This window comes from Rana temporaria, chromosome 2 (genome assembly GCF_905171775.1).
Source record: "Rana temporaria chromosome 2, aRanTem1.1, whole genome shotgun sequence".
Lineage (NCBI taxonomy): Eukaryota > Metazoa > Chordata > Amphibia > Anura > Ranidae > Rana > Rana temporaria.
Genome location: NC_053490.1, coordinates 392,746,565 through 392,807,512, shown reverse-complemented (window position 1 = coordinate 392,807,512; position 60,948 = coordinate 392,746,565). Strand labels below are relative to the sequence as shown.

The window sequence follows — 60,948 nt, the reverse complement described above, 5'->3', positions numbered from 1 at the left end:
CTTTCTCTCCTCCCCTGACAGAACCGGGATTTGTATGTTTACACACATAAATGCCCATTCTGTCTCTCATGCCCGGCGGCCATCACAACCACCAGCCACGCGCATTGGCTATAGCTGTTTAACCACTTAAGCCTGTGACCATTTTGCTGGTCAAAGACCAGGCCACTTTTTGCGATTCGGCACTGTGTCGCTTTAACTGACAATTGCTCGTGATGCAACTGATCGTGCATCGTGGCTCCCAAACAAAGTTGATGTCTTGTTGGTTCCCACAAATAGAGCTTTCTTTTGATGATATTTGATCACCTCTGCGGTTTTTATTTTTTGAGCTATAAACACAAATAGAGCGACAATTTTGAAAAAAAAAATCTATATTTTTTAATTTTTGCTATTATAAATATCCCCCAAAAATATATAAAAAAAATATTTTTTTTTCCTCAGTTTAGGCCGATACGATACAGAACACAAATGAAAATTCTGTACTGTACAATACAATGATGTACAGCGCAACGTTCGGGTGGGGAGAGCTGGTTGTAAGTCTGAGCGATCGTTAAACAGGTAAGTCGTTAAACGAGGAGTATCTATACTGCACCTTTCTATCTGTCCGTGGTCATTACCAGGGCCGCTGATAAGCCAGTACAACTGGCCCTGTTGTAGGGGGCCCCGGGCCAGCAGGGGCCCGGATGGCAACCCCCTTTAAAAAAAAACTCCCCTTTTTTTTATTTTTTTTTTATAAAAAATATATATATTTTTTTTAATATATTTTTATTTTAATTTAATTTTTTTTAGAGGTCCGGGGATCCCCAGGGGTTCGAAGGCCCCCAGGGCCCCGGATGGCAACCCCCCTTTTTTTATTTATTTTTTATAAAAAAAAAATATTTTTTCTAATATATATATATATATTTTTTTTTTTTAAAGGGACAATTTTTTTTTCTTAGGGGTACGGGGGTCCCCAGGGGCCCGGAGATACCCAGGGCCCGGGATGAAAACACCCCTTTTTTTATAAAAAAATAAATACATTTTTATATATTTTTTTATTTCATATATATATATATATATATATATATATATATATATATATATATATATATATATATATATATATATATATATATATATATATATATTATTAAAGGTCCCCAGGGCCCCGGATGGCAATCCCCCTTTTTTTATAATTTTTTTTTCATATTCTATTTCATTTTTTTTTCTTTTTATTCCTTATATATTCCTTATATATTCAGGGCCCTGAATGGCAACCCCCCCCCCTTTTTTTTTTTATAAATGTTTATTTATTTATTTTATATATTTTTTATTTTTATTTTTTCATTTTTCATTTTTATTAATAATTTGTAAAGGCCCCCCCTCCGCTTCTCAATTCGTGGCAGCCCCCCCCCCTCCCGCTTCTCAATTTATATTTCATAAATATCCCCGGTTCTCTGCTCCAGGTGCCTACCAATGCCGCCAATCCCGTAACGTGCTGCAGAGACAGTTTCAAGGCGGGGCCAGGGGTGGAGCTAAAGGCGGGACCAGGGGTGGAGCTGAAGGGGGCCCCGTCAGGTAGGCTGTACGGGGCCCCATGATTTCTATCAGCGGCCCTGGTCATTACCATGGTATCATCTAAGATTTTTTTTTTTCTTCAAGAATCCAAAGAGTTAACCTGTCTTCAGCTAATTAAACTGTAAAACTGTTCACAGGGTAAAGTACTTTGACATTTGTGTATATAATAAACATAATCCTTAGGCTATAAATCAGGATATGATAGAGCTTCATATATAATGCTGCATACTTCTGGAAAACAGATGAGTGTGTGTCAAAGGGAGGAGACTCACAGAATATCCAGGTTGGGGCACAAACTTCTCTAACAATGAAATTTAGCATGCTCTTGCTTGTTGCAGTATGGATTGGTGTCAGCTCTGCGGAGAGAGGTAAACCCACCAATTACAAAGAATTCATGGCATGGATTCTACAGATTTCTGACTGGCTAAATTTATTTTTCCCTTTGACTTTTCTTACTAGGGTATTTTTGGCATCTTACGGACTTGCATTTGGAACCCAACTATACAGTGTCATCTGACCCTGCTAAAGTGTGTCCGTCTGCAGGTAATCAGCCTGTAAGAAATCCTGGGAAATGGGGGAATTATCTGTGTGACTCTCCTGGCGTACTTATTAACTCATCTATTCAGGCGATGAAAACAATCCTACCAAATCCAGACTTCATACTCTGGACTGGGTGAGTACAAAGTGTGCATTTAACAGTCTAGCTTAGTCAGTGTTCTTTTTGTCACCTGGCTTATGTTCTATATGCTGTATTTTTTTCTGGTCAAGATACAACCGTCACTTTAAGCCTAGGTTAACATTGCTGCGATTTGGCGAGTCAAATCGCATGCCAAATCGGCAGCTATTGCCGGAAATGGCACTGCCTGAATTGGTGTCTGACACTGCAAGGATTCCCAAAAGCAGTTTCTGTACTAGTGTTTATGTGTACACAGGTGGAGGGAACCTGCTGTGCCTGTACCGCGCTGATGGCTGATCTGAGGTACTGAAAGGGATGGGGGGAGGGGGTTCTGTTTGAGCTGAAGGGGGGGTCTGTGCTGAATGGAGGGTTCTGTGCTGAAGGGGGGGTCCATCTGTGCTGAAGGGGGGGGTCCATCTGTGCTGAAGGGGGGTCCATCTGTGCTGAATGGAGGGGGTCTGTGCAGAAAGGGGGGTCTGTGCTGAAGGGGGGGGGTCCATCTGTGCTGAAGGGGGTTATGTACATTACCTAGGCTATATTTATATGGGCATGGAGTGAAGCTGAATTATCTCAAGAGCTATTTCACATTACCAGCTGGCCGCATTATCGGTAAAGCGTTGCTAAAAAGCAGCGTTTTAGCTGTGCTTTTCGGCCGCTAGCGGGGCACTTTTAACCCCCACTAGCGTTTAAACAATGGGTTAAATGCGACTGTGTATCGCCGCTGTCGAAGCGCCACCCCCCCTGAAAAAATTTCAGCGGATGCCCATGCATGCGGGTATGAAATTCTGCGAGTTCAGCTGAACGATTGAACAATCTCGCAGGAGTGTGAACGTAGGATAAGGCTACATTTCCACTATTGCGACCCCGATTGCAGCTTTGATCCAACTTTACAGTCTCTGGATCATAGATGGGGAACGGGTGTCACTGAAATTGGAAGCGGAGCCTAAGCCCTGGTTCACATTGATGCTACTTTGAAATCGCAATATTTAACATGAAGTAGCATGATTTCAAAGTAACAAGGTCAGCACGATTTCAGGTGCTACTTGATAGACATCTGTGTGGCTGAAGTCGCACCTAAAATCAGCAGGAACTTTTGCAAAGTAGTGCAGCGCCGCAAAATCTGTGTCGCACCGATTGGAACATTGCCATTGCCTCCAATAGGCTGCGACTTGTCATGCGATTTGATCTCTCAAATCACATGACAAATCAATCCAATGTGAACCTAAGACTTACTAGTTTCATTTTCAAGGAAGAATATATATTCAGCACTGATCTTTTTTTCTCTTTTGAGACGATGTATCTTTAGAAAAGTAGTATTTGGGGAAACCGATAAAGTGCCGGTTCACACTACAGCAACTTGGGATCTGACTTGTCAGACCTCAAGTTGCCCCAAGTCGCTGAACATAAGAAATTCCATTGAAGTGAATGAGAGTGGTCTTAATGTACACTACTGACGTTGCTCCGACTTCAGAAAAGTTTCCTGTACTACTTCAAGGCAACTTCTAGGCAACTTGTACCCATAGATTTCAATGGAAGTTGCCTCCAAGTCGGATCTCCATTTTAACTCAAGCAACTTTACAGGAAAAGAAAATAGTTTTCCCAGGCAAACCCCTCCCTCCCACAGAGCTGATTATTCTGTGATTGGCCAAAGTCGCCTGTCCTGGAGGCAACTTCAAATCGCGTTGCAAGTTGCTCCAAGTCGTGCTGAAGTCACCTCCAAATCGCCTTGCAAAGTCGCCCTGTAAGTCGGATTGCCCCTGTGTGAACCGGCACTTAAATGGTGTGTTTTCATAACAACAAAAATGTGTGTGTGTGTGTATATATATTATATATATATATATATATATATATATATATATATATATATATATATATATAATCTCAAAATAGTGTAAAACAGAAAGAGAATGTCTTGGGCTCCAAAAAAGGGGATGATTTAGTAGAACAGGCATTTATGAGATTTTTGTTGTCTGCCTGTTTATGGTCAGCATACCACAATGTTTGCTAATAGGAATATGCAGTATGACACCTGAAATGTACATCCAATTAATCGTGGGGATAAACTGTAACACAACCTACGGTTGGTTTCCTATTAAATATAACAACCCAGTCCATAAACCAGTCCCCTAATTCAGCAATGTTTTACAAAGGCTGAAGAATAAATCCCAAGGATCTTATCTGTATCGTACTTATGCTGGCCATACACTATACGAAAAATCGTTAAATTCCGTCATTTAGACAGTTTGTTTTTCAGACAGTTAATGGGACCATAATCGTTGGGACATTTTTGAGCTAAAAAAACTAAGGACATGTTTGGAAATTTTCTAACGTACGATAAATTGAAAGGTTAATGTGTTTCCCGTCCGAACTGTCTGCACTAGGTATATGTAAAAAAAACAACAAAAAAATGCATTCATTTATGTCCACTGAACGATTTATCGGCCATTGCATGATGGCACTATCGTTTGTGCTCATGGTCGAATGTTTAATTTTCAAAAATGGGTTTGGCCGATTTTTCGTATAGTGTATGGCCAACATAAAGGTCCGTACACACGATCGGATTTTCCAACAACAAATGTGTGATGGAAGGGTTTTGACGGTTTGTGTGCTTCATCGGACAATTGTTTTCGTTTTGTAGCTTGAAGCCTCAAGCTACAAAACGCTGGAGGGGGAAAAAATCTATTATTCTATGGAGATGGTTCACCTCTCCACTCAAAAACGGCTGAAGCCAGAAGCTCTAAATCGCCTGAAGCTCAAACAAGTTCTGGGACTTTTTAGGCATACTTGAGCGTTTTTCTGCTTTTTACATTGGTGACCCTTTGACCTGTACAAAATCGCGGTAAAAAACGCCACAAAAATCGTGGTAAAATTGCACGACTTTCTGCCTGAAAACGCTATGCTCAGGTGTGAATGGGGCCTAAGAGATGGTCCTGGCACTTGCTGGACTTTCTTGGGCGCTGTGAAGCCTTTTTCACAAGTGCAATGGAAATGTTTTTTAGGGGATTGAATTAATTTTCATGGCAAAGAGGGACTTTGCAATTATCTGATCACTCTTCATAACATTCTGGAGTATATTCAAATTGCCATCGTAAAAACTGAGGCAGCAGACTTTGTGAAGATGAATATTTGTGTCATTTTCAAAACTTTTGGCCACGGTTGTAATATGTTTGTGTCCTTGTATAGAATTTAGGTGAGCTATAGGAACCTGTAGTGTGCATAGATAGTAAGTTGTACTCAGAAGTAATAGGATATGTTTTTTGATACCCAATGAAAAGTTGATGAAATGCACTCATCACATGCTATGTCTCAATGGAAAACAAAAAATATCATAAGAGGAAGAACATTTAGAGCCGTCATTTTGTTAATCGCCTCTGAAGTCGTCTTAAAGGACGACTTGCCGAGTCGCCCCCGAAGTCATGCCGCCCCAGTGTGAACCGGCTCTAAAAGAGAACAAAAAAAGAGTAAAAATTTATGATCCCATCTATGAAGTGCAAAATAATAAAGGGGGAGATATCTGTCTTTGTCTACAGTATCTCACAAAAGTGAGTACACCCTTCACATTTTTGTATATTTATTTATTTATTTTTTCGAGTTTTTAGATTTATTTGTCATCTTTGAGACACGGCCATCTAAGTAGCAAACAAAATAGAAAAGTAAAAAAATAAATAAACTTGCACTGCCACATTACTTGGTGTCGCAAACTACAATAAACACTAACTCTGTCCAACATTGTACAAATACATTCTGAGACTTCACAGCATTTTCAGGTTAAAAATACTAGGGCCTAGAATGGTGACAGAAAATAAAATGGCATTCTATCAGCCAAAAAAAACAAAACAAAAAAAAAATAAGAGCCGGTTCACACTGGGACGACTCGTCAGGCGGCTAAGCCGCCTGACGAGTCGCGTCCCATGCAATGGAACCGTTTTAATAGGAGCGACGCAAGTCGCTCCAACTTAGAAAAAGGTTCCTGCACGACTTCGGGGGCGGTTTGGGGCGACCTGCATTGACTTTTATACAGAATTCGTTTTGCTGGTCGCCTCTGAAGTCGTCCTCAGGACAACTTGCAGAGTCGCTCCCGAAGTCGTGCCGCGAGAGTGTGAACCAGCTCTAATTGTATGAATATGCAGACAAATACATAAGGAAGAGTTTCTTTGCAAAATAGAACGTCAAATTTTGCCAAGAGTATCGATTTTGAAAGAGGATGGCACAACAGTTTAAAAAGAATGGATCCAAGGTCTACAGATTGATCCAATTATTTAATTTTCATTAGTTGAGGTCAATGGATCAGCAGTGAAGTCTTCTTCATTTTCTGCAACACTCTCCTCGATGTTGGGTGCTTCAACTGCTGCTTCACCCTCTGCTACTGTACCAGCTGCTTTGACATCCTCCGTGACTGCTTCCTGTGCAGCTTTTTCAACATGAGTTTCAAATGGATTTTCACGCTTCAAATAGAGTTCATATCTTGCCTTTACAAGTGGGCTGTTTTAGTATGCTTGTTGCAGTCAAGAGCCAGCTTGCTCTTTGAGTGATCAGTAGATTTAAGGTGCAGCTGCACAGAGCTGTGTAAAGCAGGTACATACACGCTGCAGGCCCCGCAGTGTACAGTTTCAACTTTCATCATGTGATCATCTGGTGTAACTCCTTCCATAATATCCTCCTTTCTCTGGAGCTTCATTTTGAGCCGGAGTCTCGGTCAGAACGAGGGTCGGAGTTGGAGTCTGATTCTGGGTAGCCTGAGCTTTACGTGCAGCAGTTTTCTTATACTTGTTAACAACGCATTCATTCAAAAATTCCATGACAATTTTGTCAAATTTGGTTTGTTTCTGGATATGATCAAGCATCTCCTGATGAGCTTCACTGGCCAAGTTATCCTCAATACCCTTTTCTTCAAATGATCTGAATGAGCAGGTAAAGGCCATTCCATTACCGTATTTTTCACTGTTCTTCTCTCTTCTACGCCTGTTTCTCCCTTCTTGCCTCTGTGCGGCGCTTCTCCTCCTCTTCTGGATCAACTGGCTCTGCTGGTGCAGGAGTAGGTTTGGCAGTTTGGTTTGCACCAGCTTTTGCCAGCTTTGTTTTTTTGCCAAAACCTACAGGAGCCTTGAATGGCTGAGCCATCTTCCTCTTAACTCCTCTTGCCATTCCACCAGACAAGGGCTGGGGGGTATAGTCCATAGCAGGCCTGCGCATACCACAAGCAAGTCCTCCTCTGCCACGGCCTCTGCCTGCTGCTGGTCCTCCAAAAGCACCATCGGGGTAAGCAGGCATTCCTCTTCCCCGAGAGCCTACTGCTGCAGGCTTCATATAGGGTGAAGAAAAACTGCCGTAGGAAGAGTAATTGTGTCTTCCTCTGTCCTCCATAAACCCAATCCTCGCTTTCGCTCATGGGAAAGACGGATCCCAGTTGGACCCGCCTTGGTTTCTAGCATCAAAAGAGTCTGCACTATTCCGGTATGGGTTGTCATATTGGTCATCATAACCATCTCCGTAGCCTTGATTGGATTCATTATAACCATAGCCAGATCTGTACAGATCTCGCCCACCCACAGAAGACCTGGAGTCAAAAGACTCATAAGGTTCAAGCAAGCCTGTGACTGCCGCTGTCCGTGCCATAACTGTCCATACTTCGGCCATAGCTCCCATGCCCATATTCACAGACTGCACCTCCAGCCATGCCCCAAGCTTTTCTGCCTGGTACTCCATCCATAGTTTTGAAAAAGGTTTATTCCTGTGGATTCTTTGACTGCTGATGTCCTCAATCAATATCCGAGCAGGCTGACCTAACTCCGGGTAAGTCAAGCATTCCAAGAGACCTCCTGTACCTCTCTGGTCGCCTGCTACAAGATGGAGACTTGTTTCCTTCTCATTTTTGTAGATATTTTATTATATCTTTTCATGTGACAACACTGAAGAAATTACACTTTTCTACAATATAAAGTAGTGAATGTACAGCTTGTATAACCGTGTAAGTTTGCTGTCCCCCTCAAAATAACTCAACACAATAACTCAGCCATTAAAGCAGAGTTCCGCCCAATTATTATTATTTATTTTAAAGTCGGCAGCTACAAATACTTCAGCTGCTGATTTTTAAAATATGGACACTTACCTGTCCAGAGCGCCCGCGATGTCGGCACCCAAAGCCAATCTGTCCCTCGGCTCTTGGGTGGAGGCGCCCCCATCTTCGGTAAGGGAATCAGGAAGTAAAGCCTTGTGGCTTCACAGCCTGGTTCCCTACTGCGCATGCGTGAGTCGCTATGCGTGTCCTCACTGGTCCCTGCTGTCTTCTGGGACCTGTGTGTCTCCCAGAACACAGCGGGGGGTGACGGAGGAGGGGCCGGACATGGCGTAGATATCCGCGGCTACTGAGGCTATCTATGCCCAGAAGTGGGAGCAAATAACTGGCTTTGACAGGTATCTGCCCCTCCCCCTGAAAGGTGACAAATGTGACACCAGAGGGGGGGAGGATTCCGAAAAGTGGACGTTCAATTTTTGGGTGGAAACCCGCTTTAATATCTAAACCGCTGGCAACAAAATTCAGTACACCCCTAAGTGAACATTTCCAAATTGGGCCCAATTAGCCATTTTCCTTCCCCGATGTCATGTGTTACAAGGTCTCGGGTGTGGATGGGGAGCAGGTGTGTTAAATTTGGTGTTCTCGTTCTCACTTTCTTACTGGTTACTAGTAGTTCAACATGGCACCTAATGGCAAAGAACTCTGAGGATCTTTGTGTTGGGCTGCTTTGTTTCTCTATATGGATCCAGTAGCTTGAATATCATTGAAATTTAATGTTTATGGACTCTTTACCATAATTGTTTAGCACCGCATAATTAGATTTCTTATTGCTACTTTAAGTTCAAGATCAAATGGACTTTTTTGTTGCCGGCTGCTATTATTAATTATGTATTACACTGCATATTTGTTTTTAACCAATTTTTTTATAAGCCCAGATACGTTTTATATTGTTCTTTTTGAACTTTAGCACGCTACAGTGAGATGTAGAATACACAGGTTTAATACCTTTGGAGGAGTTCCTATTATTTTTGCCTTGTGCTTCACTTCCCACTATTTCCTATTGACCATGACTTCAGCACCTGAATGTATTTACACTGCATTTTCATTCCTGTATATTGCTCCCTGTAAACATGCTTTTGACACAGGATCCAGCAAAAAACAGCACTGTGATTGCTACAGGCACTTGTGCATACAAGGCATGCATGTTTTTACAGGTAGAAAACCCTTCTGGCATTATGGCTTTAACAATTAAGGGCCAGATCCACAAACAAATTACGCCGTTGGATCGTAGGTGCATATTTACGCTGGCCGCTAGGTGGCGTTTCCGTCGAATTCCGCGTCGAGTATGCAAATTATGTAGATACAGCGATCCTCGAACGTACGTCCGGCCGGCGCATTTTTTTACGTCGTTTCCGTAAGGTTTTTTTTAGCGTATAGTTACCCCTGCTATATGAGGTGTATCCTATATTAAGTATGGCCATCGTTCCCGCTTCGAATTTTGAAAATGTTACGTCGTTTGCGTAAGTCGTTCGCGAATAGGGCTTTGCGTAGAATGACGTTCACGTCGTAACGTCACGGCTTGTTGCGGGTTAATTTCGAGCATGCGCACTGGGATACCCCCACTGGGATGACCCGTCATTTACGTCGGGTCAAGACGTATTAACGTAAAACACGCCCCTATCACATTCATTTGAATTGCGTGCCCTTACGCCGCAAAAGTTACACTACGCCGCCGTAACTTACGGCGGAAATTCTTTCAGGATACAAAAAAAGCTGTAAGTTACGGCGGCGTAGTGTATCAGAGATACACTACACCGGACAGATAGAAGCGCCGCGCTTCGTGGATCTGGCCCTAAATGTTTTTTTTTGTTTTTTTTAAAACTATGTGAATAATAGAGTATAGAAAGAGCAGAACAGGTATGCAGACAAGAAAGATAAAAAAAAAGTCCCGGCAATGTCAGAGAAGCTTATTACAAGTAAGCTCCAGATAGTACTGGTCCTGCAGCACTGTAATAGATGGGGATGGTCCACAACGGATTGTAAAAAAATGCAAAAAAGCAGAATACAGGGTGTAAAGACATATTGCTTTACAGATGAAATCATTTTATTCACGGAAAAAAACTAATTAGAATCCTCGACGAGTATTATGTATACCAGCCTGGGAGAAAAACCTGAGGCATTGTAAGTGCAATTTCTACACTATTGAATTATTTGAAATTGTAATTCACAAGGTCATTGTGCCTTGTGAATAAAAGAGAATGGCTATGATACTATAATTTATTATGTACGTTATTGTGGTGGGTTTTAGAGATGACACACCCCATGTACCCAATGAACAACTTGGTGAGAAGGCTGTCCTGGATATTGTGAAATGGATAACGGATCTAATCATTGAAGTGTTTCCAAGTAAGTACCGGTAGTAATCGATCAATTACAAAATGAACTGTTATCACTGTTAAGTTAGAACTTTGATCTCTTTTATCTAATATGCGGTAATCATGCTTGGTAAATTGTTTCTGCAGTGAGGAACTTTTTTTATCCAGATTAGCTATCCAAAAGATTAGAAGATCTTTCAGATATGATCCATATTCTTTAAAACAGACCTTCACCCGCTGGATGCACTGGGCATAATCCCCCCCCCCCCCCTGCGCAACTCTAAATGGCGTTCTTTTTTGTTTGCCTTTTTTCTCTCTTTTTTTTTTTTTTTTTAATCTCTGTGCTGAAGACTTTTGTGTATTTATTTATTTTTGTAATGGTTTATAATGGATCTGATGTGCTTAGGTGCCTTGTTTAATTCCTCACTTCTATGTTCACCCCCTTCTCCCAATAAACACATACATTTACCTCTACCCCAATAATCTCCCAGCTCTTCCATTTACCCTCTTTCATTGCAGAGTGGTCCCATTAGCTACAGACCTATGTCTGTAATTGCTACCTGCTCATCACCTTTCCTATCACCCTGTACCCTGTGCCATTTTTCCCTATTTGCAGAGCATCTCCCTCACCCCCTATTACCACTTAAAAATTCACACCTATTGCTGCTCCACTGCAACAGTCTGTTTCCTGCCTTCTCAGCTGGCATGGTCTGGACACATGTCCTTGGTGCTGTATCCAGGGCCGGTGCAAAAGTGGAGTTTAAAGTGTTTTCATTATTGTGCTCATTAGACCTAAAAAAGTAAAAAATAAATAATTTTTTTTTTTTTTACTCATCTGGAAATGCCTGTTGCTATGCGGTCCCACGAAATCTGCCTTTGAAATCGCCTAGGATTCTGACATAATCTCCCTCTAATGATGACACACATTTCCCAGGATGCAGTGCGCTGTCCAATTATCACTCCCCATCCAAGACTTCCAGGAAGTAAGTGCTTGTAGGCTTCACAATGCCCACAAGCAAAATGACAACGGTGTAGACATAGTTTATAAAACTATCTTTTTTGAATATCTATGCGGATTGGCGGTGGATTGTAAAATAGTAAGTGACCGGATTTATATTATAAAAACGCAGGATGAAAGGACATGCATTTAAAAAATGCTAATTGTAGTTGGAACTCCGCTTTAAGCCCCTTCAGCAAACCTCTTTTTACTATCCTTCTGCAACCATGTTCTTCTTCCTGTCATCCTGCACATCCCATTCTACCAACACCCTAAACACCACTTCCCTTAAACGGCACCCCTACTACTTAACACTTCATCATATAAATGGCTTTGTTTACCTCTATATTTATTCATACCTAAAGAATAGTAGACATGTGCATTTGTTTTCGTCCGAATTTCGGGTATTATCGTTATTAATTTAACAAACGAAAACAAACGCACAGAATCCGAAAGAACTGACATAAAAAAAATGCTTTATTTTCCTTTTTGTTGCTACAACAGTTCGATATAAATACAGTAGGAGATTTGCCATGACGCTGACAATAGCAATCTGTGTCTATCGAATCTGCGGTCGAATGTGCCTAACCTTAACTATTAGTTCAAGATTATTCTACATAGAAAGGAAAGATCCGACATAGAGAGAAATGATTCGACATTATAGAGACAGTGTTGGGGTAGACCATTCGACGAAGCAGTGAAAAACATAGAAACGTAGAATCTGTCATTGAAGGCTTGTGGTGTCTGTCGAAAGTTCTAAGAAGTTTCGACAAGCAGCTAAACTGTACAACGCCACAATCGTACATTCCTGGTCAAATGCTCGGCCCATAGGCTATAGAAGAATTTGAATGTTGGTTGACTAGTAATAATAATTTATAAATATAATTATTACTAGTGTCATACAACATTAGAATTCTTCTATAGCTTGTAGGTGGAAAATTCGACCGGAAATGTACAATTGCAGCATCGTACAGTTTAGCTGCTTCGTTGCATCTTCTTAGAACATTTGACAGACACCATAAGCCTTCAATGACAGATTCGACCTTAATTAACCACTTAAGGACCGCCTCCTGCACATTTACGTCGGCAGAATGGCACGGCTAGGCACAGACCTGTACGTCCCCTTTAAGTGCCCAGCCGTGGGTCGCACGCCTCGGGCGCGCACCCGTGACCCGGTCCGAAGCTCCGTGGCCGCGGGACCCGCGGACCCGATCGCCGCCGGTGTCCCGCGATCGGTCACAGGAGCTGAAGAACGGGGAGAGGTGTGTGTGTGTGTGTGTAAACACACCTTCCCCGTTCTTCACAGTGGCAATGTCACTGATCGTCTGTTCCCTGATATAGGGAAAGGCAATCAGTGACGTCACATGTCCAGCCCCGCCCCCTACAGTTAGAAACACATATGAGGTCACACAAAACCCCTACAGCACCCCCTAGTGGTTAACTCCTAAACTGCAATTGTCATTTTCACAGTAAACAATGCATTTTTATAGCACTTTTTGCTGTGAAAATGACAATGGTCCCAAAAATGTGTCAAAATTGTCCGATATGTCGCAGTCACAAAAAAAAACGCTGATCGCCGCCATTAGTAGTAAAAAAAAAATATATTAATAAAAATGCCATAAAACTATCCCCTATTTTGTAAACGCTATAAATTTTGCGCAAACCAATCGTTAAACGCTTATTGCGATTTTTTTGATTTTTTTACCAAAAATATGTAGATGAATACGTATCGGCCTAAACTGAGAAAAAAAATTATATATATTTTTGGGGGGTATTTATTATTTATTTATTAAGCTCTATTTGTGGGTAAAAAAAGGACGCCAATTTTGTTTGGGAGCCACATCGCACGACCACGCAATTGTCAGTTAAAGCGACGCAGTCCCGAATCGCAACACTGGCCAGGTCCTTTTACCTGCATAATGGTCAGGGTCTTAAGTGGTTAATTCGGATTTTCGGACAAATACTTTTTTTTTAAACTAAACTAATAAAATAAAAACGAATTTCGGGAGTAACTAAATGAATTTATTTTTCGGGCGAAAACAAAATTCCGAAACAAAATATTTCAGTGTGCACATGTCTTAGGCCCCATTCACACCTCCGCGACAAAACGCCCGACGCCGGACGCTCGTGCCGCTGGAGGGGAGAATTCCCATTGCTGTCTATGAGATGGTTCACATCTCATAGACGCCGTACGCCTGCCGCCTGAAAAAAAGTCCCGGACCCTTTTTTTCAGGCGGCATTGGCGTTCGGCCATACAAAGCAATGGGAAGGATTTGTAAAAAAAAAAGTTACACTATTCGCGGCAAAATACGCCGCGTACGCGGCGTTACTTGTCGCGGAGGTGTGAATGCAGCCTAAAGAATAGGCATGAAGGTGAACGGAGATGTTCAAATCAATGTGAGCAGATCAAGTAAATACACGGATAACTCACCATTGAACTCCCTCTACATTTTAAAAAATTGATTTGTAACCACTTCCAGACCTGCGCACGACGATGTACGTCCTATTTTTAAATGATTGATATCTAGGTAACGGCAGCAGCTGCTGCCACAACCAAGGTATCGATCTTTAGTGTGCGCGGTCCGGTACACGATAACGGCGGTCTCCGTGGCGGATTCGCCGTGAGATCGCCGTTATCGGTGGCGGGAGAGGGCCCCCCCCTCCCGCCGCTCTCCTGCACCCTCCGCCGCTTACCGGAGCCGTCGGTAGCGGCGGAGGAGATCGGGACCGTTCGGCTGGTGACTGGGGACGAGACTGAAGGAAAAATCTCCTTCGCCCGTCCCCATAGCTCTGCTGGGCGGAAGTGACGTCAAAAGAGACAATTTTCTTAAAGAGACAATTTTTTTTTTTTGTCATTTGAAAAAATGACAGTTTCATTTTTTTTTTCTTGCATTTTAGTCTAATTATGAGATCTGAGGTCTTTTTGACCCCAGACCTGTCATGCTTTTTTCTATTATAAGGGATGTTTACATTCCTTATAATAGGAATAAAAGTGATCACATTTTTTTTTTTTTCAGTGTAAAAAGTAATAAAATAAATAAAAATAAATAAGAAAACCCAAAAAAAAATTTTTTAAAGCGCCCCGTCCCGACGAGCTCACGCGCAGAAGCGAACGCATACGCGAGCCCGCATATGAAAACGGTGTTCAAATCACACAAGTGAGGTATCGCCGCGATCGTTAGAGCGAGAGCAATAATTCTAGCCCTAGAGCTACTCTGTAGCTCAAAAAAAGCAACCTATAGAATTTTTTAAACGTCGCCTATCAAGATTTTTAAGGGTAAAAGTTTGACGCCATGCCACGAGCGGGCGCAATTTTTAAGCGTGACATGTTGGGTATCATTTTACTCGGCGTAACATTATCTTTCACAATATGTAAAAAAATTGGGCCAAATTTATTGTTGTCTTATTTTTTAATTCAAAAAAGTGAATTTTTTCCAAAAAAAGTGCGCTTGTAAGACCGCTGCGCAAATACGGTGTGACAAAAAGTATTGCAATGACCACTATTTTATTCTCTAGGGTGTTAGAAAAAATATATATATAATGTTTTGGGGTTTTAAGTAATTTTCTAGCAGAAAAAACTGTTTTAGTCTTACAAACACCAAATCTGAAAAACACCTAAGGTCTGGAAGTGGTTAAGGTTACAAGAGTTAGAAATTACTATAACATTTTTTAAATAATGCAAGTTTCCTTTTTTCTGTAGGTTTTATTTTCCATGGCGCTTGAAACCTAGAAATATGAAGACAAAAAAAAAAAAAAAGTTTCGCTATTAAACTCACAAAAAAAATAAGAAAAGACACACGAACACAAACATGAGCCCAGTGTTAAATTTGCTAGTTTTTGCCTATTTTTGGCTCTGTTTTTTCTCATCTGTAAAATATCTTATCTGTAAAGATACTCCAAAATACACAAACAAAAAAATTATAAAAAATGTTTTTCTCAGCTTTATAGTTCCCTCTCTCATGGCACAGCTCTGTAGCAATCACTACATAGCGCATATGAAAACTTTACATCTGTTGTATTGTATTTGGCAGCCCATTCAAATGACTGTATAGTCCACCATGGTACTTAAATGGACTTACATTTACAGTATTTGGTGTTTATGCTCCATAGCATGATTCTGGGTGCAAAACATGACAAGACAATTTAGAACCTTATTTTTTTTATTTATCTGACCACTATTTTATTCTGCTTCTATCCAGCAACCAAAGTTTATGCTGCTTTAGGAAATCATGATTTCCATCCTAAAAGTCAACTTCCAGCGCAGAACAATTCCATTTATTATCAGATATCAGAATTTTGGAGATTATGGCTAAGGCCAGAATCATTGTCTACTTTTCAAAAAGGTAATAGAATGGATGAGCAAAGAAGAATTGGTGGCTGTGTTTGTGGATGATTAATTTAAAAAAAAAAAATTATATATATACAGTATATAATTATATCAACACAGTCTTTTATTGTGCCTTTTTCTATCCAGGAGCATATTACAGTGAGCCGTTGGTAAGCCCAGGAGCTTTGGGGCGTATAATCATCTTAAATACCAATTTGTATTATGATTCCAACAGTGTAACAGCCAATATGGAGGATCCTGGGGACCAATTTTCTTGGTTGGAAAATCAACTAACTGATGCTTCCCAGAAAGGGGAAAAGGTAAAATTCTTATTGTTAAAGAATTGGTAATTAGTAAGCAGATATAGCATTGGAGTAATACAAACTGATGAACAACTATCCACATCTTAGGCATTAAAATCCTCAGCAGAAAGAACGTTGATGCTTCCTACACAGTGTTGTCTCAATTTGTGTTAGACCATGATGATGGCCAAGACAAGATAACATTTTTGCAGCCTGAAGGTGGATGTATGGCACTACATGGAAGAATTAATCTGTATGAAAACCTGAAATCTATTTTTATGGGTTTGGTATCATGTCTCACCCTATATAGGTTTGCTAATTTTTTTAATCCGCTTTTATCGTTTCTTAACTGGATATCCTGCCAATGCTAGCACTTTCTGTTGTAGGCGTACAGTATTTGACAACTGTTTCACAATTAGCAGAAGGGTTTGTAAGCCTACCATGTGTGCGACTTCAGCTGGCCATTGGACTGCCTATCAAGTCTGTGCATGCCTCCTGCAGACCTGATAGTTAGCCCAGTGGCCAAATGTAGAAAAGCTCACAGTATGACAGTGCTGTTGCTAACTGCAAGGCAGTGGTTTAGGGTTATCAACCAACAACAAAAAGTGATCTCCAATCACTGTCTAAATCTTGGCACCTCAACCTCTGCAATCTCTAAAATATGCCCCTTTCTAACCAATGACACAACAAATCCCTACATTCACCCCCTGGTCATCTCTCACCTTGACTACTGTAACTCCCTTCTCATTGGCTTACCTCTACATAGTCTATCCCCTTTTAATCCATCATGAATGCTGCTGCCAGACTCATCCACCTTACCAATCGCTCTCTCTGCTACTCCTCTCTACCAATCCCTCCACTAGCTTCCGCTCATCCAACAAAATAAAAAATACTAACAACTTCTTACAAAGCCATCCACAACTTGGCCCCCAGCTAGTTTACTAGCCTAGTCTCTAAATACCAACCTATTTGTTCTTTGTTCCTCTCAGGACCTCTAGCTCCCTCGTCACCACCTCCCATGCTCGCAGTGCCGATCCTGACCTCCCTGGGGCCCTAAGCAAAATTCTGCTAAGAGGCCCTCTACAGCGGGAAAAAATGGGCATGGTTACTCAATAGTGGGAGTGGCTCAAATGGGGTGTGGTTAGAGTCTGAGATGAATGAGGGATGGAGAAAGAGGGGAGAAAAAAGAGGGAGGGAAAGAAAGGAAGAGAGAAAGAAAGAGGGATGGAGGGATAGCAGGCCCAGATCCTACACCACAATAGAAATGTGTATTCCAGAAAGTTTAACAAATCAGCAGATAAAGATACTCCAAACACCTGGTGTTGGCGCTTTAATCATCCTGGCACCATGGTTGTTATGGTGTCAGGATGATTAAAGTGCATTATTTCTATTATTACATTGTAATATAGAATGACATTATTCAACTCACCATAATGCAGAATCAGTGGAAGTCTGGAGTCCCCCCTTACATCAGGCATTCCCAGCGGAGTCCCCCCTTACATCAGGTATGATCCCCTAGCAGCAGAGACTCTCTCCGCCGCCATTACAGTACAGAGTGGACAGTGGAGGAGCCGGCCGGCCACCCCCGCACCTTCTCGCATCATTTCACAGACAGGCGGCAGGGGGCGGGAGGTGGGCGGTGCCGCAGCTCAATTCCTATTGGCAGCCACTCAGCCTCCTCTTGTTTGGTCTTCAAGAAAATGGCGGTCGGCGGAGACATTGTCTCCGCCCGGCTGCGGACCTCTGGCAGCGTCGGTCTTCAAGAAAATGGCGGTCGGCAGAGACATTGGTTTCGCCTGGCCACAGACCTCTAGCAGCAAAATCGGGGGCCTCGGGCAATATGCGGGGCCCTACGCAGCTTGCGTAGCAAGCGTATAGGGCAGGTCGGCCCTGCATGCTCGACTCCAGGACTTCTCCAGAGCCTCTTCAATCCTATGGAACGCCTTACCGCAATCTGTCCGATTATCTCCTACTCTATTAGCTTTTAGACAATCCCTAAAAACACAGAGAAACCTTTCCCTCCCACACCTAACAATTGCATTTTCATTTTCTCCATCACCTCATCCCCCACAGCAATTACCTTTTGTTCCACTTGACCCTCCCTTCTATATTGTAAGCTCTAACGAGCAGGGCCCTCTGATTTCTCCTGTATTGATTTGTATTGTAACTGTACTGTCTTGCACCCATGTTGTAAAGCTCTGCGTAAATCCTGAATAATAAAGATTTACAAAAAATGTATAAAAAGAAAACTTTACAGTGAGGCATGATGCTAATCATACTAAAATAGATTTTAGCTTTGCATACACCTTAAAAGCATCACATTTTAAATCAATTTTATAATAATCATAGGGATGCCAATCTATAAAGGTTATGGAGTCTAAGCTTTTTGACCCTGTAGGAACAACATGCATTTTCATAAGCACTTTACTACATGGATATCAATAAATATACTGAACCTCAGATTGGGTACAACATCCATAAACAGGGTCACAGTGCACCTATCAGTTCAGTCACTTAAGTGTGGTGTGTACGCTTTAGAAAAACGTCACACAATATATTTTTTATGCTTGTTCTGAAATTATTTTTAGATAGAAATTGTGAGGATTTTCAGAATGGAACACAACCCACCTAAATTCTCTGATATATTGCAGGTTTATATAGTGGCACATGTGCCCCCAGGGTATTTTGAAAAGAAACATGGAAAACCTTGGTTCAGGGAGAACTTCAACAAGCGCTACGTGGAGATCATCCAGAAACACCACACCGTGATACAAGGGCAGTTCTTTGGACATCATCACACAGACTCATTTAGGATGTTCTACAGCAACTCAGGTAATGTTTTTGATGAAACACGTTTATTAAAATAAATGAAGCAAGCTATACATGCATATACACATGAAATGTCTAGGGATCAGCCGAACACCCCCGGTTTAGTTTGCAGCAGAACATGCAAACAGTCAAAAAAATTGTTGGAACATACGAACACCATTAAAGTCTATGGGACACAAAGGTGAAAAATCATAAGTGCTAATTTTAAAGGTTAATATGCAAGTTATTGTCATAAAAAGTGTTTGGGGGACCTGGTTCCTGCCCCAGGGGACATGTATCAATGCAAAAAAAGTTTTAACAACTGCAGTTTTTTTTTTTCAGGAGCAGTGATTTTAATAATGCTTAAAGTGAAACAATAAAAGTAAAATGTCTTTAAATTTTGTACCGGGGGGGGGTGTCTATAGTATACCTGTAAAGTTTTAGATTTTTTCCCATGTTTAGAACAGTCCCTGCAGAAAAATGACATTTCTAAAAGGAAAAAAATGTATTTAAAACTGATTGTGGCTATAATGAATTGTTGGGTCCCACAATACAGATAAAAGTAATTGAAAAAAACGGCATGGGTCCTTTGGGTCTGGTATGAATATTAAGGGGAACCCCGAACCAAAATTAAAAAAAATTGCGTGGGGGGCCCCCCAAATTCCATACCAGGCCCTTCAGGTCTGGTATGGATATTAAGCGTAACCCTGCGCCAATTTAAAAAAAATGGCTTAGGAGCCCCCCTTAAAATTCATCCTAGACCCTTCAGGTCTGGTATGGATTTTAAGGAGAACCCTGCGCCAAAATAAAAATAATGGTGTAGGGGTTCCCCCCAAAAATCCATACCAGACCCTTATTCGAGCATACAACCTGGCAGGCCGCAGGAAGAGAGGGGGAACGATGGAGCACCCCCCTCCCCTGAACCCTAACAGGCCACATTCCCTCAACATGGGGAGGATGCTTTGTCTGTGGGTGGGGGGCTTATCGAAATCTGTAAGCCCCTTTTAACAAGGGGACCCCCAGACCCTTGCCCCCCATGTCAATTGGTAATGGGGACCTCCTACAATTTCACCCAAAAAACTGTCAAAAATTGTAAAAAACACAAAAGCCAGCTTGGAACAAGTCATTTATTAAAAAAAAAAAAAAAAAAAGATTCCAGCGATGTAAATCCATTCTCGAGTTCCCGGAACTTTCCGTAACTCGAGAATGGATTTATATTGCTGTAATTGTTTGTTTTGTTTTTTTAATAAAGGACTTGTCTCAAGCTGTCTCCTGTGTTTTTTACAATTTTTGACACTTTTTTGTGAAATGTTAGGGGTACAATACCCCGTTATCAATTCACATGGGGAGGCTGGAATCTGAGGTTCCCCTTGTTAAAGGGGACTTCCAGTTTTTGATAAGCCCCCTGCCCGCTGACCCCCACAACCCTTAGGCAAGGGTTGTGGGGATGAGGCCCTTGTCCCCATCAACATGGGGCTTTGGACCATAAAGCATCCTCCCCATATTGAGGGCATGTGGCCTGGTACGGTTCAGGAGGGGGCGCGCTCTCTTGTCCCATCCTCTTTCTTTCTGCGGCCTGCCAGGTTGCGTGCTCGGATAAGGGTATGGATTTTTGGGGGGACCCCCCACACCATTTTTTTTATTTGGCGCGGGGTCCCCTTAATATCCATACCAGACCTGAAGGGCCTGGTAATGGAATTTGGGGGGACCCCCACGCATTTTTTTTTTTTTTTTTGGTTCGGGGTTCCCCTTAATATTCATACCAGACCCAAGGGGCCTGGTAATGGACTGGAGGGGAACCCATGCCATTTTTTTTTCAATTACTTTTATCTGTATTGCGGGACCCGACAATTCATTATAGCCGCGAGTAGTTTTAAATTACTTTTTTTCCTTCTAGAAATGTCATTTTGCGCAGGGACTGTTCTAAACACGGAAAAAAATCGCCACTTTACAGGCATACTATAGACACCCCCCCCCCAGGTACGAAATTTAAAGGAATATTTCACTTTTATTGTTTCACTTTAAGCATTATTAAAATCACTGCTCCCGAAAAAACTGGCATTTTTAAAACTTTTTTTTTTGCATTGATACATGTCCCCTGGGGCAGCACCCAGGTCCCCAGACACTTTTTATGACAATACCATGCATATAAGCCTTTAAAATTAGCACTTTTGATTTCTCCCAAAGACTTTTAAAGGGTGTTCCGTGGCTTTCGAATTGGCTGCGAACACCCCAAATTGTTCGCTATTCGGCGAACACCCGATGTTCGAGTCGAACTTGCGTTCGACTTAAACATCGGGCTCATCCCTAGAAATGTCATATGTTTTGATTTGCTGTTCTTCGCTCCCCCTAAGTTTTTAAAATGCAGCTCCTCTACACACAAGAAGGATGTAAATGGGGTGTGACATGGCGAGGCTCTGTCACTATGGAAATGACCAAGAAATTGACACAGAGTTTGTATGTCGGCTGACTGAAGGGCTACAAAGCATAGGCTTTGAGTGGGGGAAAAAACTGGCGGCTTTCTCCTTTTCTACGGATTTTGCTTTGCAAATATATTATTTGCTATTATTTGCTATTTTGCTAACCCCCCCCCCCCCCCCCCCCCAGCGAATGGCAAGGTGGCGATCGCTGCAAGCAACTCCGATTTCCCCCTTCCCCAGTGGGAGATGGATGGTGGATGGGAAGGCCCCAATTGCTGCAAGCATTACGATGACTCCCCCCTCCCCTGGGCGTTGGACAGAGGAGAAGGCGGTAACGGACACTAATCTTAACATAGGAGGCAAGGTGAATGAAGAGCTGGGCCATTCTCCTCTCTGTTCTCCTCCGGGCTGAACAGGAATTGTGTCCTGAAACACGATTGGCCAGTATGTTCTGAGACATGACTGGGAGTCCTAAAACTCCATGGCCAATCGGGTCTCAGGAGCTGCTTCCTGATTGGCCAGGAGGAGAATAAGGAAGACAATAGCGAATATCAATTTGCACGACCCGAGCCCACCCTTTTTTTTTTAAGCCAATTTTTTTTTAAGCCAATTTTTTTTAAGGTTGGGATGGCTACACGGGCCTGGGAGACCAGAAGAGGGTCTGGGAGGCTGGGGGAGCTGAGGCAACTTCAGGAAGTCCTGAAGTCTTGGACAGTGAGCAAACCGGGGGGGGGGGATCCTGTTAAGGCCAGGAGTAGGCCTGGGCAGCAAGAAAGTGCAAACCGAGGCAGAGTAAGCCTAAGAGCCAGGTGGCTTGGCTTTTTATTTGTTAAACTGTATTCTCCAACTGTAGCTCCATTCATAAACTGAAGCATCGTAAACACCGTTTACAATGCTCAGTGACAGTTATGAATGAACAGTCCGTCATCACTGACATTGTTCATTCGGAAAAGAAAAGGAGCCGATAAATGATATATATTTACTGACTCCTTCTGGAGGGAGACCGGAGCACGGAGGGGGACTAACAAGCATGGAGGGGAACCGGAGCATTGAGGGGGACTGGAGGAGGATATGGAGGACAGTCAGAGGTGATCGGTGAGGCGCTGGGGAGGAGTTACAATCCTCGATCTCCATGTATAGATTTCAATAAAGCAGCTGAAAGCAACGAGGGGGAAGGGGAGAGGAGGAGAATGGATGTCAGCTTCTTTATTGAAATGTATACAGGGACATCAGTGATTGAAACTCCCTCCCCCTAGCACCACACCGATCGTCACTGACAGTCCAGATATCGGATTAAGCATCAGAGTATTTGCCCGAGTACAAGTACTCAGCAAATGCTCGGTATCGGCACCGATACTAGTATCAGTGCAACCCTACTTGTTATACTCACTGTGGAACCTAAAGGGTTAATCAGCATTCTGTAAAAAGTTTGTTTGATCTGTATCCACTGATCTTCCCCTTCTTTTACTGTCCCCAATCTGCTGATCATACAGGGCCTTGGGGGGCACTCTGCACATGCTCAGTTTGGTGTGTATTGTTGAAAGTTTTTTTTTTTCTGGGAGGGTGCATGTGATCAGCACAGGGCCAATCAGCACTGTCCAGACAGAGGGTCAGGGGTCATGCAGCCTCATAAGACAGTCAGAATGAAAACTCTTCCAACGAGTTTTAACCAGTGCTCAGTCGAACACTGATAGAAGTCACAAGACTGCTCACACTGCTGATGGGAATTAGGGTATTTAATTAGGGTATTTAGCAGTTTATATTTACAAAAATAATTGCCTTTCAATGTTCTGTACACTGTGGTAGACCAGATATAGTGAATGCAGGGTCCTGTATTTAGTAACACTTTAAGTTAGATGTGGTGCTGTGACTGTCAGTGAATGCTGCAGATGTGGAAATTAGTAGGACTTGCCTGGACTTTTATATGCACCCTCTGAGAGGAAGAAAGGCAGTCAGCTGTTATATGTCCACATTCTTTTTTATTGCTTTACTGTCATTTCAGGTGATCCCATTAGTACTATCTTTATTGCTCCTGGAATATCCCCATGGAAGACCACATTACCAGGTGTCGAGAATGGAGCCAACAATCCTGGAATAAGAGTGTTTGAATATGACCGCAAAACCCTTAATATTCTGGTATGTGTTAAGGATAAATGTATTTCAAAGATAAGTTCACCTTTGGGAACATGTTACAAATTCCACCCGTTTTTAGAGTGGAACATGCAACATGTCCCCCCCCCCCCCCCCGTGACAGCAGTACGGGGAGAGGTTCCCCATACTAGCTTTCGTTTTTTTAGATTACTGCGGCCGTGTGCAGCTCCGCCCACATGGCAGCATCATTCATTCAGCTCTGTGTGTGAATGAATTACAAGCCCCGACATCCTTTGCGGCTGTCGGCTTGAACACTTCTTCCTGTCAGTGTATCTGCTTGCCCATACAGATCTACAGGAGACCTGCATGGCACCAAGGATCTGCTTATCGCTGGTGCAATGCTTTACAGGCTCCAAAAAAAAAAAGCTTTTTTTTTATTTTATTTTTTTTTAACCTGCAAAAAATGTGCATTTATCATTTTATTTTTTAAGAGAAGTAAACTTAACCTTTTAATGCTGAACTCCAAGAGTTCCTAACCATAGCTTATAAGCATTGGGTAATAAAATAAAATGTATAGACGTTTAGCATTAGCAGCAAACTAACCAAACCCACTGTGCCTGTAAATGAAAAGAGATTTTAACAGGCAAGGCACCAAGATTCTTGTGTATGTGGTATTGCCATACTCTGGAGGAGTACCGGAATTTTGTTTAGGAGTGTCATTCTGAGTATGTCTATACTATATATTAGAAATCTCTTATTAATTGACAACTGTGTATAAAATATATATATATATATATATATATATATATATATATATATATATATATATATATATATATATATATATATATGTAATTTTAATTTCATATTTTTCAAAATGGCAAGAAAATTAAGTCTTCAAAAGACTCACTGTGCCTTTCAGAAAATAACTTGATGTATTTGCTCTCCAAAATGTGGTCCTTTTTGTGGGTGTTTATGCTGTCCTGGTGCTTCAGGGACTCAGGAAATGTAATAGTTAGTCAGGAAATTGGATACATAATTTATGCTTCTTGAAAGCCAATGGTGCTCCTTGGATTTTGGGCCCCTCTATGTGTTATGAAAGTGAGGCCCAGCCACTCTGAAGATGGATGTAGAAATTACATAGGGTTCACATGGATGCAGAGTACAGGGATCAGTTGTGAGCATAGAACTGGATTTTTGGTTTTCTCTTGATTTTTGGCATTCTTGGATTGGGTTCCGGAGAAGACTGTCAGGCTGTAAGTGTAGGTGCACACAGCCCTTATAATGACCTACTTAGCCATAGCTTAAGGTTCCCTTTAGGAGACAGGTGTGGGCTCCATCCACGAGACAGGCATACTCCTGTCAGGGGACAGGTGTGGGCTTCTATTAGGAGAGGTGCTCCACTCGAGAGATTCTGTACCCATAGGACTGAGAAAGTTGAAGCGGCTAATTGAGTCTTGGAGACTGGAAGAGGTAGGATGACTAGATGTGTCCAGGGGACTGCAGGAATCTGGAGAAGGAGTTTTGAGAGGCCAGGGAGTGAGCCGTGCAGCAGGGTGTAGTAACTATAGGCTGAGTGAACCAGGTGAGCCCAGAGAGCCAGGAGAGCTGGGTGAGATGGTCCGTGGACCAGAGAAAAGAGCAGCAGCATTGCTGAATACTATAGGGAGACAGGTGGCTTGACCATTATTATTATTATTATTATTATGTTTATGTAGCACCACCCCGAAGGTTTGGTTCTGTACTCTGCCTCTCAGCCCCAAGAATAGCTACATCCCCTCCGGCACACCTAGCAAACAGTGTAAGTGCAGACAATCAAACAAAAAATTTGATAACTTGGTAGTCAAGAATGGCAAAAACTCTGATCTATAATGATATAAATCAATACCTGCAGACTTAAAATAGTACAGTTAAACAACTTAAATGGCTCTAAAGTGGCCTATATACTCAGGCAGGTGTACAGTATGCTGGTAGTATCCTGGTAAGCAAGATGGATACTGTGCTGCTCAGCAGGGTGTAAGTGTTCCTACAAATGAGGGCACATGTAAGGCAACGTTGTCTGCATACAGTGGGGTAGATTCAGTAAGCAATTGCATCTGCGTATTCATAGATACGCAGCGCAATTGCTTAGTTGCGCCGGCGTATCGACTTTTCTGTATTCAGAAAGCTCGATACGCCGACTGTAGCCTAAGATATGACTGGCATAAGGCTCTTATGCCGTCGTATCGCAGGCTGCATTCTTACGATGGCCGCTAGGTGGCGTTCCCGTAGTGGTCAGCGTAGAGTATGCAAATTGCATACTCACACTGATTCACAACCGTACGCGCGCCCTGCGTGCGCATTTTACGTCGTTTGCGTTCGTCGGTTTCTGCGTAAGGCTGCCCATGCTATTAGCCATGCTATTAGCAGGGGCAGCCAATGCTAAGTATACCCGTCGTTCCCGCGTCGCTATTTTTAAAAATTACGTCGTTTGCGGAAGTGAATCGTGAATGGCGCTGGACGCCATTTACGTTCACGTTAAAGCAAATGACGTCATTTACCGCAATGCACGTCGGGAAAGTTTCCCGACGGAGCATGTGCACTACGTTCAGCACGGGATCGCGCCTAATTTAAATGATCCACTCCCCCTACGGGATCATTTAAATTACGCGCGCTTACGCCGGGCAGTTTTACGGAGCGCACACGCAAATTACGGAGCTACTGCTTCGTGAATGAAGCGTAGCGCACGAATTTACGGAGGCGTAGCGTAAAAACGGTACGCTGTGCCTCCGTAAGAGGGCGCAAATGTACCTGAATCTAGGCCAGTGTCTTTAAGGTGGGCAAGTGCCCGCTCACCAATCCTGCGACCAAGGGATCAAGCGAGATGTCCTGTCAGACAGGTTCTTAAGAAGTAAGAATAATTATCTAAATATACATAAATCAATTAATTGAAGTGCAAACATAAAGTGCTAATAATAAAGATATATGTGCATAAAACGATGATGGATAATATCTCAAAACATTAGCATAAACGAAGGTCCATATAATGATCAAACGCCCATATAAGTGAATATGTAAAAAAAACGCAAGTGAAAAAAACAAAATCCACAGTATCCAAGAGGAATAATGTCAAAAATCCAGTCCCGCAAAGAAAATGAAAGGAAGTGGAAAGTACAGGGAACCAAACAGTTGTCCACCACCACCACGCTGGATGCTTCCTTGTGTGCACACGTAGGTAAATAAGGGGGGACCCTTACCAGAAATGTTGGACCTCAAATGATAAGGTCATAGGAGCTTTGCAGATAAACCTCTGCCAGGGTAAAAGGATCAGCCGGATACCAGGATCGCTGCTGGACTCCTCCTGATCTCCTCTTCTCCGTTCCTAGGAGGACCGATGGAAGGATAAAGGTAGCATTCTCAGCTGCTGGGGAAGAGGGGGGGGGTCCGCCGGCCTAGATCTGCCTATGGTTTCCCCGAAAGGATCGGGGAGCCTGCCGGTGTCTAAATCCTGGAAGGTGTGGGGCCATGGGTGACAGAGCAGCCCCTGCTGCATTTGTTATTTTTGGTGGTGGAAACCCCTCTGTGAGGAAGTTGTTTTTTTTTTGTTAAAATTTTACTTTCGTATTTAATAAAACTGAACCGACAAGCCCTAAAACAAAGTTTTTGCCTGGCAAGATTGTGAAGGATATGTCAGTGTAATTCTCCCTGCTTGGTTAAATTGTGGGTTAGAGGTAAAATGGATTCATGTGTTACAAGCTATTGACATGTTAATGACCCGTCTGCAGCTAGCTCCTTATTTCAAAGGGATGTTAAACCTGTTTACTGTGATTAGAGGCGACTCATGTTATGTATTCTGATTGCTTCATTATGCGGTGCCAGGCTGCCCAGCTAATGTGTTCTGTACACCTTGTAATTAACTTCCCTGATGTCATTATTTAAAGAAAATGTGTCTCAGGTCGGCTTCGAATTGTCTGGCTATATTCTGTATGAGAAACTCCAGAGTGTGTGAAAAGGGGGTGGAGCTCCCATTGTTCCTTGATTAAGGATTTAGCTTGTAAAACTGTATTTATAACCAGCAGCAAGCTGCCAATAAATCAGTCTTGGTTCCAGCATTCAGTCTTGACTCATGTGTGGATGATCCTGTGATGTTCTTGTATGGAGAGGAGGGAATGCTTGACGGGGATGTCATACCGATACCGTCACAATTGGTTGGCAGCAGAGGGATTTTCCCTTCTACTCTCCCTTACACCAGGATTCCAAGCAGACACTGGGAACAAGAGACGCAGAACTACAAAAGGCTAAAGAAATAAGAGACGCAGAGCTACAGAAGGATAAACAAATAAGAGACCCAGAGCTACAGTTAAAACTGGCAGCAGTCCAACAAGCAGCCGCACATTCTCCAAACAGTGAGTACAGCACAGCAGACGCAAGGAAGATTCCGTTTAGCGCTTTTAAAGCTTTTGATGAAAAGGACTGTGAGATTGATAACTACCTGGCAGATTTTGAGCGACAATGTAACCTGCACCGAATAGCTAGAGGAGAGTGGGTTGCAATATTGTCAGGCAAACTGTCAGGCAAAGCTTCTGATGCTTTCCGGACCGTGCCAGATCAGGATATCTATAGCTACGCCCGGGTTAAAGAAGTGCTTCTAGCTCGTTATGCAGTAACCCCAGAGTCCCACCGACAGAAGTTCAGGGACTCACGCAAAACCACGAAAGACTCTTACGCGGAATGGGCATGCCAGTTGTCCCTGTCGGCCTCTAACTGGGTTAACAGCAGCCAGGCCACCACCGCAGAGGACATTTTGCAACTAATGCTCCTGGAGCAATTTTACAATCACATCCAGACGGATGTCAAAGATTGGGTGAGAGATCGCAGGCCCATGACTCTACCAGAGGCCGCGAAGTTGGCGGATGAATATGCGGATACTCGCAAGACAAACCAGGTCACACCACGGGTACAACCTCCACGACCAACGGCGCCCTCACACCCACCAGCCGCTAGATACTAACCGCCTAACAGACCGATGACATCGAGCCCTCGCTATCCACGCCAGGAGGACAACGAACAACGCTGCTTCCGGTGCAAACAGTTGGGTCACTTCAAGCAGAATTGCCCCCTGAATGACAACACCAGATCAAATTGGTCTCAACCTGGGTACCGCCCACCAGCAGCAGCCCATTGTGTAGACTCGGCTTGGGATCCCCAGGAGCTGGGTCAGGAAGAACCATTGGGCACCCCTTACGAAGCCCTCATGGTACAATCTGTTATTACGGACAACAGGGAACACCATTGTCAGCTGGTCATGGGCGACAGCCGTGGGCCGGAGGGGCCTTGGAGGGGGCTGGGCAGAAAGAGGCACCGCCAGCTACCCTCCAAGAAGAAGAGGTCCTGGAAGTCATATAACCAGCGGACCTGGGAGGAGAAGAAGCGACTGGAGGAGATGGAATCGCAGCGGGCGCCCCAGATGCGGGCCGAGATGTTCGCCAAGGGCCCACCGGTGGCCCCTTACACCACCACCCAGTTCCTGATGATGAAGGACCACGTGGAAAGCCTGCAGGACCTGAGCAAGCAGGAGCTGATCCGTGAATACATGGAGCTGGAGGAGTGCATAAGCCGCATGGAGGAGGAGAACCACCGCCTGAGGTCACAGCAGGCCGACCCCCCCAGGCTCCATGAACTGGAGATGGAGCTGGAGAAGCTCCAAGAGGAGAACCGGCGGCTGCAGAGGGAGCAGGGGGTGGCTGACCTTATGGGGCTCTGATTCCCCCTCCCCCCCCCCGGACTCTGAGCACCAGTGCTACAGCATTTCAACAAATATAACTTTTCCTTTTTATGAATCTCCTGTGATTGTCACTTCAGAGCCATAACCTGCCCCTCCCATAGCGGGACACCTAGACGGCGGCGCACAGACCCATTCGCCGTCTTCACACTGACTTCTGGTGACTCTGCAGATCGCACAAAGACTTGGGGACTGACCGGCGTGTGATCTGACGACCCGGTGGCATACCTGAGTCGGAAGCAGTTACCAAGGGAGGTCAGTCACGCCAAACGGAGTTAACCTCGGACTAAAAGCTCTGAACCCGTCAACCCTACTGGACCAGGGAAGGTCCAACCGGGTTTGCCGTAGCAGGGAGAAAAAGGGGGGCCATTGTGAAGGATATGTCAGTGTAATTCTCCCTGCTTGGTTAAATTGTGGGTTAGAGGTAAAATGGATTCATGTGTTACAAGCTATTGACATGTTAATGACCCGTCTGCAGCTAGCTCCTTATTTCAAAGGGATGTTAAACCTGTTTACTGTGATTAGAGGCGACTCATGTTATGTATTCTGATTGCTTCATTATGCGGTGCCAGGCTGCCCAGCTAATGTGTTCTGTACACCTTGTAATTAACTTCCCTGATGTCATTATTTAAAGAAAATGTGTCTCAGGTCGGCTTCGAATTGTCTGGCTATATTCTGTATGAGAAACTCCAGAGTGTGTGAAAAGGGGGTGGAGCTCCCATTGTTCCTTGATTAAGGATTTAGCTTGTACAACTGTATTTATAACCAGCAGCAAGCTGCCAATAAATCAGTCTTGGTTCCAGCATTCAGTCTTGACTCATGTGTGGATGATCCTGTGATGTTCTTGTATGGAGAGGAGGGAATGCTTGACAGGGATGTCATACCGATACCGTCACAAAGATCTCACTAAAATTGCTAATACCAGTGTGCTAATAATAGTTGGCCATTGTCTCCAATCACTGCCACTGAGCTAATAACTGACTGACTAATTGTGTGACAATGCTGAAAACTAAAAAATAACCTGGGCAGGAAGAGGGTGATATAGTTCAATCTACAAGTGGATGATGTAAACCCATCAACGTCCTTTTAAATTGGAGCTAACTGTCTAACCAAATGAAAGGCTTCCATTGAGGGCCAGAAATCCCCTTCCAGTGCTCGAAGTTAAAAGCTGCCCAGACAATCAAGCTAATGTTTTGTTGGCATCTTATTTCTTTTTATTTCAAAATGTAAAAAAGTGCCAACCCTGTGTAGATATGTGTAAAAGCTGCCCCTTTAAGTGTGAATCGCACTAATAAATCAAGCAAAAAATGTAAAGTAGGCACTAATTAAACTCCATACGTCCTAAAATGAACATGTGCTACATAATAAAGATTACACCCACTGTAATAATCACTATTGTGCAATACCAGAAACAAAAAGCGCGCAAAAAACGCATCAGAAAAAGTTGCATAAAAAAAATCACATAGAAAATTCCACAAAAATGCTGTGGAAAATGTGTTTAATACCAGTGTTATTCACAAGGTTTTACAAGGTTTTACTGTATATGCACCAAGTGCATCACTGATATAAATCAGTGATGCACTTGGTGCATATACAGTAAAACCTTGTGCGCATAAAACGTTCCACAAACATGCTTGTAATCCAAAGCACTTGTATATCAAAGTAAGTTTCCCCATAAGAAATAATGTAAACTCAGATGATTCGTTCGACAACCATTTATTAATAGGTTCTTCAGTCCATATAAAAAGATTATAGCAACGTGATCAGGTTGTGTAACCATAAAATGTCCATCCACAAGGGGATTAAAAGCAAAATCCAGCAGGAGCTACAGAGTATAAAAGAGAAGAGAGGCGCCTCTAAATTTAGCAATATGTTGCTAAAAGTTGTACCTTCATTAAACGAGAAATAAAGGGGTGTGTGTGTGTGTGTGTGTGTGTGTGTTTTTTTATTTTATTTTATTTCTATTTCATCAGATAGATGCTCCATCTGTCCACTGGCATCTATGCACTGAGAACCGAACCACCGAACACCGCCGATGGCTCGGTTCTCACTCCTCCCTGAGCAGAGCGATGCTGACTGTCAGTCAGCATCGCTTCTGCTCTACTTCTCAGCGCTCATTGGAGCGCTGAACAGTGGAGGGGTGGGGAGCTGCGTCTCAGCGGCTTGCTGAGACAGCCATCAATCAGGGCAGCTGGCGGATCCAGACATGGAAGTCGGGATGACCCGCTGCCCCGACTGATGGCAGTGACATCAGCGGAGAGTGGACTTCAGACTGCTCTCCGCTGAAAACGGGTCACAGGAGTGCAAAACTAATTTCACTCCTGTGACCCTTAGGAGAAGCCCAGCCGAAAAAGCTTAGGCTGGACTTCTGCTCCTTTTTTAAATGTAACCATATTGCTACACTTGGAGGCGCCTCTCTTCTCTTTTATACTCAGTTGTGACGTGACGCTACTTGTATATCAAGACATCGCTTGTATATTAAATCAAAATTTATTAAAAAAAATTGCTTGTCTTGGAAAACCCTCTCAAACCAAGGTTTTACTGTACATTCAAAGATAGAATAATGTGGTAATCACTATTGTACAATTCCAAAAAAACGCACTAAAAAAATGCACCAATTTTTTTTTTTTTTTACAAAAATGCTTACCAGTGTTCCATCAGTAATAATTTAATGCATATACATATCAAAAAATGAAAAGTGCTTTAAAAACATGCAGATTAAAGTCCTTATTCAACCGTGAACATTTCCAAGTCCTTGCAATTAAATGATTCCAATCCACCGTGCATCTTTATATGATTCCAAGAAAAAACCTGTTCCACCACCAATGATGCAAATGCTCACTTACCAGAGCCAAAAGGCCCGCTGGACCACAAAGCGTGTAATGATATTATTACAATCTCCCAGCATGGGGTTCCAAGTTTTCTCCTTTTCCAGCTCACAGACGCTCCTTCCCCTCAGCAGGATATACACCAATCTCCCAGTAAAAAGATAAACACTGTGATTGTGCAACACCGTTTTATTAAAAACTTTGGGCCAGATTCACAAAAGAGATACGACGGCGTATCTCTGTTTCTAACTATGCGACTGATTCATAGAATCAGTTACGCATAGATAGGCAGAAGATCCGACAGGTGTAATGGACTTACACTGTCGGATCTTAGGATGCAGTACCGCGGCCGCCGCTGGGGGGAGTTTGTGTTGTAAACCAGCGTCGGGTATGCAAATTAGGAGTTACGGCGATCCACGAAGATTTTTCCCGTCGTTACGTCGTCGCGAGTGTTAGATTTCTGTCGCAAAGATAGGGCACCTTTAACATGGTGTAAAATTACTCCACCATGTTAAAGTATGCCTGTCTTTCCCGCGTCGCTTTTGAATTATTTTTTATTTTTTTTATTTTTCCCGGCGTAAATCTTTTTTCACGTCGCAATTCACAAAATGTCAGCGCGTCGTAATTTCGCGCTAAGCACGTCGGGAAATTTGCGACGGGAGCATGCGCAGTACATCCGGCACGGGAGCGCGCCTAATTTAAATGGTACTCGCCCCATTCTATTTGGGCATTTACGATACACCGCCGCAAGTTTCCAGGTAAGTGCTTTGTGGATCGAGCACCAAACCTGAAAACTTACGGCGGTGTAACTTAAATGGCTTACGTTTCCCCGGCACAATTGTACGTGAATCTGGCCCTTTCCCTTTTAAAACCAATCCCCAAATATATGCACTTGCATGCAGTGCTGTGTTTTGGCCTAGGCCAGCGATGGCAAACCTTTTTGAGCCCGAGTGCCCAATCCGCGACACAAAACCAACTTTTTTTTGTGCCAACACAGAAACAAACCTACCAGCGGATGTACAGAGGATGAGACTGATTATGCCTCTGAAGGAGCCGTAAGGGACCAAAAATTTACAATTCTGCCAGATTTGCTCAGAAAACAGTGTCTAGGAATGCGTTGTGCTCAGAATGCACTGTGCAACATGCACTTACCTACCTGACCATTACACTCCCCTACCTGACCATTACACTCCCCTACCTGACCATTACACTCACCTACCTGACCATTACACTCACCTACCTGACAATTACACTCACCTACCTGACCATTACAATCACCTGAGCATTACAATCACTTACCTGACCATTACACTCACCTACCTGATCATTACAATCATCTACCTGACACATGCACTAACCTACCTGACCATTACACTCACCTACCTGATCATTACAATCATCTACCAGACACATGCACTCACCTACCTGAGCATTACACTCACCTACCTGAGCATTACAATCACCTACCTTACACATACATTTACCTACCTGACACATGCACTCACCGTATTAACGCCTTTATTGTGCAAAATTTAGTAAAGTCTGTAACTGCACTGTACATGTCCACTCCACATTGATCTTACCTGTCTCCAGTCTCTCTGGCAGCTCATTCCCGCCCGCAAGTCTCCTCTGATCCCAGCAGCTTGTTCTCTCTGACCCCAGAGATTTGTGGGAGATGTAGTTTGATGGTGGGTGCGCTGGACAGCTTCCATAATTGGATTTCCACCCGCACGTCACCCCAGGCCGCTTCTTAGTCACTCCCACCTCAGACACGTCACTGGCCTAGAGACCTGTGGGAAATGTAGTTTGCGACGGGGGTGCGGGCGCTGCGCGATAGCATGTCAGTGTTTACGGTGAGCGATTGCATGTCACTGCCGGCCAAGAGACCTGTGGGAAATGTAGTTCACGATGGGGGTGCGGTGCGCGATTGCATGTCAGTGTTTGCTTTTCTAATGTCTCCTGGTGTGCCCACAGAGAGGTCTCGGCGTGCCGGCAGTGGCACGTGTGCCACGGGTTCGCCATCACTGGCATATGCCAACAAGGCCCATGCCTAGGGCGGCACTTTGCGGGGGGCAAATAAACCCCCCCCACAAAAACAGCACCCGCACCCTCCTCTTGGCTCTCGCATGCAGGGCCACCATCAGGGGAGTACAGCTTAGTAGTGCAGTGGTGTCGCGGGTGCCGTGGGGCGGGCCAGGAAGCAGTTTAAGTAGGAGCCATTAAGCCAACCCTCCCCCCCAAAGCTGTGATTTGCTCTCTTCTTCCTTCGGGTGACAGAAAGGGGGGGGCAAGCTGTGGAGATACACAGACGGCCCGCAGTTCTCCTCTCCCTGTCACAGCGCTGCTGCCGAGTTCTCTGGCAAATGGATTAGCAGTGCTGTGACAGGGAGTAGAGAGCTGCGGGCTGTCTGTATCTCCATGGCTTGCCCCCCCTCCGCTTTCTGTCAACTAAAGAGAGAAGAGAGAGAGAGAGAGAGTGGCTCTAATTGGGTTTGCCGTGCCGCCGCCCAGCATCCTGTCGACTGTTTCCCTCCCAATGATTGGCCACAGCACACAACAGAGACTCTGGGAAATGTAGTCCCTGAAGAGTGGCAGCCCCAGTGTGTCCTCAGACACCATGCTACAGCTAGGGTTGCCACCTTTTCGTCAAGCCAAACCCGAACATTTTAGCGGCGTACAGCATTTTTTTTTTGTAGTTCACGCTATAGGATGGTAAGAGATTTTGGACACCTTTGAGTTACCCTAGGAGAGTAGTAAGGAGGCACGCATAGCGCGCTGCAGTGAACAGTGGCTGTGGTCAAATTGTGTTAACAGTGGAGAGAGGGTGGACTTAAAGGGGCATGGTTAAATAAAACAAAAGCATTTGTGTGCCCATGAAATATGACTAAATAAAATAAAATAAATGTCAGATAAAATATGAACCTAGCCTACCTTAAAAGTGGACATTGTCCATCAGAAGAGCAGTGGAAGATGTCAGCGGGGCAGTGAGCAGTGTCAGCGGGGCAGTGAGCAGTGTCAGCGAGGCAGTTGGCGCTGTGAGTAGGCAGTGGGCGCTGTGAGTAGGCAGTGGGCGCTGTGAGTAGGCAGTGAGCGGTGTGAGTAGGCAGTGAGCGGTGTCAGTAGGGCAGTGGACTTTTAATTACCAAATAAAAACCCCAAAAATCAATGCAGCTAGATAGATAAAGATAAAGGCTACTGAGTGAGCACTGCACATAAAGTAATTATGCCAGGATGTTACTGCAGGGAGAACACTAGACTGCAATCTTCAATTAGCAGCCATGTGCCTGGAAAGACCAGCATGACAAGCCCCACACTGGAGAGAGACTGTGAACTGTAGGAAAGTAAAGAGCCTCAGCTCTGCACTCACCCAGCGGTCGGTGTCCCCTTAGTTTGCACGGCAGGCTCTGTACACCGGCTGTGTTTGTTCCTCCCGCTTTCCAGACAGGTCACATGCTCGGCTTGCAGAGGGGAAGAGCCCGAGGCTGTGTCTGCATGAGTAGGAGAAAACTTGTATCATTGGTAGTGGAACAGGTTTTTTCTTGGAATCCATATAAAGATGCAGGGCCAGATTCACATAGAGATACGACGGTGTATCTCCTGATACACCGTCGTATCTCTGAGTTGTGCCGGTCGTATCTATGCGACTGATTCATAGAATCAGTTACGCATAGATATCTCTAAGATCCGACAGGTGTAACTGTGTTACACAGTCGGATCTTAGGATGCGATTCAAGGCCGGCCGCTAGGTGGCGCTTCCCTATCTTTTACGCAACGATTATGCTAATGAGCAGTTACGCCTATTCCGAAACAAACGACCGCCTGGCGCTTTTTTTACGTCGTTTGCGTTCGGCTTTTTTCGGCGTATAGTTACCCCTGCTTCTATGAGGTGCAGCCAATGTTAATTATGGCCGTCGTTCCTGCTTCGAATTTTGAAACTTTACGTCGTTTGCATACGTCGATTCACAAAAGCGCTGGACGCAAGTTACGCTCACGCCGAAACCAATAACGTCCTAGCGACGTCATTGGGAGCAATGCACGCCGGGAAAATTTGTGGACGGCGCATGCGCAGTTAAATCGGCGCGGGGACGCGCCTGATTTAAATACTACACTCCCCCTAGCCGCGGAATTTAAGATATGCCGCCGCAAGTTTTGAGGTAAGTGCTTTGTGAATTAGCATTTGCTTTAAAAAATTGCGGCGGCGGATCTTAAATCACATAGGTTAGCGGATCTTTAGATCCGTGTAACCTATGTGAATCTGGCCCGCAAGGTGGATTGGAATCATTTATTTGCAAGGACTTGGAAATGGTCACAGTTGAATAAGGACTTTAATCTGCATATTTTTCCAGCACTCTTCATTTTCTGACATGTATATGCATTAAGTTATCACTGATAGAACACTGGTAATATTGGCATTTTTGTGAAAAATTGGTGTGACTATTTTGTGCGATTTGAAATATAAATATAAAAAAGAAAAATTGAATGTATATGCACTAAGTTCATCACTGATAAAACACTGTTATTAACACATTTTCCATAGCATTTTTGTGTAATTTTCTGTGTGATTATATAGCACCCTGGTGTTTAGGCAGGGTTGCTAATAAATTTAGTTTGTCAGGTATTAATCATCCTGGCTGATTGTTAGAAGATCCACTGATTCCTCTCTAACTCTGAATTGCTGTACCTTTTCTCTTCTGTCACTAGGTGGTGCTTGCTGGTGGCATTAGATTGACAAGGGTGTAGCAAGGTCAGACTATGAATAGATAGGGTGTCTCAGCAAATTGGCAGGGGTTTCATTGGTCCCTTGGCCTGCTGGGAGAGCCTATTTATTTGGGTGGAGTCAGGTGATCGGGGTTCTGTGCCACCTGGACGGCTGTCTGGGTGGACGTATGCTATGTCACCCTGGGTTTCTAGGCGGGAAGCCTGAGTCCTATCTCATGGACACCTGGCTGCCCGAGACCTATAGAGGAGCAAGAGAAGCACCGTAGGGTTGGGACTGCAGGATTGGAGCCCAGCCAAGTTGTAAAGGTTCACCCGGAAGGGGGAAACAATTGTGGTTGGAGGTAGAGGGGAAGCTGTCGCCACTAAGGGACTATCCGCCTTGTTACCTGGAGACTACAGTGAGGTAGCTAGAGCCAGTACCAGAGCAGTCTTCTCATCAGCCGGCAACGGTGAAGAAGAGGGGAAAGCTTCAGCAGGTGCCAAGCCAGGGACCCAGCAGGACAGCAGGGGGTTACGCTTGAGGAGCATCGAGTACCAAGTTAGGGACCCAGCAGGATAGCGGGGGTAACGCTTGAGGAGTATACAGCATGCTAGCTGTGGAAGAGCTCAGGAGATTTAGTGGCGATTGGATCTGGAGGTCTAGTGCGAGACTGGGAGCTCAGTAAGTAAAACTTTACAGTGAGAGACTGTAGTGTAAGAGAAGAACTATTCTGTGTTGCCAATAGTTAAATACAACTACCGTTAGTGACTGTTACAAGATTTGTTGCCATAAGAGACAGCGGTCCTACCTTTACAGAAGTGATATCCAGCTGGAGGCCTTCCCCTGTATAGCTGTCTACCTATAGACGTCTTGGAGTCTGCCAATTATCATTGCATCTACTTAAGGTTGTCCTGGCCCTAACCCTTTCTCCCACAGTTTCGTTAAGAGACAATAAATATCTTTTGCATTCAAAAAGTGTCTGGCGCCCATCACTCTATCTTGCATCACACCCACCATGCCTTGTAACCCCCGCTACAAATACAGATGTCAACTATCCCTGACTCTGGATGTCACCATTAGGCCTTTGGAGGCCCGGGACCTTGCTACATATAGAAATCCTGCCAGCTTTAAATTTTGAACTCCAGGCAGATATAAAATAAATGAATGAATATAGTTCAGTAATCATTATGTAGCGCCCCCTTACTTTCAGTATGGGCGCTACGCCAAAGTTAGTGGGGAATGGGAGGATTAGTTTACTCCTATTCACAATTTATTGAAATTTGGCCTGCTGTCAATTCAGAACTGTCCTGTGGGTCAGTCTGCGCTCCAGGGGTGCGTTACCACCCCAGGGCGACAGTTGGTGCTAGAGGGGTTCCTATGGACTCACCTTCCCCAAGCAGCCAATCAGAGGAGTGTTTTCCCTCGTTGGGCATGCTGGGGGAGGTAGATCTGTGGCAGCGGCCATGAGTTAGCTGTTCTGTGCGGGGCCCGAGTTCCAGGTGCGGCATCCACCTTCAGGGTGCGCGCATCCATGGGCCCCGCCACCGTGGCCTACTTCACTGAGGTTGCGCACCATGCGGAGCCTCAACCTAACACTGAGAGGGGCCCCAGCGGCTTGCTGGGTCCCAAACCCTCTGCTGGGAGGATCCTAAGCTGAGAGCTGTGCGATGGGTATCGGCCCAGGGAGAACCTAGAACTAGGGGTTGTCCAGGAGGCATAGACGAACCATCGGGGATCCCGTCACCACACTGCATGACAGGTATGCTTAAAGCTGTCAATTGGTGACACTATTTGAACTGTCTGGGAGGATTCATTCAACCTGATCTCTTATATTTCAAATTGCAAAGCCTGTGGCAGAGGCCTGTTTCCTCCTAGCGATTTACAAGTGGCGCTCCGGCTGCAGGCCTATGATAGTCGCCTGTCCGGCGGCACTTTACCCACTCTAGCTGGAGTGGCGACGAGTTGAGCTTATTATTGCTGAGAGCGGGTTTGCTCTCCTTCATATCCAAGGCCTGATACCAAAGTTCTCTCCTTGCTCATCAACCTTTCTCTATTGTGTGCCATGTTGATGTTGGCCGTGTCGGGCCTTGGAATAAAGCATTGGAAACTTATTTGCTGTCTGGACACTCACTCTTTATCTACACTCACAAGTGTCACCCTAGACAGAACAAGAGGGCAACTTAGTACGCCGATCCCAAACTAATCAGCGGCTCCTTCGGGGGTGAGCGCTACAATTATTACATCATTAAATGTACTTTTCAAATGCAAGCAGTGTAAGTACCCAAGTTAGAACTGGTATCAGAATCTTTCTGTCCCTGTACAGCAGTAATCTTATTGAGAGAAGAAGAAGCAGCACTAGGCACCTGTCAGTTGTGCTACAATGCTTAAGTGCTAACAGGGGTCTTGTTTATGGAAGCAGAATCCAGACTGACAGAATGATTAGCTCATCTATCTCAGAGGTGTTGCTAGGGGGGTGCGGTCCGCACCCGGGTGACACCCGCTAGAGGGGTGACACCATCCCGTTTTTTTTATTTTTTTTAGCCGACATGCCCAGCACACCACTACACCAACCTGCCACTATACCACTCTATACTACCCTAACCTGCCACTATACTGCCCTATACTATCATTTACAGGGGCTGGTTTGGGGTGCGCCCTGTGCCCGTGCGCTGCCTGCTTGGTGCTGGGCAGCCAAGACAGAGGGGGGGTGACACCATGTTTTACCGCACCGGGTGACACCAACCCTAGTGACGCCACTGATCTATCTAGTCTAGGGGATGTATTTGTGTAGCTTTGAAGCATTAGAACAGGAGAGAGGGATAAGAGTTCAGGATACTCCAAGAATGTCATCTAGTACATCTAGATTTTCAAGCATTAATCCTTTAGAAGCAGCTTTTACTGGATGTAGGGGGGCTTCAGCTGCACACAGAAGGTTTTTTACCTTCATGCATAGTGCATGAAGGTAAAAAAAAAAAAAAACTGGTGCTTTTACAAGGACTTTAATTAACAGTGCTGCTGAATGCTCAGTGAAGTTTCAACAGCACACTGTACATGAAACAGAGTTCAGTCCTAACTAACTAATACAGTCGGCCCAGGATCATACAGTCCATTTAGCTCCAGTCCATTTCTGGTGGAGCCCTGGTTCCAGGGAGAATCCCAGCAGGATGACCCATAGGGGGGCCATGTGCTCCAGTAGGACTAAATGATGCAGCAGTCCTTCCTCTGAAATCCCATGTGGAAAAGAGTCGGTTTGAGCCCTCCCTTTGTATTTCTGAGGCTTTCAACGGGGGCAGGGCCCAATAAGCCCGGGAAATTTCCAAAAGAAACTCCAACAGAGTTGCCAATAAAAATGATGGGCAACCAGCCTATCTAAAAGTGTCCCCTTCCCCAGTGACCTCCCATAGACTCGACCTCTCTCCCCTCCCCATGTCTCCCCTTATCTCCATGCCTGGTGTCTTCTCATACACTGCTGATGTGGAACCAGCAACATTTCTTTCAGCTGCCTCTATTGCCAAAACAAAGCCTCCAATAGAGACATGGGTGATTTTACTCTTTGGATGTAAATTGTGGTAGTTGCGTGCTATTATGGCAATGGGGTATGGAACAATGAATAAAATAATAATATAAGCAAGTAAGTGAAAACTTGCTGATGGCACTAATTGAACATGGTTAACCTTGTGATCATAAAATAAAATATAATATCTGTGCAAAATACTGCAGCTGCCACTAATGTGCTCCCACAAAATAACTGCTATAAGTGTAGCGGCTCTGTATAACTGAACAATAGTGAAATATGAAAATAATACAGTGCCAAATAACAGTATTAGATGATAAATAATATCATAAACAAGTCCAAAATATGAATATATGTGTGTAGCTTTGAAACAATAGAACAGGAGAGATGGATAAGAGCTCAGGACACTACAAGAATGCCATCTAGTACAAGAGCAGATTCTCAAGCATTAATTCTTTAGAAGCAGCTTTTACTGGATGTAGGAGGGATAGCCAGCTAATCTGAGACTCTGCTTGAGCAGCCCCAGGCCTTACAAAAACCACTTGCATTAACCCCTAAAGCACATGTAATCCTCGGCTCCTACTTGCATTGTCCAAGGACAGTAGTCGCCGACCAGCTTCCATGCGACACTCTGCAGTGATAAAAGGGTCCTCCTCCAGGTCTTTTAGTCCAAGTTCTTCCAGGCCCTCAGCTAAGAGTATGCTAAGGCCTAGCAACAGCCTCCGTACACAGTAGACAGGCTGCATCCCAGGGGCAGCAGCCCCAGGGGAAACCCTCTGAACAAGGCTCCCAAGCATTTATCTTCTCCCCAGCCACCTTCTGCGCATCGCCTCCCAGGAATTGGCCGAAGTCATATAAATATTCATAACTCTGTGGCTGACTCCTTAGTCTGTTTCTGCAAGCTTCTTCCAGAGACAGACAAGAGTAAGCCACCACCAAGGTTAGGGAAACCTGGCCAACAAATAAATTTTTGCTCCACAGAGTCAAAAACTACATTTAGCCTGACTAGGGCAGGGTGCTACATGTATTGCATCTTTTCATCTGGAGTTCAGCTTTAAGAACATCCGAGAAAGTATTGCAGACCTTGCACTAAAATTTAGTAAGGCTCGCCAACCCCATCACAAAAGGCTAGGGGGAAAAGACCCCTGTGGGAGATAAAGTTGATAGTAAACATTAGTTATCCCTTTCTCTGCCTGCAGCACACAACTGTCATTTTTATTAACCTGCGCCTGGAAAATAATTAGACACCAGCCTCAAGATATTAGCACGCTATGTATTATAGTTTTTCTGGTAATGCTAGGGAAATCATCACCTGGAATGTGGCTAGCAATGGCCTCCAAAATTAATTAAGCTTTTTTTTCTCACCTATGCAGCAATAGCAGAAGCTTTGCGATTGATGATGTAATACAGGTAGGGTTGGGGTGGGGTGGGGTTACTGGCATACTCCTGAATCTCTATGCCCAGTTCAAAGGCTGTAGTTTGGCCGAACATCAAGTTAGGTGGCTGCTTCCAGGAACACTTTAATTGGCTATTTCCTTGGCTGCCTTTCACACACTACGTTCCTAAGCATAAAAAATCATGCCAGATATTGTACATCTTAGCCCATACACATTGTATGTTATCTGCCATCAGTGTTATAGCTGGCTGACTCCATCATCATCGTTATCGCATTGGGTCCCCTGCTGACCCAATGAGATTTGGGCCCAGTTCAGGAGTACTGCCTGTACCCCTCTATCAGTGGCCCTGTACTTGCCGTAAGTCACTATTATATGTTACGCACACAACAAAAAACAAAATAGCCCATGGGACTGTTAGTCACACTTCAGACATATAAAGTAAAATTTATAAACAATTTATTAACAAACATTTAAAAACAACACATTGTACAGAAATATAAGATAAACATCAATACATTGATAAATTTACATTCGTATAGGAAACCTTTCCATCGAACTTAGATATACCATTAGGATAGTTGCCAATAGTCCAGGACAGCTGTGCTGTGGGTCTCGACGCATTTTGCGAGAGAAATCTTGCTTCTTTGGGAGAAGCACAGGAAAGTGTCTGGAGATCAAAGGCATAAGTAAATGAATAAAGAAGCAACTAAAATAAATAAATAAATCGTTTTTTAATTAAATATGTGTGAAATGTGTATATATCTTTAAATATGTGTATATATCTTATCATATGATATTCAACTCACAGTTTGTAAGAAAATCCTAGCCTACTGGCACCCCATAGGTGGCTAGCTATGAAGTAGAGAGGAAGTTGATATGTTCCATGAGTGTAACCACACAAGGACAAAAGGACTTCAAAGAAGAAAGAAGAATATAAAATGAAAATAGAATGCCACCAGTTCCACCAGTCTTCCCCTGGGAGCTGTGAAAGGGCGGGGAGATGAAACCCAGCAAGGAGCACATGGACCAGAGCCTGGGCAATGGATGTCAATCCAGCATATGGAAATGCCCACACCTATAACAATCAACAAATAATACCAAATAAAATCTAGTAAAACAAATGAATATATAAACCCATAAAATGTAACTAAATCTAATAATGTAATATAATGTGACCCAAAAATGGGAATGTGAAAAAAAAATGAAGCACCTGGTTACTTCTAAGTACCGGTGCTAAGTTAAATTTAGAGGGGGTCAGAGAGTTAATTAGCTCTGACCCAGCTGATTTGTTAAAATTTGGGTCTCTGTCTCAGCTTGGCTGACTGTGGGCTCATTCTGTCGCTTCTGGGGTGCTGTTCCCACCCCAGGACAACAGGTGGCAGCAGTGGAGTCGAGGTTTGGGTGCTTCCGCAGCAGCCTATCAGGAAGGGTTTTCCTCGCTGTGCATGCTGGGGGAGGGTATTTATGAGACAAACGCCATTGGTCTGGGTTCTTCTTCTAGTGCGGCACCCACCTTCAGGGTGACTGCATCAAGGCACTCCAGCGAAATGGCCCTCCAGGCCAGGGTGCACGTGCCACGCGGTGTTCCTGGTTTTGGGACAACGTTGGTCCGGAACATTTAAAGCTGTGGCTGGGCCCCAGTAATCGACTGGGTCCCCAATCCTGCGAAGATCCCAAGCGTGTTCCCAGTAAGAGGAAGCTGTTCATGGGGAGTCCATCTGAGGAGAGCCAAGAGAGGCTGGCGATCCAATAGGGTCTCGACAAGGTAACCGGGTACTGAGAGGTTGGACGTTGGTCACCTATCAGTCGGTAACCTGCAAACTACCTGAAGGAGATCCAGGCCAAAGTCTTTTAAGGAGAGCTATCGCCGCTATTTCAATCCTAAGAAGGGTCTGTGGCAGAGACTTTTACCCTAAGTTCCGAGTGATACTCTAGCTGCCAGGTCAGTGAGAGAGGCCTGTCCAGGTACGCTATACCTACTCCGGCTGGAGTGGCGAAGAAGACTAAAGCCCTGTACACACGATCGGATATCTGATGGAATCTAATTCGATGGATTTTTTCATCGGATATCCGATGAAGCTGACTTTCATCAGTCTTGCCTACACACCATCGGTTAAAACTACGATCGTGTCCAACGCGGTGATGTAAAACACTACGACATGCTGAGAAAAATGAAGTTCAATGCTTCCGAGCATGCGTCGACTTGATTCTGAGCATGCATAGATTTTTGACCGATGGATTTTCCCACAGACGATAGTTATTTTCTATCAGTTTTTTAACCATAAGAAACATTTAAAACAGGTTCTATTTTTTTTCATCGATGGATAAAAAACCGATGGGGCCCACACACGATCGGTTCGTCTGATGAAAACAGTCCATCGGTCCGTTTTCATCAGACGATCCGATCGCGTGTACAGGGCTTTAGTGTCGTTGGAAGCAGGACTGTTTCCCTACTATTACGCCTGAATCTGCTATTTCTCCTTCTGCTTCACCTCTACTCTTCACCACAAGTTTTATTGTTTTTACCCGGCTGGGTAATAAAGAGCACAGAAAGACACCTGTCGTGGACATTCCATTACTGCTATATGCACCATACACCCCTAGACGGCGGAGGAGCCATGAGGTAACATGCCACCCAAAACAAACCAGCAGCTCCTTCAGGGTTAGTGCTACAAAAACATAAAAAAACAAAACAACATGCTGGTGTGCTATATAGGATTGAATTAAATAGTTAAATAATGAAGTTTCTGGTTTTTAACTTCAGAAGAATAGTGTATGGTGCAAACCTGAATGAAACATTAGGCAATGTTGTGTGATTAATAGCATCGCTCATGTGCAAATGTTATAAGGAAGAAAACTGTGCATAATAATAATGATGACGTATAAGAATAAATCTCTCCATAGGTATTAATGATAAATAAATGATGCAAAACAATTAATATCTATGTATAGATGACCGTGGTATATGTGCTAGTGATGATTGAATTAAAAAAGTGTGACTCTTAAATAGCTGATGGCCCCATGTTATAAGGAACCACAAGAAGAAGGGGGCCCCATCACACGTGTCTATGCAAGTGGTCACAACACTCACTCACTGTTGTTCCCCCGCAACCACTACTAGTGGTTGCAGGGGAACAAATTTGGAGATAACTGGGTCACTGGTCAAAAAGTACCAGTGTTTTTTTAAGTATAATCATTTGGCTGGACCAAGCCTTAAAACTCATTCACTTAAAGCGGAGTTCCACCCACTTTCCACCCCTCGTTTTTGGATATTAAAATAATAATTTTTCTTCTATAGTACCTTTTTATGAAGTACATAGTGTGCTTCCGATCCATCCCGACTGTGGCACACTGGCACATATACCGTTGGTCATCTATACATAGATATTTATTGTGTTGCATCATTTATTTATCATTCACACCCATGAGAGATTTATTCTTATACATCATCGTTATTATGCAGTTTTCTTCCTTATAACATTTGCACATGAGCTATGCTATTAATCACACAACATATTTCATTCACATTATACCATACACTATTCTTCTGAGTTGGTAACCAGAAACGTCATTATTTAATTCAATCCTATATAGCACACTGGCATGTGTTTTTTTTTTGTTTTTTTTGTTTTTACAATCCCATTTTTGAGTCACATTCTATTGCATTATTAGATCTAGTTGCATTATATGGGTTTATATATTCATTTGTTTTGCTAGATTTTATTTGGTATTATTTGTTGATTGTTATAGGTGTGGGCATTTCCCTACGCTGGATTGACATCCATGTGCTCCTCGCTGGGTTTCATCTCCCCGCCATTTCACAGCTCCTCTGGGAAGACTGGTGGAACTGGTTGCATTCTATTTTCATTTTATATTCTTCTTTGAAGTCCTTTTGTCCTCGTGTGGTTACACTCATGGAACATATCAACTTTCTGTCTACTTCATAGCTAGCCACCTATGGGGTGCCAGTAGGCTAGGATTTTCTTACCAACTGTAAATAAATAAATAAAGCCAAAAAAATAAATACAAATGTATTGTTTTTTAATTAAATATGTGTTAAATGTGTGTGTGTGTGTCTGTATATATCCACTTAACGCCCGCCCACTGTATATATATGTCCTGTTTTTAAAGATGGATATCTCAGTAACGGCAGCAGCTGCTGCCACAACTGAGGTATCCATCTTTACAGTGGGCGGCCGTGTAAACGATAACGGCGGTCTCCGCGGTGGATTCGCCGCGAGATCGCCGTTATCGGTGGCGGGAGAGGGCCCCCCCCCCTCCCGCCCAGCCTCTTAAAGAGACAATTTTTTTGTTGTCATTTTTTTAAATGACAAATTTTCCCTTTTTTTTTGCTTTTAAGTCTAAATATGAGATCTGAGGTCTTTTTGACCCCAGATCTCATATTTAAGAGGACCTGTCATGCTTTTTTCTATTACAAGGGATGTTTACATTCCTTGTAATAGGAATAAAAGTGATCATTTTTTTTTTTATTTCAGTGTAAAAAATAATAAAATAAATAAAAATAAATAAGAAAACAAAAAAAATTTTTTTTAAAGCGCCCGTCCCGACGAGCTCGCGCGCAGAAGCGAACGCATACGCGAGTAGCGCCCGCATATAAACGGTATTCAAACCACACAAGTGAGGTATCGCTGCGATCATTAGAGCGAGAGCAATAATTATAGCCCTAGAGCTACTCTGTAGCTCAAAAAATGCAACCTATAGATTTTTTTAAACGTCGCCTATCGAGATTTTTAAGGGTAAAAGTTTGACGCCATCCCACGAGCGGGCGCAATTTTAAAGCGTGACATGTTGGGTATCATTTTACTCGGGGTAACATTATCTTTCACAATATGTAAAAAAATTGGGCCAAATTTATTGTTGTCTTATTTTTTAATTCAAAAAAGTGCGCTTGTAAAACCGCTGCGCAAATACGGTGTTACAAAATGTATTGCGATGACCGTCATTTTATTCTCTAGGGTGTTAGAAAAAAATAAATATATAATGTTTGGGGGTTTTAAGTAATTTTCTAGCAAAAAAAAACTGTTTTAGTCTTGTAAACACCGAATCTGAAAAACACCTTCTGTCCTTAAGTGGATATATATATATGTGTGTGTGTGTGTGTGTGTGTATGTATGTAATTATATATATATATATATATATATATATATATATATATAGATATAGAGAGAGAGAGAGAGAGCGAAAGAGAGATATCTATTTATATAGATATATATACATTTAACACATATTTAATTAAAAAACAATACATTTTTATAAAAAAAAATTTGGTCGCTTCTTTATTTATTTCTCCCGAAGAAGTACGATTTCTCCAAACGCGTTGAGACCCACAGCCCAGCTGTCCTAGACTTTTGGCAACTATCCTCATGGTATATCTAGGTCCCATGGAAAGGTTTCCTATACGAATGTAAATTTATCAGTGTATTGATGTTTATCTTATATTTCTGTACAATGTGTTTTTTTTTTTAAACGTTTGTTAATAAATTGTTTAGAAATGTTACTTTTTGTTTCAAATATTTTATTGAATTAATAAAATATAAGTATGAATGCATACAATCAATTCTCATTGTATAACAAAGACAATGGGTATAGTAAACAGCACAGTACAGATCATAAGCTACGACAAACATAGTCATATAGCCATAAAGAGGGGGTAAAGAAAAAAAAAGGGGTGGGGGGGTTATGTAACATATTACAATAAGTAAAATAGAATCCGTAAGACTATAAAGAAGCATCAGATAGTTGAAGAAATTCCCTAGTGTTTTTAAAGTTCAACCAACAGGCCCAAGTATCAAAAAAAGTAGTGGGAGAGTCTCTAGCCTGATAGATCAGGTTTTCCATGTCGGCAATATGTCCAATTTTTCCATAACCATTCAGATATAGAAGGGGGATTTTTAGTTTTCTAATGGGTAGAGATACAGAGTCTGGCGGCATTAATAAGATGAGGTAAAACAGACCGTTTATAAGTATCTTTTGATATTGAACTGTGGTGTAGTAAATATTGGGTTGCCGTGAATTCAGGGACAATGGTCACAATATGGGAAATCAATTCATGGACTTTCTTCCAGAAAGGTTGAATAAGACAACACTCCCACCATAAGTGCAAGAGTGTGCCATGTTCAGATTCACATCGCCAACATAAGGGTGTAGAATTAGGGATATATTTATGAGTGATAACTGGAGTTCTGTACCACCTGGAGTAAATTTTGAAGCTATTTTCTTGTATCATGACATTTAAGGAGCCCTTATGTATGTGATGGAAAATACGCGACCATTCCTCGTTAGAAAGGGATATATTCAGATCCTTTTCCCATTTTTGGGTATTGCAGTCAATTTTGGGGTTAACTGCAGAAAAAAAATGGCATAGATAGAGGAAATTAGGTGCCTTTGAGGAGAAGATTTAACGCATAATCTTTCAAAAGGCGTTTTGAGTTTAAACCATTCTGAATGTGATGGAGATACAGAGAGGAAATGTATAATATTTTCATAATCCGAGGAGGAGATGCAACAATCTGGGTGATTGATCGTGTAAGTATCATATGAGAGTGCACGGCCTTTATCAAAAAAGGATTCTGTCCTAATAGATACATTAGGAGATGGACAAGAGCTGTGAGGATCAAAATATTTTACAGGTATATCTGGATTGTGAACAATTGGGGTCAAAGGGCCAGGAACAGAGGCCATACCAAAATTCTTACAAAGGGATCTGAACACTTTCAAGGTCGGGTTAGTTAAGGGATGGTTAATAATGCTGCGCGGTGTTCTACGGGAGCAAATCCATGGTAGGTGACACAAGGGTAGTGAAGAAAACAAACCCTCAAGTTCAATCCATGCTTTAGTCTCACCGTGTAAGTGCCAATCAATAACGCGTGTCAGGAGGCAAGCCCAATGATATTTTTGGATGTCTGGTAAACCGATGCCACCCAAAAGTTTAGGAACAACCAATTTATCCCAACTAATTCTGGGTTGTTTGGAGTTCCAAATAAATTTTAAACATAGTTTTTTAAATGTAGTAAAGAAGGAAGCAGGCAGTCTGATAGGGACAGTCTGAAAAAGGTATAAAAGTCTGGGGAGGACGTTCATTTTAAGTATAGCGGCTCTACCGAACCAGGAGAAGAAACTTTTGTTCCAATTTTGTATGTCAGCCTGTATATTAGGGAGTACTGGAGTAAAATTCAGGGTGTATAGTTCTCGCAAATCCGAGGGTAACTGGATACCAAGGTAAGTAATGGATTTGTCTTCCCAGCTAAATGGAAAATTGTTTTTACATAGGGAGACAATATCATTAGTTAATGAGATATTCAGTGCTTTAGACTTTTAAAAATTGATTTTTAAGTTAGATAAGGAATAAAAAAGTGTAAAATCTTTTAATAGATTAGGTATTGTCACAATCGGATTAGCAAGAAACAGCAAAATATCGTCAGCATAGGCGGCCAATTTATAGTGAATCTTATTTATTTCAATACCTTTAATATCAGGGTTATTCCGAATTTTACAGAGAAGGGGTTCCAGAATAAGAATAAAAATAATAGGCGATAAGGGGCATCCCTGCCGTGTTCCGTTGGACACAGAGAAGGCATCCGACAGGCATCCATTGACTTTTATTTTAGCAGTAGGGGAGGAATATAGTGCGAGAATATAACCAAGTATTTTTCTCGTAAAGAAATTTTACTTTTTATGTCTGAGGTGTGACTATCTAACAGTCCCATGGGCTATTTTTTTTTTTGTTGTGTGCATACCATTGGGGAATGAGCACTACCTCCACCCATCTCACACCAGCTCTTTGTTTTCTTGTAAATATACTATTATATGTTAATCCCTTTTATTGAATATATGAAGTAAATGCTTATTTAATGATTTATTGGACCTTAATTGAAATCTAAATGAATATTTGGTGGTAAATATCCATTTACCACATATATGAGATCCTGTAAAATTCCTTGTCTGATTTTGAGGTCTTGGCCTTGAAAATCTTGAACATCACTGCCTTATGGTAAAGAGTTATACATCTGACATACGGTAATTGCACTGATATAAACAGTTGAAGCTCTTTTAATTTCCTTCCCCTCTTGAGCCAATACAGGTGACTTAGTAAACATTAGTTATAAAGTGCTATGTGCTCAATATTCCAAGGGAACTCATTTAGAATTATCTCTTGTTGGTAGTTCACCCCAGAACTTATGCTGGAGGTGCAAAGAGTCAGTGGACACTTTAAAGGATCACTAAAGGATTTTTTTTTTTAGCTAAATAGCTTCCTTTACCTTACTGCAGTACTGGTTTCATGTCCTTATTGTTCGTTTTTGCTTTGAAGTGGCTGTAATTCTGCTCTGATCTCCACACTTCCTGGTTGTCTTTTTCCTTATAACCATCATACTGGGAGCTTTTCACTGTAGGTCTAAGCTGTCATTACTGTGTGTCTAAAACTTAACAGAACCAATCAGATTCATTTTAAAAACAAAACACTGCCCTGGATTTGTTTTATTTTGTTCTGTGTGTCTCTCTAGTTCACAGGAACATGAAAACAGTTTAAAAGTGAAACTAACCTACAGGCACATTATATGATTGATTTTTTTTATCTATTTGTAATCATTTTTAAAAGGAATCAGATAACTTTTCTGTCTCTAAACCCTGTAAACAGTCATTTCAGCAAAAAAAAAAAAAAATTTCCTTTAGTGACCCTTTAAATCATCTGTTCCTATCACAGAATTGAACCTTTTTCACATACATTGATGGCCTAGATTGTAAAACTTCCTGACAAACTGATTTCTCCAGACCCTCTACATTACCTTCTAGGACAGTGATGGCGAACCTTGGCACCCCAGATGTTTTGGAACTACATTTCCCATGATGCTCAACTACACTACAGAGTGCATGAGCATCATGGGAAATGTAGTTCCAAAACATCTGGGGTGCCTAGGTTCGCCATCACTGTTCTAGGAGTACCTTTAAATGATGTACCCTCTAAAATTAACCAATGTATCGCTCAAACCCTGTCTGCCTCAAAATGTCTAACAGCATTGCACTGGAAAAAAAAACTGCTCCGCCATCACAAAAGGACTTCTATACCCATACTGAGGAGATTCAATTGATGGAGTTTCTATCTGCCAAACTCCATAACACCCTTAGAGTGCTTTCACGCTCACAGCGCTGTGAGCGTCGGCGGTAAAATGCCGCTATTTTTAGTGGCGATTTACCGTCATATTTGCGGTGCTTTATGGGCGATATCGGGATGCTTTTAACACCTGCTAGCAGACGAAAAAGGGTTAAAAGCGCTGCTACAGCGCCACTTTGCCGGCGGTTCGGAGGCGCGGTCCATTAATTTCAATGGGCAGGGGCGCTTTAGTATTCAATTATTCACCGCTCCTAACACGCTGCAAATAAGCTGCTGGGAGGACTTTTTCTGGTGCCCTGCCAGCGCACCGCTCCAGTGTGAAAGCCTCTCACAATGGAGTGAATGGAGCGGCTCTTTCATGGCGCTTTGCAGGTGCTATTTTAAGTGCTATAGCGCATGCAAAGGGCCTCAGTGTGAAAGGGGTCTTAAGTTACTTGTTGTAATTTGAACCCTGAAATTTCATTAGACTCGATTCACATCTATGCATGCTGCTTTTGAGCATTTCTAAAGTGCTTTTTGCTGTTTTTAGCTTAGAATTAAGAGCGATTTGCATTTTGCAATTTTAATTTTTTAATTTACTGTATATTGCTGGTTGCGAAGTAGTGGGTTGGGAATCTAGCCATCGCGTCCTTAGCAATGCATGAGTCATCAGATGTAAGCAAGCTTCCCGGCTGAGACAACTGAATGTAAAAAAAAATAGCTGGCTATAAAAATGTATGAAAAAAACAGCATGGGATCCCCCAGTCCATACCAGGCCCCTCGGTCTGGCATGGATTGGGAGGGGACACCCCCACGCCAATTAAGAAAAAAAATGGCAACCCCCCTCAAATCTATACAAGACCCTTATCCGAGTAAATCGTACCCCTACCCATTCACCAAAAAAGCAGTGAAATGTAAAAAAAATAGAGACAGTTTTTGACAAGTCCTTTTTAAAAAAAAAATAGCCATCTTCATAGTACCCGATACCCATTCACATAGGGGGGGCTGGGATCTGGGAGCCCCCTTGTTATATGGGGCTTTCAGATTCCGATAAGCCCCCCCGCAGACCACCGGCCAGGGTTGTCGGGAAGAGGTCCTTGTCCCCATCAACATCGGGCAAGGTGATTTTGGGTGTTGAGGCTATGCGGTCTGGTATGGTTCAGGAGGGGGAGCTCGCTCGTCCCCTCCCTTTCCTGATGAGCTGCATGCTCAGGTAAGGGTCTGGTATGGATTTTGGGGGGGACCCCACACCATTATAAAAATAAATTGGCACAGGGGTATCCCCTCAAAATCCATACCAGACCGAGGGGCCTTGTATGGACTGAAGGGGAACCCCATGCTGTTTTTTTCATCATTTTTTTTTTCTTTTAGCCAGTAACTTTTTTTTTATTTTTTTTACATTCAGCCGTCAGCGGGGAAGCCTGCTGACAGTTGATGACTCATCCGTTGCTAAGGAAATGGCGATTGGCTTCCTGGCCTGCTCCTTAGCAACCAGCTATATACAGTGAATGTAAAAGAAAAAACACACAAATCGTGGCAAAATTGCTGTAAAATCGCGATAAAAACTTTTTGGATGCGGGTCCATTGAAGTCTATTACATGCAAAACACTGCACTTTGCATGAAAACAGTCCCTGACCCTTTCCAAAAATGCAGAGGCACAAAAATGCATTGATGTAAAGGTGTTCTATAGGAACCCATGTTAAAATGGCAAAAGGCAAAAAGCATAAAAAACGCATTAGTGTGAATCAAGCATAAACAAGGACATGTGTGTTCCAGTGCATTTTTGGTGCTTTCCAGTGGGTTCCAGTGCATCACACACCAAGACTTCCTAAACCTCATCTATTTCATCCTAGGCTACACAAATATCACCAAGTTGCCCATTTAGCGGTGTGTTGCTATAAGTTACAAACATCCACGCATATTCACCCTGCTGCCAGACATCCATACGTCACACCTGTAGACAATGTTTTCTTGTTTTATTTAGGGGATTGAACTTAGTCGGGGGAAGGTATATGGGATGCCCATAGAACAAATTGAGCGGATCCAGCTTTACATGTACAAATGGTTTACTCATTATCTTTACAAAGGATATAGAGGTTTATACGTTGCACTCCTCAGATGGGATAAAACGCCGGACCCTAATCCTGACAGACTTTTTACCTCAGAACTTTCCCGCCTTTGCACTCTCCCTGCAGATCTTTACCTCAGGACACTTCTCCTCCTGCACATCACTTTCCTGTCAGATTAGTACTCCTGTCCCGCCATCTTCAGCCCACTAGGCCTCAATCTGAATAAGTCCTATTAGTTTCAATTGATGATCCTGAATAGGCCAGGGGATTGCAGTACCCCTTTTTGTGGCCGTGGATATTACTTGAGGAAAATATTTCATGATGGACTACTGATCCCAGCAGTCCCGACTTGCAAATCCTGTGCCCTCGGGCTGCATCGATTTGACACAAACTCTACAGTCTCCAGGACACCTTTCCATGACCGTGTCAGGTAAGGCTCCCTCCCAGCACTCCTGGCGTGCCTCTTCCAGATCTCCACTGTGCCTCACTCACCGACTCCTGCCCCGAGTCCTTTCTGAAGAATTTACCTGGACCATGCAGACCAACTGCTCTCCAGCTCCTGTACCAGGACATCTCTCCATGACCGTGTAAGGAGAGGCTCCTTTCCAGCTCCTCTGCCGGATCCACACCCCCCAGATGGGGGTGTCTCTCCAGCACACAGTCTAGCTCTCCACCTTCAGTTCACCTGGTCGACAACTACCTCCCCAGCAGGCTGACTGAGGGAATATATAGGAGGCCCGCCCCCCACCAATCCTAGTTGGGGATTGGTCAGAGTTCCTACATAGACCCCATGCCACTCCAACTCTCAGCCCTGCCCATTTTCCAGAACATTCTCACTGGAAACAGGGGGGGCACCCAAAAGCTGAAGTACATGTCAATCACACCGACTGCTACACTAACCACTCCCTGCCCCCAGATCAAAAAACAAACAGGCCCAGCTCGCAGCATAGACCTGCTTAAATTTGCCTGCACTGGCAGCTAACACCAAAAACCTCACTTCTAGTACCTACCTATGCTAGAGGGTGCTACATCTAAATACCACCCTATCGCTGAGACATCCTTTTGAGTATCGTTTGAACCAGGTGACTGTAACTTCTTGGGTATAGATAATCTGTTTTGACTCATCCCAAATGATAGATCATTACTGCAGAATACAATAACTATCCATTACCTAAAAATGCGTGAAGGGCTTAAGTATTTGGGAGGTCTTTATCACCTCATAGCCTAAAGAACATTTTTTATTTTTTGTCCAATTTGCATAGAATGAATGTACATGCAGATTTGCTAGATTAATGATTATGCATTTTTTTATACGTAGACTCCTTAGGTCAGCCATACACGGGTCGAATCTCAGCTAGTTCAGCAGAAACCGGCCGAGATTCGAAGCTGAATGCACCAAGTTGAACGATCGATCAACTTGGGTACAACCAGCCTGCTGGATTCTCTTGCGATTATCGCTAGCAGCTGCTATAGCTTCCCCTTCTTGGAGAACACAATTGCTGATTCCCCTTTCGACACTGTCTGTGTTCATGGGGGAATCGTGCAGATTTCTTTCCTGCAACCTGTGGTTGCAGGGGAGAAATTTGCAATGTGTATGGCCTGCCTTAAGCCCCATACACACTATTAGATTTTCTGCAGATTTTTGTCTTTAGATTTAGTAAAACCATGTAGTGAAAGGGCCTGCCTGATTACATACAAATTGAAACTCTTAAGGTTTGACCTCATATTATACTGTATGGTTTTGGTAAATCTGAAGACAAAAATCTGCAGAAAATCTAATAGTGTGCATGGGGCCTTAGTCTAAATTCAAACAACTGATCTGGGACTTGTGGGTCATTCATTTTGACGTCACCTAATAGACCTGTGATTGTCACATGTGGCCTATGACACCCCAACAAGGCTTTAAGGCACTCGCCTCCTCTGTACCCTTCCACAATTGGATTCTCCTCCCTACCCTTTCTATATAGATCTATATACATCTGGTTCTACAATTGAGACCACGTGTTGCTTACTTAGTGGTATTGTCTACTTATGGTAGCATGCTAATTCCTTGAAGATGCTGTATGTAATGATATATCCCTGTGCAACATGAAACCAATGATGCCTATGTTCTGTTTTGTGTAACCTTTAATCTTCAAAAAGAAATGCAACAAGAACACTCATTAGGGACATGTATTTCATGTTAAAAACAGTTCTATGCTTAATTTCAGTTGTTATTGCCATGAATGTAAACACCACATATTACTTTTTCAGGACATGGTCACTTACTACTTGAACCTTACATATGCCAATAATGAGTCACCTAGGTGGGAGAAGGAATACCGCCTTACGGAATCATTTCTGGTGCCAGATGGATCTCCACGGTCTATGCACGATGTACTGAAGAAAATATCTACTGAAACTTGCTTTCTACAGAAGTACTACGAGTACAACTCGGTCAGCTACGATCTAGAAAATTGTGATAACTACTGTAAAACTGGTCATGTATGTGCTATCCGGGAAGTGGACTTTACAAAATATGCCAAATGTTTAAAGGATGGAAATGTAGCCTTGAAGCCTGCCTATCATATGATTGTGATGTTGGCTGTGTTGCTTATGTACGTTCTGAATTATAAATAGTTGCATAAATTACATTATTGAGCAATTCCCTTTCAGCACGATTTTGTATCTTAATTGGCAAGAAACCCGTAAATGTTATTTTTTAATAACTTAAACCCATTCTTTGAAAAAATTGAAAAAATAATTATGGTTTATGCACCAATGCCATAATTTGTCAGGTGCAATGCCTGGACTGAGCTGCACTGTGAGAGAGGCACATGTTTTCTATGTGCCCTAGCAGTGAATGCCATTCTTCCTGTGCACTATGTGTGAACAGGCACTTAAAGAAGTACACAACTGCATTCATAGTGCTTACTAAGGCTGCTTTCACGCCTAGTCATCAGCCGTAAAGCGGCACTATTTTTAGCGGCGCTTTACCGTCGTTTTTGCGGAGGTATTTGGATGCTAGCGGGACGTTTTTAACCCCCGCTAGCGGACGAAAAGGGGTTAAAACCACCCGCATAGTGCCCTTCATTCCAGTAATGCATTGTCCAGAAGCATCCTTGCCGGCCACTGACATCTTCAGCCAGTCTTCTTTCAGGTTCCCATCTCCTGCCATTTTGATCAGTGGGGCTGAGATGACGTTACTCCAGCGCATGCGGGAGTTTTTTTTATCTTGGCCGATGCTGAAATTGAACACTAAGCTGCACATGCACAGTTAAGTGTACATTGTAAAAAATAAGATATGAATAATTTAATGCAGAAGAGACATAGTAGACTGTGCACTTTGCAAAATGCAGTTGCTCCAGAGCTTAGTAAATGAGGTAAAGCCTCACTTTGCAAAGAATACCCAATCACATGCAAGGGGGGGGGGGGGAATTAATTTTTGCACATGATTAGAAGTCAGCAGAGCTTCTGATCATTTCCTAAGCTCTGGAGCAACTGCAAAGTGCACAGTCTATTTGCCGTTAGTAAATCAACCCCCGGTATGTCTCTTCTCCATTAATCCTGCCTGATAAATATTTATTTACATAAAGTTCCACTTTAAGTGCAACAAAGTATCGGTATAAGGAAAATAAAAAGTTGATAATTGGTATACATTGCCAAATCTTTAAATACAACATTTGTAATTTAGTTAATTAGCTCATTAATAGACTGTGAGGGACTGCAAACAGAAGGGAGAAGTAAATAAAAAAAGCATATCTTAACAGGAAGAATGGGGAAATAGGGGAAGACAAATTACATCAGGGTATAACATCAACAGTAAACAGAAATAAGGAAATAAGTAAAGACTGGTACAACTCCTTCCTACCAATACAGGTCACCTTGTCATGTATAAAACTGATATAATGCATTGCAAGACAGATAGACTGGTAAAAATTAGGCAAAGATACATTGTGAAAGCTAAACTCCTGGCTGCTATAAAAGACTCTACACAGCAGTTTAATAAACAGCACATTGACTTCAAAATGCTGAAAATAAGGATATCACCAACAAATACATAAATCTCACAATATAAAAAACATTTAATTGATTGTTGGGTCCTTGGCTTAATCCTAGTACATATCCATGAATTTTTTTTTACATTTTAACCACTTCCCTACCACGCATTGTCATATGACATCCACGGCTTCCCGGCGGTATAGGGCGTGCGTGCCACGTCATTTGGGAGCCAGTGCACATGCCCAGTAGTCGCGATGTCCGCCGGGCACCCGCGATTGCTCGTCACAGAGCAGAGACGTGGATCTGTGTGTGTAAACACAGATCCACATCCTGTCAGGGAAGAGGAGAACCAATCGTGTTTTCCTTGTATATAGGGACACTGATAAGTCACCTCCCCAAGTCAGTCCCCTCCCCCACAGTTAGAATCACTCCCTAGGACACACAGTTAACCCCTTGATCGCCCCCTAGTTTTAACTGCCAGTGAAATTTTTACAGTAATCAGTGCATATTTATAGCACTGATCGCTGTAATAAAGTCAGTGGTCCCAAAATAGTGTCAAAAGTGTCTGATGTGTCAGCTGTATGTGTCAGCCGCAATGTCACAGTCATGATACAAATCGCAGATTGCCGCCATTACTAGTAAAAAAATTAAAATGCCATAAATTTTTCCCCTATTTTGTAGGCGCTATAACTTTTGCGCAAACCAATCAGTATCCGCTTATTGCAATTTTTTTTTTACAAAAAATATGTAGAAGAATACATATCGGCCTAAACCTAGGGAAAAAAATATATTTTTAAAAAATAATTGGGATATTTATTATAGCAAAAAAAATGTTTTTTAAACTTGTCGCAATTTTTTTTGTTTATTGCACAAAAAAATAAAAACCGCAGAGGTGATCAAATACCACCAAAAGAAACCTCTATTTGTGGGGAAAAAAATGTAAAAATGTATTTTGGGTACAGCGTAGCATGACCGCGCAATTGTCATTCAAAATGTTACACTGCTAAAAGCTGAAAATTGGCCTGGGCAGGAAGGGGGTGAAAATGCCTGTATTGAAGTAGTTAAAGGGACTATTTGAAAATAGAAATATGATGTCGTCCATTGCTGATGTTCTCTTTAAAGGTGTACATTTTGGGGGCTGTTTTCCTAATCCTCACTTTTCTATGAACACAGGAATAGGGTTAGAAGAAAGGTTGTAAAAACTATGCCCTAAAATGGTCACCAAAGGTCTGAGTGTCAGCCCAACAGTTATAATGGCAAAGAATAAGTGAAATGATAGATACTTAGAGGTCTATTTATCAATGTTGTTGCCCATGATTGACACAACTTTCAATCAAGATTCGCCCATTTTTCATATAAGATGCTATTACAGAATGGATGACGTGGTAATCATGTGTGAAAAAATTTATGGATAGACCCTTAGAATATTAGCAAATGTCATGACTTGTGCTAGACTGATTGGATGATTGATCAATATACATGTTTTAAAAGAGACAAATGTTTAAAGCGGATTTCTGGGCGAAATATGACTTTAAGATAAAAAACACCCCTAGAATACTATCGCCTTGTGCAATGTAACTTAGGTATGCTGTAAACTATGCCTACTTGTGCAGCATTGTTTTCTTACTTTGTGAAGTTCCTGCACAGCGCGGCCATCTCCAGTGTGGGCATCTGAAGCCACAGTGTCCTTCTTCCTGGATTCCGTGCATTCTGACTACCCAGCATGCACCTGCCGATCTCACGCATTTGAAGTGTGGTGCAATCTTGGTCAGCTTGCCATGCCAATGTGCTATTGTATTCTGACAGCAGGGCTCCTCCAAATGGCTGCAACAGCTGATCGAATGAAAGTTTTTCGAGCAGTCCTATTCTTCAGAAGTTGACCTACTGATGGACTTCTGTCTGAGATTGTGGGTCAGGGAGTGCATTGTTTCCAGTGAGCTGCCATCTCATAGGGGCCAACTCAAAGGCTAATAGGCTGCTCACTTCAAGGGAAGTTGCACTTGGCAAGGGAATTTGCCCCATATCCTAGTGAATGAGTATTTTGACATCTTCATCAAATTATGTGCAAGCAAAATACGTTTTTTTTTTTATTCCTTGCACACGATTGTGTATTTACTGCATTAAAGTAATGAAGGAGGAACCTGCCCTTGGTGCATAAAGCCTTATGATTTTAAACTACAGCAGCACTAACTGGTACCCAAATAGACGACCACTTGAGACAAAGTAAACAAAAATTGGGTTGTGCTGTATCTTGAAAAGAAAAATAATAATAACAAAAAACTATACAAAATTTGTATGGCACTATTTCTTTAGAACAAACAGTAATACAATCCTAAACAAGATGTGCTCCACTATATCATCACATTACTCTGTGAACACATTTGTACAATAATCATTATCAGTGTAGTGTAAAACAACGTGTTGAAATATACAAAGATTTATATATCCACTCTGTTCTAAATCAGAGTAAAAGAAAAGTCCCATCAAAAAACTTCAACTTCTCCTCCTCCAATGTTCTGTTATTCACAATCTTATATAAATAAGCCCCTTACAAAAGTAGGACCTATGGGAGATAAACCTATCGACATTAAATAAATAAAGGGAGGCTACCTGTACCCCAATCCATAGGAACAATAGGAAGTTTTATGGAAATAAGAATGCTTGTTCAGGTAGGGGAGGATAATATAGCTCCCCCAGGGGAAAGGGGAAGGCAAAACGAAATTCCGAAAACAAAATATTTCAGTGTGCACATGTCTATTGTCTATATGTATATATCAAGAGAAGTTTCACCAATTAAACTTGGTAGATGTTAAAAGTGGTTGTAAACCCGATGTAAAAAAAAAATATATTTTTTTTAAAACTGCAAGACAAAGGCGTATCATCACGCCCTCCTACTTCTCAGACCAGTGTGGTATTTTTTATGCTTGTTTTTCTTTGACATTTGTGAGTACCCTTTTCTTTTATAAATAAATCAAGGTACTACACGATTCTTCTTCTCTTTTCCTCTTGCTTGTATTGGTTGCACCCTTATAACTGGATTACCTGTTTGCATTGATGTCTTTCTTAAGAAAGTGTTTTTTCACAACTGCCAGCCTGATTATGTGGGGAGTTCAACCACTTAATGACCAGGCCATTTTTTGCAATATGGCCCTGCGTTGCTATAGCCACTGACAATTGCGTGGCCGTGTGACGATGTACCCCAAAAAAATGTATGTCCTTTTTTTCCCCCACAAAATCAAATACCACCTTTCTTTCGGTGGTATTTGATCACCTCTGCGTTTTTTATTGTTTGTGCTATAAACAAAAAAAGACTAACAATTTTGAAAAAAATATATATTTTTTACTTTTTACTATAATACATATCCCAGAATAAAAACATTTTTTTTCATCAATTTAGGGCAATATGTATTCTTCAACATATGTTTGGTAAATAGGGGATATATTTATGACTTTTTTATTATTTTTTTTTTTACTAGTAATGGCAGCGATCTTTTTTGGGACCATTGACATTTATACAGCAATCAGAGATAAAAATAGCCACAGCCACTTTCTTCTGAGAAATCCTCACTTCCTGTTCTTCTGTCTGTAACTCCACACACTAATGCAAGGCTTTCTCCCTGGTGTGGAGTGTCATGCTCGCCCCCTCCCTTGGACTACAGGAGAGTCAGGACGCTCTCTACGTTGCAGATAGAGAAAGGAGCTGTGTATTAGTGGGGTCCCGACTCTCCGTAGTCCAAGGGAGGGGGTGAGCACGACACTCCACACCAGGGAGAAAGCCTTGCATTACTGTGTGGAGTTACACACAGAAGAACAGGAAGTGAGGATTTCTCAGAATAAATAAGGACATATAAAAGCAAAATCAAAGGATGAGGTAAGTGAAGGAGGACTGTACTAAGGTAAAGGAAGCTATTTTGGAAAAAAAATTTTACCTTTACAACCCCTTTAAGTGGTTAAAATGCAAACTGACCTCCACTAATTTTTTATGGTCTGATTTTTTTGGTAAGAGGCTTATGCCCCGTACAC

The 60,948-nt window shown here is 42.8% G+C and overlaps 1 protein-coding gene and 1 pseudogene across 2 annotated transcripts; one reads left to right on the top strand and one right to left on the bottom strand.

Moving 5' to 3' along the window:
- Positions 1-1,785: 1,785 nt before the first annotated feature.
- Positions 1,786-55,598, top strand: SMPDL3B (sphingomyelin phosphodiesterase acid like 3B). Of its 2 annotated transcripts, XM_040338042.1 has the most exons (8): positions 1,786-1,922; positions 2,014-2,227; positions 10,555-10,652; positions 15,818-15,961; positions 16,093-16,265; positions 18,899-19,079; positions 23,478-23,611; positions 55,198-55,598. In XM_040338042.1, exons 1-8 carry the CDS (start codon positions 1,862-1,864, stop codon positions 55,561-55,563), a joined length of 1,371 nt encoding a protein of 456 aa, XP_040193976.1. In that variant the 5' UTR covers positions 1,786-1,861; the 3' UTR covers positions 55,564-55,598. The 2 variants fall into 2 exon arrangements, with proteins under 2 accessions (XP_040193976.1, XP_040193977.1); XM_040338043.1 differs by lacking the exons at positions 1,786-1,922; positions 2,014-2,227 and adding an exon at positions 7,032-7,141 and having other exon boundaries at positions 55,198-55,595.
- On the bottom strand, positions 6,480-8,031 carry LOC120927395 (annotated as a pseudogene).
- Positions 55,599-60,948: the final 5,350 nt, after the last annotated feature.

Excerpts from the sequence above, each read along its gene's own strand:
- SMPDL3B (XM_040338042.1), top strand. The coding sequence starts at position 1,862 with ATGAAATTTAGCATGCTCTTGCTTGTTGCAGTATGGATTGGTGTCAGC. Across the intron at positions 1,923-2,013 it reads TGTCAGCTCTGCGGAGAGAG|GGTATTTTTGGCATCTTACG; the intron begins GTAAACCCACCA and ends TTTTCTTACTAG. Across the intron at positions 10,653-15,817 it reads AATCATTGAAGTGTTTCCAA|CAACCAAAGTTTATGCTGCT; the intron begins GTAAGTACCGGT and ends GCTTCTATCCAG.